At 39.1% G+C, this 72,089-nt stretch overlaps 1 long non-coding RNA gene and 1 pseudogene across 1 annotated transcript; both read left to right on the top strand.

The window, feature by feature from the left end:
- The first annotated feature begins 47,557 nt into the window (after positions 1-47,557).
- Positions 47,558-48,248, top strand: LOC145112021 (uncharacterized; annotated as a pseudogene).
- A 412-nt stretch (positions 48,249-48,660) lies between these two features.
- Positions 48,661-51,030, top strand: LOC145112098 (uncharacterized). Its single transcript, XR_013710435.1, has 4 exons — positions 48,661-48,910; positions 49,026-49,096; positions 50,129-50,234; positions 50,683-51,030. It is a non-coding gene; the product is annotated as an uncharacterized LOC145112098 (long non-coding RNA).
- The last annotated feature ends 21,059 nt before the right edge of the window (positions 51,031-72,089 follow it).

The raw sequence follows: 72,089 nt of genomic DNA, 5'->3' as shown, positions 1-72,089 counted from the left end.
GGTTTCATTCACGCCCAAACCAGAAGCTTTATGACTCTAGGACTTAAGAAGGGTCCAGATCTGAAGTTACAACTTCAGATCTAGCCCATAGTCCACCTTATCAACTCAAAGATCCATAAAAGCCCCAAACTCAACCAAAAAGAGATCTAGAAGGGAAAAGAAGTAAAGGTGGCGACTTGATACCTCTAGAAGATGCTAGCTGAGGTAGATTCTGATTCCCACACTTTCCTTGCTCCAATTCCCTTGCCTTCCAAGTTCCTCTTCTCCAAAGATCTTCCTCCCAAGCTTAATACACACACAATATAGCACCACACGAATTAGGGTTTCTCAAGAGCTCTCTAGAACTGCAAAGAGGCCAAAGGAGGCTTATGCTTCCTTAAATAGGGTGCAAAACCCCGGGATTTAGGGTTTCCTCTGCCAGCTCCTACTCGTCGAGTCCCTTCATGGACTCGGCGAGTAGGTCACTAAACACGCGTACCAAACCCGTTGCTACTCGACGAGTAGGGCAACCAACTCGTCGAGTAGGCCTTGAAACCAAGTAAATTCTTAATTAAACAATACCTGGGAATCGGGGCGTTTGAGTTTGTTTAGCTTGAGGTTTGCTAGATTGATGAAAAGAAATCTTTCATTTTGTAAAAATGACATTTTTGGCCAGTAATCCTCAAATTTTTAATTAAGGCCCAAAGTTTTATAAAAATGACACTTTAGTCCAAAATTTATAAAAATTTGAAATTTTTTCCCAAATGTCTAGAAACTTACGGTTTTAACCCAAAATGTTATATTTTCACATTTAGAACCCTGTTTTGCAGAAAAATGCATTTTCAGCACCTTGTTTGTAAAAATTTACACTTTTGGCCCAATTTTTGGAAAACTTTACATATTTGGTCCAATTTGAAAATAAATGATATTTTCACCTCTAAATTTGGTTTGTTTACATTTATGACTCAAACTTTGGACAAATAACATTTTTAAACGTCAAATCTCCATTTGTTTCGCAAGTTGGGCCCAAAGGCCGTGAGGCCCAAAAGTTTGGCCCAATAAGCTTAAATTTTCATTTTTGACCCTTTTAAAAATATGTTTAGCATAAAATACCTTTTTATACATGTAGGACCTGTTTGGCCCTTTTAAAAACAAAACTTTTACTTTTTACCCTTATCTTTTGTTTTCTTGACAATTTTGACCTTTAACAAGGTTTTTGTTGAATTCTTTTGCATCCTAAACATGTGTTCACTTTTGGCTTGATAATATGATGTGCATAGTGTTGTATTACTTAGATCTGTGCTACATAATACTTAAAATTTTGAGATTCACTAAGATCTAACCCATTTTTACCAAATAAACTAAGGATTCACACAAAACATGCATATAACACATAGATCTACACATTTTACTTGCATTCTCCCCCAAAAATCATATGAAAACCGAAAATAAAGGGGGTATGAACTCACCTTTGCTTGATGTTTTGGTTTTTTTGGAAGAAGAAGTGGAAAGATGAAGTGATTTTCGGCCCTAGCAACTCCCTTGAGTAGATCTCGAACTTAAGAAGATTTCTAGGAGTATGATCACCAAAAACTTTGTTTAAAAGAGTGATCTATCATGAAGATGGAGTTATAAAACTTTTGTGTGTAAAGGCTTACCAAGAATGATGATTATCTTGTGAAAATCCTCTTGAAACCTAAGCTAAAATTTGAGAATTTTGGAGGAAGAAGATGGATGATCCTTGAGAGAATGGAGTGAATTTGGTGTACTGTGTGTGTGTATGTGTTGCATTCGGCCGAGAAGAAGAAGAGAGGGGAGAGAGAGATGAAGTAACTAGTATGGATACATGTTGGTCCTTGCATGGATATATGATGTATAAAATGGAGGTGGCACCTCCCAAAGTCAACCCTCCCCATTTCACTTTTTTTTATACATGGGCCGAGATTTTGTGCTAGGAGGAAAGAGTAGATTGGGCCCATTAACTTTAGCTAGGATACTTGGACCCTAAACATACGGTTTTTTGGCCCATTGGGCTCTTGGAGGCATTCACGGCCCACATAGAATAAAAGAATGGGCTTATGGCTCACTAATGGTTAATTGGATTAGTTATGGCCCAATAAGGCCCATTAGGGTTAGAATAAATTATTCTAGACCCAAATGGTCCAAAATGTTTTAGATTTATGAATTGGGTCCAATTAGGATCCAATTAGGGCTCCTAAGTCCAATAAAGTTGAATTGGGTACTTGTTGGTCTATTAGGCCCAATAAGGAACTCCTAGTCCAAAATGGACATAAACCATTGATCTTAGGACTTCAGACTCTTTGATGAACATGAATGGTGAATCTAAATGTGCATTGAGTGAGATTTACTTAGAATATAAGTTTTACAATAGTTGAATGGTTACACAGGAATAGAATTTCCTAGCTAAAATGCCGGTTGTGACATCAGCCTGGTAGTCCTGAGCACTACCTCAGTGCTCCCCATGACCCAGTTCCCAACCTCGTCCCAACAGATCGGGGTTCTGCACCTCCGACCATATAACATCTCGAATGGAGCTCGGTCAACACTGACATGATAACTATTATTATTTGAGAACTTTGCCAGTGGGAGGTAGGTATCCCAACTCCCTCCAAAATCCAGCACACATGCGCGAAGCATGTCCTCCAATGTCTGGATCTTCCTCTCACACTGGCCTTCAGTATGAGGATGGTACGCCGTACTGAAATGTAGCTGAGTGTCCAGCTCCTGGTGGAACTTCTTCTAAAACATGGAAGTAAACCGGACATTCCTGTCGGAGACCACAGACACGGGCACCCCGTGTCTAGCCACTACCTCACGCACATAAATATCTGCCAACTTCTCTTCATATATACTCTCGGAAATCGGAATAAAGTGGGTACTCTTCGTCAGTCTGTCTACGATCACCCTTATAGCGTCCACTCCCCTCGCCGTCCTAGGCAACTTTGTGATGAAATCCATAGTGATCTCTTCCCACTTCCATATGGGAATGGGTAGCGGCTGAACCTTGCCATGAGGCCGCTGGTGCTCGGCCTTGACCTTCCTGCAGGTCCAACATCGCTCCAAGAACCAGGCAATCTCCCGTTTCATGCAGGGCCACCAATATCCCAGCCTCAAGTCCATATACATTTTCGTAGCTCCAGGGTGTATAGAGAACTTGGATTTGTGCGCCTCCTCTAACAACCTTTGTCTCACTCCTCCTGCTGCCGTTACCCATACTCGACCACATTGCGTCAGTAGGCCGCGACTATCCTTCACAAACAAAGGATACTGCCCCCGAATCCGCTCGACCTTCCAATTCTCCTTCTTCACCCCCTCGACCTGAGCCACTTTGATGATATCCAACAAAGGAGAATTCACCGTCATCCGCACACAAACGTCCCTAATCGGGGACCCTGCCGTCTTGCGGCTCAATGCCTCAGCCACCACGTTGGCTTTCCCTGGGTGGTATAGAATCTCACAATCATAATCCTTCAGCACATCCAGCCACCTCCTCTGCCGCATGTTAAGGTTCTGCTGATCTATCAAATACTTCAGACTCTTGTGATCGGTATAGATAGTGAACCACACTCCATATAAATTGTGCCTCCAAATCTTGAGGGTAAACACCACTGCCCCCAACTCCAGCTCATGAGTGGGGTAATTCGCCTCATGAGGCTTCAACTGCCTCGAGGCGTAAGATATCACGTGCCCCCTCTACATCAGTACCGCACCTAACCCTGAAATCGATGCGTCGTAGTACACCACCAAATCATCTAACCCCTCAGGTAGTACTAGAATCGGAGCCTCGCATAACCTTTGTCTCAGGGTCTCAAAAGCCATCTGCTGGTCCGCACCCCACCGAAAAGTCACATTTTTCTTGGTCAAGCCGGTCAATGACACAACAATCTTGGAGAAATCCTGGATAAATCTCCGATAGTATCCCGCTAAACCCAAGAAACTTGGCTGGATCCACCGAAATACCCTCCTGATTGATGACATGCCCCAGGAAGTGTACTTCCCGCAGCCAGAAATCACACTTGGAGAACTTCGCATAAAGTTTTTCCACCCTCGGGGTCTCTAATACCTCCCTCGGATGTTGCTCGTGCTACTCCCAGGTCCTAGAATAGACTAGGATATCATCAATAAAAACGATCATTGAACGATCCAGCATCGGTCTGCATACCTTGTTCATAAGATCCATGAACACTGTTGGGGCATTGGTGAGCCCAAACGACATCACAACAAACTCATAATGCCCATACCGAGTTCTGAAAGCCGTCTTCGGTATATCCTCATCCCGAATCCTCATCTGATGGTATCCTGACCGAAGATCAATCTTGGAAAACCACGACATACCCTACAGCTGATCGAATAGATCATCGATCCTTGGTAATGGGTAACGGTTCTTCACCGTTAGTTTATTTCGCTCCCTATAATCAATGCACATTCTGTGCGATCCATCCTTCTTTTTCACGAAGAGAATCGGTGCTCCCCACGGGGAACTGCTCGGACGAATGAACCCTCGGTCTAGCAGCTCCTGGAGCTGCGTAGATATCTCCTGCATCTCCAGCGGTGCCAACCGGTAGGGTGCCTTTGCTATCGGAGCAGCACCCGTCACCAAGTCAATGCAAAACTCCACCTGCCTCTCTGGAGGTACTCCTGGTAACTCTTCAGGAAAGACGTCCTAAAATCCTATACCACCGGCACACTGCCCACATCCGTCACGGTCTCTACCCTCGTATCTGTGACATAAGCCAGAAATCATGTGCAACCCTGCTGTAGAAACGTCCTAGCCCTCGCTGCCGAATAGAGGGCCGGTCCCTGCGAGACCCTCTCACCCTGAATAACTAGTTCTCCGCCACTTGGGGTTGGAACCCTGACCAACTGGCGCTCACAATCGATCATGGCCCCGTGGGACCCCAACCAATCCATCCCGACAATCACTTTCAACCCTCGTAATGGTATCGGAACGAGATCAACACAGAACCTCTCACCCAATACATTCAGTACACAATCCCGGTATACCTTTGCAGCACTAATGGTGCGGTCGTCTGCAATCTCCACCTCTAGCGGGGAATCCAAGGTCCCCGGTGCGTCTCTGAACTTCTTACTAAGCGTAAGTGACACAAATGATTGGGTAGCACTCGAATCAAATAAGACATGAGCAGACATACCGTTGACCAAAAAGGTCCCTATACAAGCATATAGTACACATAAGTCATACAAATAATAAGAATAGGGAATAATAGATACGTACCAACCACGACGTCTGGTGCTGCCCGAGCTTCCTCGGTGGTCAGCTGAAATGCACGGCTCTTCACCGCCGGAACATCCGCCTTAACAGGGCGGCCATCTGTGATCCTCATGGTGGCGGGCGCGGGCGCCACCACTGCTCCTCCTCCTCCCTGCAACCTCAGACAATCGACCTTTTTATGGTCAGTCTGGTTGCAGTGGAAACATATCAAACCCTTCCTTGGGCAATCCCTGCTCACATGGCCCTACTGATTACATGTAGAACATGTCAGACCCGTCCCCCGACATGCTCCACCATGACATCTCCCACACTTGGCACACCGGCCACGGCCCTAATGGCCCCTACTCGTCGAATCCGAGGTCCTAGGCTTTTTAGCCTGACCCACTGCTGCCTACGCCTGATCAGTCTTCCGCTTCGTGCGGGTATCCAACTCCATCTCCCTCTCACGGGCCTTCTCCACCATCTCATTCAGGGTTTTGCACCCTGTAAAGCTCATAAACTCACGGATATCATCCCTCATCGTGGAATGATATTTCGTCCGCCTCATATCCTCATCCGTAGCGTACTGTGGGATCAATAACGCTCGCTCCCGAAACTTGGCGGTGATCTCCACCACAGTCTCGGTGGTCTGCTGAAGGTCATGAAAGTCCCTCACAAGTCGTTGCACCTCAATAGGTGGTGAAAACTCCAAATCAAATCGCCGAACGAACTCAGCCCATGTCATCTCAGCCACTCCTGCTGGCCCCACCTGGCTAGTAATCTCGCCCCACCAATCGCGGGCCCTATCCCTCAACATACACGAAGCAAACCCAACCTTTGCCGCATCAGGGAAGGAACTCGTGCACTGGGCGTTCTCGATATCCGCTACCCAGCATCGACTAACAATGGGGTCCCTGACCCCGAAAAACTGCGGCGCCCCACACGCCTTGAACTCCCAAAACGAAGGAGTTCGGGCCCCAATCTGACCCGCCGCCAACTCAACCCTGAAGGATCTAAGTATCTCCTCCATAATCTCCATCATACCCTCCTTGACCGTCCCGAAAATGAATGGGGTCGCGTCAAAGGTGCCCGTGGTAACCTCGGCTGCAATGAGTTCGCGCAACCTCTCACTCATGGCATCAGTAGTGTCTCCTGATCCCGTCCTGGATCCAGACCCCGATCCTGATCCTCCTGCTCCAAGTCGTGTCATCACCATGCTGGACCGAAATATCATAAATTGGAATGATCAGGATTTCTATATAAGGGATCTTCCCATACCGGTCCTCCTTGAAATCGTCAGATCTAACATTGGTTCAGGTACAGGTCCTGTGCTTTCAGTAGTACGGGCCCAATACTACCTTCCACACCTACCCGTACCTTTCCCCAACGCTCTACGTGACAACCCTAATTTTTACCAAAACAAATCCATATTCCACAAACTACCGCATACATCAAATCTCATGCCATCCTAAGATTTACTCTACTCATACCAATCAGACCAATCATAACAGGTTGCCTTCATGCATACAAATTATACACAGAAAAGGATCAAATGGACTTTCGAATAAAAGATTCTACTCTAGCACCACAACCAGACAAGGAACGGGAAATAAGGCCAAATCAATCATTCTGAGGCTATAAGCTCCTAACCGTATACAATTTTAAAAGCATACACATAGCAAGTTCCATGAAATCAACAAACTCAATTATCAGTATAACATGGCTAATATATTTAGGAACTACTTACTTGGCTCGGCTGATCGCGTGCGTTGCACTCTCATCTTTTCATTTCTTTTTGAAAACCCTTTTTAAGTTATTATTATTTCTTTTCTTTTGAAAACAACTTCGCCATTTCCCTAGTTTGACTCCTGACACACTCGAGAGTGTGTCCGAATCCCTCAAACCAAGGCTCTGATACCAATTTGTAACAACCCAAATTTTCAAAACAAATTTTCATTTTTAATTAACCAAATATATTCCCATGAATCAAGAAGTTCCAAAACAATTGTTTCAAATCCATATTCGTACAACTTTATTTTTCAGTTTATCAGAGTGTCCCGTAAAACATCCACGTGAGAGTGCACGCCATGCCATCAAACCTTGCCCTTGCCCTTGGGCTCAGATGTACCTGAAACAAATCCACAAATTGTAAGCTAATGCTTAGTGAGTTCCCTAGATCATACCACACATACAAGTCAGTTACCACATATCATATTAGCCCTACGGATACATACATTACATAAGCCATGCACACAACATATAGGGATGCCCTGGAAACCCTCCACGGTCTTACTCCGGGTGCCTCGGGAACCCCCCCCCCCCCCCCGAGGTCGTTACCGAGGATGCCTAGGAAACCCTCCGAGGTCTCATACCAGGTGCCTCGGGAACCCCCCGAGGTCTTCCATGAAAATGTCACAAATAATCAAGCATAACACATCACATAACAATGAATGGCCGGCCTTGGTGCCTTAGACCCGTTGATATGGTGAGGAGACTCACCTTCGTCTGCTGAATGCCAAAGCTGATCTCCTAACCGTCCAAAATCTCCCGGGCTGAAAAATAATATCACCTAACGTTAGGACCTTAGATTAATCAAAGGGAAAACCGAAGCCCCAATCCTATCCATGAGGCCCAATTATCCCATCCATGCTAATGGGCCCAAAATCCAAGTCCAAAATTACTAATGGGCCTTTTGGGCCATTAAGGCCCAACCAAAAAGTCCATGGCCCAAATCTGATGAGACATCCAATAATTCAGTGAATGCAGTCAGTCCAATAATCAAAATGAGGCCCAACAGTCCGCCAGCCCAAAATAGAAATGGCCCAAACTGCAAAGCGTACGCTCATCGTACCAATCTGGTACGTGCGGCGTATTAGGGTCTCAAGGGCTACGAGCAATGTACACTTAGTACGCCCAGCGTACGTCCAGGTTAAGCACTTTCTCCATTAAGTGCTTAACATCTAGTTCTTTTACGTCCAAAGGCTAGATTTGAGTCTGAAAAGATGTCCTAAGGCATAAAGTTGCCAACTTTATGCCTTTGCATGTCTCATACACACCCAACTTCTCCATTAAGACCTTTCCAAGGTCTCTAACACGTGCATGAGGCCAAATCTCCCATCAATCTTCCATTTTTATGATACTAAAGGACCAAAGGACCTTAGATCTGTCTTTCCCATCCCCTAGAGTTGCTTAACTCACAAGGATGTTCAAACGCAACCAAAAGGGGACTACTAGAAAACCCTAGATAGATCTAGAGATTAAGAAGGAAAGGTCCAAGCTTTTTACCTCCAGAAGTTCCTCAAGGTCGAAAATGGTCAATCCTTGAAGCCAAATGCACTCTTAAGCTCAAGCTACACTCACAAATTATATTAGGGTTTTAGGGACGCTTTGTAGGTGAAGGAGGCTATTAAAGATGAGGTCTAGAGGAGTTAAGGATGTTTATATAGGGCTCAAGTCCAATTTTTAGGGTTTGAACAAGCTGGCATGTACGCCCGACATACTCCTGGTACGCCCAGCGTACGTGCTGTTCCTCCGCGTTCCTCCTCACCAAGTACGCTAAGCGTACTCTTAAGTACGCCCAGCGTACTTAAGGGTCTCTTATGCCAAAATCAAGATACTTCAAGGGCTATAAGGTCATACATGATTTTGGGTGTTACAAAAAACTCATTTTTGATGCTCATTGTCTCTAAATTGACTAGCCCGAATCTGCGGGCGTTACAGAAAGGAAATAACATTTCTCGCCATATCGGCCGAGTAACAACAATTATTCAAATCTAAATTAAAACCATTACTAAGAAATAAAGAATAAACTCCAATCTTGGTCACAGGCGACACTTTCCGATTTCCCATGATTAAATTTATCTTCCCTGCTCCACATCCCTACTTCTTTTTAGTCCATGCAAATTAGAACAAATGTGAATACCACAACCTGTATCAAGGACCCACTAATTAGCATGTGATGAGTTATTAGATTGAATAGTGTAAATACCTACAAAGCAGGGCTTGATCTTGCCATCCTTTATGTCCTGCAAGTACTTGGGGCAGCTTCGTTTCCAGTGCCCTTTATCATGACAGTGGGAGCACTCTGCTTCCTTCGGGTTGGAAGAGGGATTAACAGAACCAACCTTGGTCCCACCAGAAGAGGATCCATCAAGAGACTTTCCCTTGCGGCTCTTATAGGGAGCCTTCCTCTTCTTTCCCTTCCTATATCCGATTCCCAGAACAGGGGCAGAAGTAGTAGTAGAAGTAGACATAACCGATTTGCTTTTCAGCTTGTTTTCTGCAGTCCTAAGAAGGCCTTGAAGCTTGCTAAGAGTGACCTCCTCCCTATACATATGATAAGTCATACGAAACTGATCATAACAATAAGGTAAAGAGTGTAGAATAATATCTATGGGCAACACTTCATCAAAATTAACATTTGATTTCAGCAAGCGGTCCACGAATCTTTGCATCTTCTGCAACTGGGCCATGATGGGTTCACCATCCTTCATTTTGGTTGTGATCATGGAGGCAATGATCTCATACCTCTCCTGCCGAGCACTTTGATGGTATCTTTCCATCAAATCATGATACATTTCATAAGGGTAGTAGTCCTCATAGGACTTCTGCAGCTCAGCAGTCATGGTTGCAATCATAAGACACGACACCTTTGTCGCATCCCTCTCATGAGTAGTGTTTTCAACGATTTGTTTAGGAGTAGCAGTGGTGACATTAATCTCTTTAAGCTCTTTATCTAGGACATATTCTTTTTCCTCATAACTAATAGCCATCCCGATGTTTCGAATCCAGTCATTGAAGTTTGAGCCATCGAAAATAACCCTCCCACATAGGTTCATGAAGGAGAAAGAGCCTGAAGGGATATGGTTAGAAGCATTGTTTGGAGTAGACATCTGAAAAAGAAGAAGAATAAAGTTTAGATTAGAGTATAATCCTTAATATTACACCTAATATGAAATATTAAGGCTAGGATCCAACACAATATTCTACAATTGTGAAAAGGGATGCCGTAATCCAATTGTAAAATATTTGAAGGTAGGTAAGTGACGATTTACCAATTTCCACCATGAAAAACGAAATAAATTATTAAGTATTAATTGGATTTGAAATTCCTAGTTCTTTGAGATTCATTGAACTTTTCAACAGAATGTTTAAATCTCGATTGTGCCCTTCAAGTTTGTGACTAGGATGCTGAGGATCACAACCAAGGTGTGAATAACCATGCAAATTAACTTGGTACACCTAATGTTACAAATCACCAAATCAATGTGCCGGTTAACCACACGCACTCCATTGATCTATGATTAACACCAAGATACCCTTTGCCACACACTATCAGTCCCAATTTAGTGTGCCGGTTAACCACACACGCTCCACTAACGACTTAACAAGGTGCAAAGTGTAATTTCATGGATTAGCACCATTTCACAATTTTCCTAAAGTAATTAAGATTGGGAATTTAATAAAAGTTTAGTAACTTGATATTTATCATTATACTTTTTAATGAAGGAGAATTAAGGTCCTATCCTACCAGTTTGGCTAACGACCCTCCACCAGTCAAGGAAGCGGTGGGTGAGAGTGGACACCCATTAAACCACCATTTTATAGGCAGTAACCTTATACCCCCCTTATAGACCGGTTTCGTGAATGAGGCCTACTATTGATAAGACCGACTTTATCATATATATATATATATATATATATATATATATATATATATATATATATATATATATATACATTATTAAACATATAATATTATAAAGTATAAGGGTTGAATTTTAACTTTTAAAACTCTAGGGTTTGGAATTAAAGTTTCATTAGTGAGACTCTACAAATTCCAAAACTTGAGGGCAAGTTTTGAAACTTGTCAAAACTCTTCACATTCATAACTTATGAGTTTAATTGGATTTTAATGTATGAGACCTTTCATTTTCCATAACTTGAGGACAAGTTATGGAGGTCATTAAAATGCATTTAGATCATTTTTCTAACAACAAAATTATCACATAATCTACGATCTAAGCAAACTCATAATCAAGATAACTTATTGTCAACAATTTGAAATCAATTTTGTTTATCTTATAAAACAACAATTATTTTAAAACTTTGACAATTATCTTGTGTTTGGATGAGTACAAGCACTACCATATCATAAAAAACATTTCCAATGATCCAAAACAGTTTGTGGTAGTGTTACAAATCCAAACTAGGCCAAGAAACTCGAAATTCTACAAACAGAGCGTTCAACTCGTCGAGTACATGAACTGGACTCGGCGAGTTGCTCTGTTACTGAGTGGACTCGTCGAGTCAGTTCTTGTACTCGGGGAGTTCACCAGTCAGAGGCCAAAATTTCGACTTTTTCAGCTTTGAAAAACTAGTATGCATAAAATATAATAGAAAACAACCCTAGGCTCTGATACCACTGTTGGGTTTTGAGCACTATAACACTCCTATGGTGCACATGCAACCCTAAATGCTTCGGATCAATGTTTTCTCTAATTATACATGCATTTTCTTTTTCCAAAGCATTCTCCCTAGCTAGCATACAATTAAAGCTATATAATATAACACTTAGTTTGGATGCTTACCTCTTGTGTAGGGTAGAGTTCTTGACCTTTGAAAGCTTGAGCACCTCAATTGTGATGCCTCTATTGGTTCACAAACACCAAAATGCAAGAGGAGGTTATGGGAGAATAAGATGCTTGACTCAAAAGAGTGTGTAGCCGATTTTGGCTTATGGGGCAATATTTATAATGTGGAAAACACTAGGTTACACTTTGTAAACCGTAATGCTCCATGACTTTTCACATTCTTATGCTCCATGGGTTAACCTCCATGGACTATCCATGGATTATATTATTGGTTTAGCCCAACCATATAGTCATGGATCATGAGTCCACATTACAAGAATGATTGATTTACATAATCAATCCCGATATATTTATTTAGTATCTTTTGATCACAAAATTAATTCCAAATTAATTATTGATCAATACCAATTAAATAATATTAATATGTTATACTTGTAATATATTAAGAAATCTTATTCTCAATAATCATTCCTATCAAATTGCACTGGTGAAGGCAACCCAAAAAGGGACCATGCTACAATCGGGTCAAGTACATAGCAGTTATAGTTATGGGCTTAGAAACCAAATCTAACATATATATATATATATATATATATATATATATATATATATATATATATATATATATATATATATATATATATATATATATATATATATATATAGGTACAAAGAAACACGTTTCTTCTTTATGGAAGTATGTAGGCATGTAAATATCTGGATAGATTGATCTAGAATAATCTTGTAGAAAGAAAGAAGTAGTAGTGTCTAGAACATTCCGATGCGGAGGTGTAATGACCCTAAATAGGGGTGTTGTCATTTGTTCCAAACCATCGATAAGTTCTCTTGTAAGAAATTGAGTTGTATACAAAGAAGCTTTCTTTCTTACTTTAAAAGTGCTCCCTATCATTTCTCTTGCTTCCTTGCATCGTTAGTACATCTAGAGTATCGAAGTTAGCCTGAATTACTCAAGAAACACTAAGTGGCACACGGTGATTGAGTCGTCATGTGAGACGTGGTATCAGAGACAGAGTTCGTACGAGCAAGTGATCGTAGCAATGGAAGGAGGAAGTGATGTAGCTAACATTCCCCCATATTATTGAGGAGAAAGGAAAGAAGTCCAAGAAGAGGGATCAATCAGTAGACACCTTAGCGTGCTTAGAAAACAAGCTTACCAAGGTTGAGATTAGCGTCGGTGAGATCCTTGAACGGAAGGATACCGTCGATCAGTCCGTCAACAACATAAGAGACACGAGTGATGGAATGAAGGAGTCCATAGGTGTCATCAAAGAAGAGGTCCTTGAATTGATCAAAAAATTGTGAAATGAATATCATGAGAAGGTAGCCGCATTAGAAGCTGAAGTAAACCTGTGTAAAGCAACGATAGTCGGAGGAGCTGTTGCGAAGACGACACCACACACAGAGGCATGCAAACCATTGATATATGGAGGCAATCGTGATCCTAAACTACCTGAAGAATTTTTATGGTCCCTAGAATGCTATTTCAATGCTATCGGAGTAAAGGAGGATAAGTCCAAGATAGACACGGCTGTATTATACTTGAGTGAAAATGTCGCACTATGGTGGAGGCAGAAACATGGCGACATTGAGAAAGCCTATATATCATAGACACATGGGGTGAGTTTAAGAGTCAACTTAAGAAGCAGTTCTGCCCCCATAATGTTGGAGATGTGGCCATGAAGGAACTTCGAGGACTAAAACATGTCGGGTCAATTAAAGACTATGTGGCAGAATTCACCACTTTGACGCTCGAACTACTAGACCTTTAGGAGAAGGACAAAATATTTTACTTCGAAGATGGACTGCAATCTTGGGCTTATAATAATCTCAAGAGAAGGAACATCGAGGATGTCTATGAAGCGATAGCAGTAGCAGAGGATCTCATGGACTTTCGTAGAGATGCTTCAACCAGAAGGCCTAACGTGGGAGATAAACCCGCAACAAGGCCACAAAGGGAAGATAGGCCGACTACTAGACCCTCACATTCGAAGGCAAAGGAACTTGAAGGAGTGCCCCGAAGAGAATTCAAGTGTTACTTGTGTGATGGCCCACACTTAATCCGAGATTGTCCAAAGAAGAAGACCTTTAATTCCTTAGTCCTTGAAGAAGAAAAGGAAGAATCTGAAGGGGGGCATATTAGCTCAACATGTCTCCTCAACTCAGTGGCCAAAGAAGAGACCAAGAAGCAAAAGGGAGGAGGTCTCATGTTCGTGAAGACTAAGGTAAAGGGAGAGACCACTAAAGCCCTAGTCGATACAGGTGCGTCTCGTAACTTTCTTGCTGAAAACGAAGCCAAGAAAATGAATGTTAAATATACCAAGGATATAGGCTGGTTGAAAGAAGTAAATTCCTCATCCGAACCAATCCTTGGAGTCGCCCACAATGTGCCTATCGAGATAGGAGGATGGACAGGCACCATAGACTTAACGGTAGTTCCTATGGACGATTATCGCATGGTGCTAGGGATGGAATTACTAGACGAAGCCCGCCCTTTTTTGTTTGAAGATCAAACCATGTGCCTTACCAAGGGTTCTACGATTCACATCATACCCTTAGAAAGAAGCAAGACGGATTCCCGAATTATATCGGCCATGCAACTTAGAAAAGATCTTCGAAAAGGCGAGATGACAGTCCTAGCCACATTAAATGAAGAAGTCGACCTATCGGAGATAGTAGTACCAAAGGAAATCAAGGAAGTACTTGAAGATTTCAAAAGAGATAATGCCACCATAATTGCCCAAGAAATTACCACCACGACGAGACTTGGATCATGACATAAAATTGGAACCAAGTGCAAGACCACCAGTGTTAGGGCCTTACCGAATGGCACCTCCAGAATTAGAGGAGCTAAGGAAAAAGTTGAAAGATTTACTAGACGCTGGATTCATCAGACCTTCTAAAGCTCCTTTTGGCGTCCCAATGTTGTTCTACAGGAAGTATGACGGTAGTCTAAGAATGTGTATTGACTATCGATCTTTGAATAAGGTAACCATGAAGAAAAAGTACCCCATCCCCTTAGTAGCTGATCTCTTCGATCGACTCATAAATGCTCGCTGGTTCACAAAGTTAGATCTACGGGGGTATTGGCAAGTTCGCATAGCAGCAGGGGATGAGACGAAGACGATATGTGTGACCAAGTATGGATCATTTGAATTATTGGTCATGCCCATTGAACTCACGAATGCACCAGCCACATTTTGCATCCTCATGAACAAAAAATTCCACCCATTCTTGGATAAGTTCGTAGTAGTGTATCTAGACGACATCTTAGTTTACTCAGAAACGTTGGAGGAGCACGTAGAACATCTAAGATTGGTTTTTTCAGTCATTAAAGGAAATGCAATTGTATGTGAAGATGGAGAAATGTTCTTTAGCCCAACACAATGTAATATTCCTTGGGCACATGATTGGGGACGAGAAGAGCTACATGGATGAAAGAAAAATAAAAGCGATTTCAGCGTGGGAACCACCTAAGAACGTGTCTGAACTGTGATCGTTCATAGGTCTGATTAATTATTATCTATGATTCATATCAGGATACTCGGCAAAGGCAACTCCACTAACTGATCTACTTAAAAAGAAGGTCGTTTGGGAATGGACAGACAAGTGTCAAGAAACGTTTGAGGAGCTAAAGAAGGTCGTCACAAAAGAACCAATCTAGCGTTACCCGACTACTCGAAGCCCTTCCACGTGTAAACTGATGCATCAAACTTTGCTATAGGCGGTGCTTTGTTATATCAAGATCATTTGGTAGCCTATGAAAGTCGAAAACTTAATGAGACGGAGAAAAGGTATCTGATACATGATAAGGAGATGACAACGATTATACATTGCCTTCGAGTATGGAGACATTATTTACTTGGGAATCGGTTTGTGATTCAAACTGACAATGTCGCGACAAGCCACTTTCAAAATCAGAAAAAGCTAAGTCCCAAGCAAGCCTGTTGGCAAGACTTTGTGGCTGAGTTTGATTATGTCATGGAGTATAAGCCAGGGAAGGAAATTGTCATCGCCGATGCCCTAAGTCGGAAAGCGGAATTGGAAACCATCTCTCGGGTGACCTGCACCTTTGTTGATCGCATTAAATAATGGATAAGTCATGACCTGTTAACAAAAAGCTTAATGGAGATGGCTAAAGAAGGGAAAACCCGAAAATTTTGGGTTGAAGATGGAATGTTACTCACTGTCGACAATCGAATGTATGTTCTAAAATGGAACAACTTAAGGAGAGAAGTCCTAAAATAATGCCACGATTAAAAATGGGCAGGGCATCCTGGAACACACCGAACCATGGAAATTATAGAAAGAACTGACTACTGGCCAAGGATGAGAGATGATGTAGACGCTTATGTTCAAACGTGCCTCGTATGCCAACAAGACAAGGTGGAACAATCTAAGCCCACAGGGTTGTTAGAACTGTTACCGATTGCGGATCACCCTTGGGAAAATATAAAGTTGGATTTCATCTAGGCCTTACCTACATATGAAGGTTGTGGTTCCATCATGGTGGTCGTAGATCATTTCTCTAAATACAAAACATTCATCCCGGCTCCCAAAGATTTCACAGCTGAGGAAGCTGGTTACTTGTTTTTCAAACATATGGCAAACTACTTGGGACTTCCTCGTAGCATCATAAGCGACAGAGACCTACGATTTACTGGGAAATTTTTATAGGGAATTATTCAAACTCATGGGCTCCGAACTCCACTTTTCAACCAGCTTTCACCCACCAACTGATGGAAAAACCGAGAGGGTGAATCATTTATTGGAAATTTATCTAAGGCAGTTTGTTAGTGCCAATCAACGACATTGGGCTAAGTTACTTGACGTAGCCCAATTTTCTTATAACCTACAATGGAGCGAGGCTACTGGAATAAGCCCTTTTGAGATTATCATGGGTCAACAACCTTTGACGCCACAAGAACTAACTAGGGGGTATAAAGGCACTACCCCACCCGCATACAAGTTCGCTAAAGGGTGGAATGGGGAGCTTGACATAGCGAGTTCTTACTTGACCAAAGCAGCCAAACGCATGAAGAAGTGGGCGGACAAAGAGAGATAGCCGCGTGAATTTATAGTCGGCGACGAGGTGATGGTGAAATTTCACTAAAGAATGCTCAAGGTCACTAGAGAAGTTTCCAAGGGCCTAACTCGAAGATACGAAGGACCATTCAAAGTGATTCAAAGGTTGGGAACGTGTTTGTATAAGATAGATTTACCATCACATTTGAAGATCCACCCTGTGTTCCATTTAAGTCTCCTCAAAGCCTTTAATCGAGATGAAGAAGACCCCTACAGAAGCGAGTCGCATCGCGCTCCAACAACGAATATTGTCGCCTATGACAAAGAGGTAGATGAAATTTTGACTGACAGAGTAATTCAAAGACGAGGATCAACCAACTGGACGGAGTACTTCATAGGATGGAAAGGACTACCCGACAGCGAGGCCAGCTAGGAGCGTGAACATGATTTATGGAAATTCCTAGACAAAATCGAAGAATACAAATCTAAATCTTGACGAGGATATCGAGGAATTTAGTGGGAGAGGATGTCACGGACTGTATCTAGAAATTTCTGGAGTACTCGAGAAGTTAATGAAGTATGATGGATAAACCCGGAGAGCACTGGAACTTCCTAGAATTCTCTGGGATACCGAAGACTTAGCTAGTTCTCTATGGAAGTATGTAGGCATGTAAATATCTAGATAGATTGATCTAGAATAATCTTGTATAAAGAAGGAAGTAGTAACGTCTAGAACATTTCGATGAGGAGGTGTAATAACCCTATAAATAGGGGTGTTGTCATTTGTTCCAAACCGTCGAGAAGTTCTATTTTAAGAAGTTGACTTGTATACAAAGAAGCCTTTTTTTCTTACTTTAAAAGTGTTCACTATCGTTTCTCTTGCTTGCTTGAGTCGTTAGTACATCTAGAGTATCGAAGTTAGCTTGACTTAGTCAAGAAACACTAAGTGGCACATGGTGATTGATTCGTCCCATGACATTGTGGACAAAAATTGAAGTGGGGTTGGGGCTATAGATGAAAAAAAGGGTACGTTGTTAATTGGCTTTGAAAAGGTAATTTGCTATAAAAGACATCAAATGACTTGTACAAAATGTTATATTTTCGATAAAAAGTGGCTTAGGGAGCTGGTAGTATTAACAAAAAAATACATTGGTTTTTTTATAATGACAAACCTAACATACTTTTAAACTACTTTTGATTTTACATATGTTCCAGACGAGACTTGAACACTCGAGCTTAAGAAAGGAAGACAATACCTGATACCGCTAGGTCAAAAAAAGAATGGTTTGTTTTAATGTTTTTAATCAGTTAAAGGTGTGGCTTAAGGTTTAAAATAAGTTTGTTTTTCAAAAAAATGGTTAAAATAGATAATTGATTCAGGATTAGTTTTGGTTTAACCACTAAAATATCTCGTGAATCAGCATAGAACACACTCCTGCGTCAAATGATCTCCATTAATAAAATTTAAAAACAAAAATATTTAATGCGTTCAATGAAATGATAATCTCATTCTTTGGAAAAATTATCACATATGAAAACATTTCAGGGAAAAAACATTGCAAGGTCTTTAGTTTTAGAGTTAAAAATTATGGTTTAAACTTAGTTAGAGATTGAAAACGATCTCTAAACAAATGCAAAGTGGATACTTGGGAAATGGTTTAGGGTTGAAACTTTGTGTCTGAGTTCCATCAATATGACTCACTGTTTGAGACTATTGCCATAGGTATTATGTAAGAGTACTGATATCTCATATAGCGAGTTGATATTAGGATCATTCTAGAATCCCCAAAAAGGTAAGCAACCAAGAACAATCTCAAGTGTTTGTTAATATTACTTCGGAAATGATCAATGTAAGAGTATTACTTAATAATTCCAAAATAAAGAAAACGATTCTTGTTCTTGTCAAGACTCATGTTCTTGTGAAACAAAATGATGGTAACTTGAATAGTACTAATAATATACCATAGTTAAATTAACCATTAAGTATGTTATAACCAGTGTACAAGTGGTACCATGTGAATGAAGGAATTCATCCAATACATTTGCAGACATACACATAGAGTATGTATCAGGGTGGAATAGACATTTAAGAATGACTTTGAGAAGATAAATTTGGTAACACCAAGATATCAGTTTGATCAAGGTATAACTCTTACGCTATGTTTTAACATTAAATATGAACTAAACATTGTAAGATTAGTCGTTTTGATATTATGAACTGATACAATATGACATTTAAAATGAATTGATTATTATTAAGTGGAGATTTTAATATATGGTGGGCGGTTACTATTCATTAATCTCATAACATGTGTTTAAATTTGCATGTTTTACACTTCCATGGATACTAATGTACTTAAAATTTCCACAGTCGATCATACTTTAGGGAAGAAAGTAATGAATTAATATTGATGTGGGATAATGGTAGATTATTCATAGTCATGAATATGGTATGGTGATGCGACCAACATCCACATGTATGTAATGGTGATTATGTATTTGTGTAACTAACAATTATAGATTTACATACTAGAAATATGTCGAGTAATACTAAGATGGTAATATCATATGTCATCGAAATTGAGATACATGGGACATATCGACTTGACTTTAGGCAGTTATGTGTTGCCATAGTCCAACATTTTCTATAACGGGAGGCCGTACGTGGTACACTCAAATGTATCATGACGAAGGGTAAAGAAAATGTGTAGTCAAAGTTGATTTGTGCCTTCTAGCAAATGGTGGAAGATATATCCATGGGCTCCTCAAGGATTAGGTGCTGACAGAAATGTATAGTTATACTCAAACTACATTGAAAATGGTTTAACCACATTGTCCACATTGAGTCCCCACAAATTTGTATTGAGAAAGGAAATTATGGAACACAAGAGGTAGACGGGAATTTAATGTCTCACGATTCACACAAATATCAAGAATAAAGGTACAATTGATCATTATGCAGGGCTTGATCAAACCTGATGGTTAAATGATCATAATACTCGTTGTGGAGACATACCTAATTTGATTGTGTTTTGAACTAAGAGATGTTGTAACATGTGTAAGTGGAAGTCTGATGGTAATATGCTTATTGTTACAACATGTTTATGACATAATGGTTGCATAGGCCAGTACGAATTACACACTTCACTCAACCAAGAAAAGGAAAAAGCAGTTTATTAGATTAATTAATTAGAAAATAATTAATAATTAATAAAACGAACAAATTATCACCTCTCTGATGTAGCCCCACTCCATGAATTTGATTAAGCAAAATACTTCAATTATCGTGTGACAACCGTCAAATTTCGGTCAAGTCAAAGTCAAACAAAGTCAACAAGTCAAACCGGTCAACTCCAATAACCCTTGTATGTTAGGGTTTACGTTATGTAATCACTATACAATTCGCTATTTTAATGAGAGAAACATTATTTGGAAAGTTCGTGTGTTGAATTTCCTAAGTCTCAAATGCAGTAAACATTGAACCAAAACGATAAAAAAATTATTGCACACTCATCGGGAGTGTGTACGACACTAAAACACGGTTTAACGGGGTTTACGAACCTTGCGCTGTGAAGCCCGACACTCAAATTAATCACAAACAAAACCTCTCTAAATCGTTTTCACTCTATCTCTTTCTATTTGAAATCTCTCCCAAATCTCTCTCAAAAGTTAATTTAACTTTTTGTAATCATTCGGGCCATCCCGACCCTTAACCGGGTCAAAAACCACTTGAAACGGGGTAAAAACGGGTAAAATAACCTTAAGGAACCAAAACCCTCCTATTAGAAGCGAAAACTCTCATGAGAAGCCTCTCAGGACCGAAGCCTCTCAGGACCGAAGCCTCTCATGAGAAGCCTCTCAGGACCGAAGCCTCTCATTAGAAGCCTCTCAGGACCGAAGCCTCTCATGAGAAGCCTCTCAGGACCGAAGCCTCTCATTAGAAGCCTCTCAGGACAGAAGCCTCGCATGAGAAGCCTCTCAGACAGCCCATGCGAGAGGTCTCGCAGACGGCCCCTTTTTACCGGTTTTTCGACTACGACTTCGTTTTAACTCCGTTTTTCATTATTTTAACGTGGGATTTTCACCCAAAACTTTATTTTATAAACTAAGGCCCCAAAATATATAAATCTCCAGGGTTTTTATAAAAATGTATTAAAAGAATTGGTGGTTGGACTAATTATTGAGGGAATATTTGCTTTTCCTTATTTTATGACAAAAGCAAGCCACCACCACCTCACTCTATGATCAGCCACTCTTTCCCACTATCCCTTGTCACCTTGGTGGACCTTTACACCCAATCTCTAGCTCTTCCCACGTTCTAAGAGCTGGAGAATTGGTCATCTCTCCTCATTCTCATTAACTTCTTTCATTCTACACTTAGCAACCAAAGAACACTCTCCAAAATTCTCTCATCTTTTCTCTCAACTTCAAGAACTTCAAGGCTTTCTCCAGGGATTTCTTTCTTCAATTAATTCTCGAATCATCAAGACATCTTCTTAGTGTTCTTGGGTTGAACACTTCCTCTCTCTTACTTTCATCTACTGAAACCACATAGGGTGAGTTCATACCCCTACATTTACATGTTTTTCTTAAGTTTTAAGGGCGGAATACAAGTAAAATCATCAAGAACACAATTAAACTTTTTCTATCACATTACATCAGAAAAGATAAACTTCGATCACGGACTGTTTTGGTCAACTTAAATATTTTAGTTTTCAAAACTGTTCCAGGTGCAAGTAGTTCAAACGCTTAGCTTTAAAATGGCTACTTGCACATCTCCATATGATTTTTTTACAATTTATGGTGATTTTTACAAAACTGCCTATCATTTCAAAGGCAAACCCGGACCAGTCTGTGATTATGAACATTTTCACCTCTGTTAGAGATCACTAAAAATCATGATAAAATTTACGAACAAACTAGACTCATATTCCAAACTCTCAGAAGTTGCGGATTTGGATTTAGAGCTTTGATGATTTTTCTATAAATTTTCTAAGAACAGTAACAGAAACTGTATACAACAAAAAGTTGCTGTCAATTTCATTTCACCTTGTAACATGTTGAGCAAGGTGTATATCTTTATGTGATTATATGTTATTGCAATATATGACATTTTATCTTAATATTTAGACACACATCAGTTTACAAATGGATTTGGACATATAAAATATAAAGAATAACAAGTGATTATAATCAAAGTACAACCGATACATTCAAACATTTAATAAACTATTTTGAATATAGTTTGCATACATTACTACGTACTACCCTTGGTTGATAAACTATAATAGGTATAGTTTATGATACATTACATAATACATACATTTAAAAAGGGTACATTTATACAAAGGATATTTTCATTAAGCAAGGTACGGCCATACGGTACCAAGTTTTCATAACACGTAATTCCGTTAATGACTTTATGAAACATTACATAACACATACATTTAAAAAGGGTATATTTATACAAAGGATATTTTCATTAAGCAAGGTACGGCCATACGGTACCAAGTTTTCATTACACTACACGTAAATTCGTTAATGACTTCTGTGAGACATTCGATTCAATTTACAAATAAGTCCTGTATTATAACCAGAGTCTCCTCGAGGGAGAGCGTGATACTTGTGTATAGATCTATATTGGGTCTGACAAACCCACACCTTAGCTGCATGCAACAGCTAGACCGACAGGTCTGGGGTGACAAATGTCATAACATTTCCGACGCCTGAAGAACGTCGTTTCAGGCCAACTAGGTCATAGCATGGTTATAATAACTCACATGTGGTATTAACAAACATAGAATTTACGGGGATTTCACTAAAATCAAACGAGTTTATGTCGATTTAAACTTGCATTGTTTTACTATAAGGAACGAACACAACTTGTACATTTCGGTCTTTGGGTTTTAAGACTACATTTACACATTAAGGAAAATATTGGATTTTCTGGAACGAACACTACTTTTACAAGAAAAGGCTTTAATAACTCACATGTGGTATTAACAAACATAGAATTTACGGGGATTTCACTAAAATCAAACGAGTTTATGTCGATTTAAACTTGCATTGTTTTACTATAAATATGACAAATTACTTGTACATTTCGGTCTTTGGGTTTTAAGACTACATTTACACATTAAGGAAAATATTGGATTTTCTGGAACGAACACTACTTTTACAAGAAAAGGTTTCATAACTACATACAAAAGCTTATGCACTCACCAACTTAATTGTTGACACTCTTTCAAAACTACTTGTATTCTCAGGAAATCACTAAACAGGTAAACAAGTGCTTTTGAGGATGGGACGTTAAGGCGTCAAACATTTCATATTTTATCAACATAATGTAATTGATTCATAAACATGTAATTCATACAATGATGTAACTTTTTCAATTATATTTATGTTGGTTATGTTTACTTTGATCACTATTGAAATTGTTGTTATGATACTATACATGAAGTCCTCCACCCCCGGACGTTTCCGCCATCCTTGGTTTGGGGGTGTGACATATCGTGAATGTATGAGAGAACCGAGAGCAAGAGTGGTTTAGAGGGAATAGAAAGGTTGTCATATGCTACGGTCGGTCAAGGTAATTCTATATCTTGATTAGATAACACTTATCCTTCAAATGGTGGGATAAATATCTAGTAGTTATCTTATGACTCAGATAAAAGATAATTACACTTTAAACCCTTGATTCTTTGTGTTTCTAACTAACTCAACTTATTATAGCATGTTAATAATGTAGTACCTCTAAATTCTGTTTTTTTTTATATTGTGCTTAAATCATATCCTGTGTGTAATGCAAAATGACCTTGTTCATTATGGAAAAACACTAACTTGTTGTGACCATGGCCATATTTCTAATAGTCTCCCACTTGCACACATCACACACTACAACAAAAATGACTTATGGCCACACTTATTAAGGCCTAAAAAATGTGACCGTATCCTACGTCCACACTTATTTTCTTCTTCAAAAGTGTGACTGTATGTCATGACACCATAGGTGTATTACGCCCACATTGAAATTCATCATTTAAGTGTGGCTATAATCTACCTTTTAGTCACATATAACGCGAGACGAGTTGGTGTTAACCATGGTTACTTTATATTTGATGTGGCTATTGTTTACCCTTTAGTCTCATTAATTTATGTTAAATCGTGACGTATGATATCAATTAGTCATATAAACAAAAAAATTTAATAAAATAATGTGACAATTGCTTGGGTATTAGTGATACATAATTGTGAAAAGCATCGTTGAATATTGCTTAAAGCAACACTTATTTTCTAAATGATGTGGCCATTTGGTACCATTTAGTGACATTTATTTACGGTAAAGCGTGGAATATGAAATCATTTAGTCACATTAACAAATAACATAATGAAAACAAACGTGACAATTGTTTTCTTTTCATCATACATATTTGTTAAAACCATCGTTGAATAGTATGTATAACAACAACTTTTTCTAACTCATGTGCCTATTAGTTACCCTTTAGTGACATTTATTTACGTTATACTGTGACATATGATATCATTTAGCCACATAACAAAACTCATAAAGAAATGAATGTGACCATTTGTTGTTTTTCGTCATACATATTTGTTAAAACCATTGTTGAATAGTACGTATAACAACGCCTCTTTCTAACTCATTTGGCAATTAGCTAGTTACCCTTTAGTGACATTTATTTACATTATACTGTGGCATATGATATTATTTAGCCACATAAAGAAATAAATGTGACCATTGGTTGCTTTTGGCTACACTTAATTGTTACAACCATCACTGTATATTAGTTATAACAACACATTGTTTCTAAATGATGTGTCTATTTGTTACCTTTAGTTACATTATTTTACATAAATTTGTGACGTGTCATATCATTTAGTCACATAAAGAAAAAAAATGTGACCATTGGTTGCTTTTGGCAACATATAATTGTTAAAACCATCACATTTTATCTACTTGGTGTGGCTATTTGTTACCCTTTAGCCACATTTAATTTTGTGATCATGGTTCTAATTAACTTTCGGTAACATTTATGAATATACGACAATTATATTAAAATGTTGCACACGTATATTATAGGAGTAACAAGAATAAAAGAAAATAACATTAAACATATAGCAAACTTAAATAATATACAAACATGTTGTCATCAAAATATACATAGCATCTATACAAACAAAAAATGAAATTTATGTCATAAAATGAAAGCTACATTAATTGTTCCTCTTATTAAACATTCTCATTGTCTTCAGCATCACAGGTGGTACGTAAGATACTTTGCGCTTTTTAGGGTTGGCAATTTTACTATCTTTACTTGAAGTTGTAGTTGGTATCTATAGCAACACAATTTGTATGTGTCGTCTAACATTAAGACAAAAATGATAAATAGAAATAAAATACTTAAAAAAATATAACAAAATAAACAAACTTGTCCATGTACTATTACATCGTCTTTTGTCCAAGCAACAAATCCTTTATGTGCTTTTGCAACTAATTTGTGCTCAGTAGTTGGATTTGGTAAATATGCATTTTACTTTAACTCTTCTTCAATGGACACCTAATAGTAGTCATCTGGCAGTGGAATCCCATGAAAATATTGTGTAATGTCCCAAAAATACTATGTAATTTTTTTTTTCTTTTAGTCAACCCAAAACATCAATTCATTCATTCCAAAAACCCAATCAAGGTAAAAATGTATCAAATAGTCATTAGAGTACAAAACAAATAATAGAATGTGGAAAGCTGGTGGATGTTATGCGATCATGCTGACCCCTTACCTTTCGAACCAGAAGTACATGAAAACATTAAACCACAAAAACAAAAACACAAGGCTAGTGGGCCCAGCCTTGGGGTATGTTTAAACCCAATACACATCAATAGGCCCAACCCTGGGGTATGTTTAAACCCAATACACATCAATAGGCCCAACCGTTGGGTATATTTCAACCTAAACATACAATTACCATTCTACACAACAAAATCTAGTGGGCCAACATTGGTGCCATCAACCTATGAGTATTGTGAGAAGACTCACCTCTCAAATGATAATCAACTGTTATTGTTCTCACTACTAGAAATACCAATGATGTATACCACCTATATAGCCATATAAGGTAAAGCCTTGATCTACCTTCCAAAACTGGGAGTTTGACCAAAAGTCAACTCAAGTCAACGGTGAGGGTCAAAGTCAATAGGCAATAACATCAAACATTGATCCTGATGTCGTGACTAGCCCTTGGTCACGTCGTGAGAACTCACTCACTCACTCGATTCCACCCTTGCTCCTACTAAGCCAACTCGGTCACTGACAACCTATTCAGCATGCACCACGATGTGAGCCGTTCTTGGTCACATTGTGAGCATAACTGAAAAAATCATATACAGGATCCTTCCTCGGTCACGTTATGACATCCTCAATGTTACGTCGTGACTTCAGTCTGGAACATCCCTTTAATGATTTGAGTCCTTAAACTATTAAGTCTCTAACCCTAACTTTTCTAGAAGCTTATGGGGACTCCAAAGGTCCATAATTTTTTTTCTTTATGGACATGCATACTCCTGTTGGGTTTTGAGCATTCTAACACTTCCTAAGTGTACATGCAACCCTATTAAACCTTGGATCTATGTTTGTCTAAGATACATGCAAAATATTATTTTCCAAGGTTTATAACCTATCTAGCATGGCATGGGGTACTTTTAACCATAAAAGAACTAGATGAATTACATACCTTTTGTTGATTGTTGATTCCTTGGAGTTTGAGAGCCAAGCACCAATAATGTGAATGCCTCAAATGGAAATCACAAATCACCACAAACTTGGAAAATGTATGAGAGAGTATACTAACTCTTGATTTTGGCCACCACACTTACACGCACATTAGTGTCTTTTTCATGCAACATAAGCTTGTTTATATAGTGTACATGGTTAGGGTGAAACCCTAATAACCCATGTCTTTTCCTCTTCCAAGGATCCATGGGTAAAAGCTCCATGGATCATCCATGGACTTCCATATAAGCTTAGCCCATTCCCAAATGAGTGTTAGCCCACACCATATAAATATAATAGCCCATGATTTAATTAGTCTTCCTTTTAATCACTAAATTAATTCATAATTAATTCAAGATTAAAACTAATTAGGTAACATGACTTTATATTAATATATTATAACTTATAATATATTAATAAATCGTAAGTATACAACTCTCATAAAATTATCCATAACTAGTTTGGGTGAAGTGCAACCCAAATGGACCATGCCGGGTCGGGTCAAGTATATACCAAATAAGTTATGGACTTAGACATCTTATCCAACAGACTCCCACTTGGATAAGTCTAATAACTGTATTTGCCTATATTACTTCAGGAACCAACCGGCAATCGTAGCTCTCGAAAACTCTTGTGAACTATGAAGCGCCATTTTAGATAAGTGATCATATAATCCTCTGCTCTCATGATATCAGCCGGACAAATACATGGAACAATGTCTTACTTATTGTCTAGCAGTTGTTTCTCGATTTCCGATTTGTTTGACAAAGAACTTAACTAAACACATCAATTTAGTTCTGACCGGGCCCGGTACATGGGTCAACACAAAATCATCGAGGGGCCCAGATATCGCTTCTATTTCTAGAAGGAACAGATAAACTTCGACTCATATGCTTGTTCTACTACTTATTGAATTGCACACAAAGGCACGTTTTATAACATCAAGTTACTGATGCGTTTACGTGCAATCAATGCACAACCAACTCATAGGTAACAACTCATATCTCTAGGTTTGAAGACTTATATGATATTACCGTCTCACGATCACTCGAGATAAATTCCATGAAGTGATACAAGTGAGCGTGGGTTTATTCCAATACTCATAACTTATGAGTACTCATGAATGTTGTAGCAACCATTGCTATGGCTAAACACCTTTAGTCATCCACAATCCCAATTCATGACAGTCTTGATTCATACCTACTTCCGACATATGACCGACTGTGGAGAGTTTGAATAAATTAATTATTCTGGAAGTCAAAACATGCAAAACTGAAACAATAGTAAATAATTGACAATGATAGCAACACTTTACTCATAAATAAATCACAAATTTTATTCATCATCAAACGTCGATTACATTTTACAAGTTTCAGAAAAGGCTATCTAATCTGTAAAACTAATATCGTCCCTCAGCCCGATGCGCCTCGCATGATGCAAATGCTTCACCCTCGTCAGTCCCTTCGTAAGGGGATCCGCAGGGTTCTCATCTGACGATACCCTCTTTGCCACGAGGAGTCCCTCTTCTATCTTGTGTCTTATGAAGTGATATTTTCTGTCAATGTGTCGGGATCTGCCATGATCTCTTGGTTCCTTGGCTAAGGCAACCGCACTATTGCTGTCACAGAAAATCTCCATAGGCTCCTTAATAGCTGGTACAACTCCAAGGTCTTCCATGAAATTCCTCAGCCATATCGCCTCCTTTGCCGCTTCACTCGCTGCTATGTACTCTGATTCACAAGTCGAATCAGCTACAGTTTCCTGTTTGGAACTCTTCCAAGTGATTGCCCCTCCATTTAAGGTAAAGACCCAGCCCGACTGAGAGCGGAAGTTATCCCTATCAGTCTGAAAGCTAGCATCACTATACCCTACTACTCTCAAGTCATCACTCCCACCAAGGGTAAGGATCCAATCCTTAGTCCTCCGCAGGTACTTGAGAATATTCTTTACCGCAGTCCAATGAGCCTTGCCAGGGTTCCCCTGATATCTGCTGACCATGCTCAAAGCGAAGGCCACATCAGGACGAGTACCAGTCATAGCACACATGATCGAACCAACAGCGGAAGCATAAGGTAATCGACTCATCTCAGCTATCTCATATTCTGTACTCGGGCTCTGAGCCTTGCTCAGTTTGGCATTGCTTTGGATCGGTAATTCTCCTTTCTTGGAATTCTGCATGTTGAACCTTTTCAACACCTTATCCAAGTAGATACTCTGACTAAGTCCAATTAGTCTTTTACTCCTTTCTCTTAATATCCTTATCCCTAGGATATAGGTAGCTTCTCCAAGGTCCTTCATAGCAAAGCACTTCCCAAGCCAGGACTTAACCTCCTGCAAGGTTGGGATGTCATTTCCTATGAGTAGTATGGCATCCACATACAGTACCAAAAAGCTAACTATACTCCCACTAGCTCTGACATACATGCAGGACTCATCTTCACTTCTTGAGAAACCAAACTCTTTGACCTTCTCATCGAAACAAAGATTCCAACTTCGAGATGCTTGTTTCAATCCATAAATGGATTTCTCAAGCTTGCACACTCTATTGGGGTACTCTGCACTGACAAAACCTTCTGGCTGATTCATGTAAACATCCTCAGCCAACTTTCCGGTAAGGAAAGCGGTTTTGACATCCATTTGCCATATTTCATAATCATGAAATGCAGCAATGGCTAGCATAACCCTAATAGACTTAATCTTTGCTACTGGTGAAAAGGTTTCATCATAATCAATTCCCTGAGTCTGAGTAAACCCCTTCGCAACCAGTCGAGCCTTATAAGTGTGCACCTTCCCATCCATGTCGGTCTTCTTCTTGAAGATCCATTTGCACCCGACTGTCTTACGGCCTGGTACATTGTCAACCAAGTTCCAAACTTGATTGTCATACATGGACTGTATCTCGCTGTCCATAGCCTCCTTCCATTTAGCAGTCTCTGGGCCTGCCATGGCTTCCTTAACATTGTTAGGTTCATCCAGATTTACCAGTGTACTGTCACTGATAAATGTATCACCTTCCGTAGTAATATGAAATCCATAATAAAACTCAGGTGTGTTCCTAACCCTTGTGGAACGCCTCGGAAGTATAGATTCGTCAGCTGGATCAACAGGAATTTCCTCCTCAAGTTGATTGCTAGTGTCTGAGGTTCCTTCACCAATTGAGTCTTGAATTTCTTCAAGGTCAATTTGCCTCCCACTGTCTCCTTGGCTTATAAATTCTCTCTCTCGAAAGACCCCTCTCCTAGCCACAAAGACCACATTCTCACTGGGTCTGTAGAAGAGGTAACCAAAGTATTTTTGTGGGTAGCCGATGAAAATACACCTTTCACTGCGAGGTTCGAGCTTGTCATGAGTTTCGCACCTCACGAAAGCCTCGCAACCCCAAATCTTGATGTGGTCCAAATTGGGAACTTTCCCAGTCCACATCTCATAAGGTGTTTTGGCAACCTTCTTTGTAGGGACTAGATTAAGGATGTGGGCGGCAATCTCTAAGGCATACCCCCAAAAAGAGATTGGTAGCGAAGCTCAACTCATCATAGAGCGAACCATGTCCAACAAGGTTCGATTACGCCTCTCAGCCACACCATTCAGCTGTGGTGTCCTGGGAGGTGTCAATTGTGAGACAATCCCACACTCCTTAAGATAGTCGAGGAACTCAGTACTAAGATACTCACCACCTCGATCGGATCGAAGCATCTTAATGTTCCTGCCCAATTGATTTTCTACTTCATGTTTAAACTCTTTAAACCTTTCAAAAGTTTCTGACTTATGTTTGATTAAGTAGACATAACCATATCTACTAAAATCATCAATAAAAGTCACATAATAGCGATTAGCATCCCTTGTGGCGGTTTTGAATGGTCCACATACATCAGTATGTATAAGGTCCAACAAACCCTCACCCCTTGCACAAGTACCAGTGAAGGGTGATTTTGTCATTTTTCCAAGTAGACAAGACTCACAACTATCATCCGACTTGAGGTCGAACGACTCCAAGACTCCATCCTTTTGGAGCTGGCCTATGCGTTTCTTGCTTACATGTCCAAGACGACAATGCCACAAAGATGCTTTATCCAAGCTAGTAGAAGAATCAATATATAATACATTATTTCCTAAATTATCTACAACCGATACAGCTTCATACACACCATCACAAGGTAATGCTTTAAAATAAAGAACATTATTAAAGAAAGCATTAATACTACCAACTTCATTATCAAAAGAAAAGGTAAAACCTTGTTTGTACAAAGCATGAAAGGAAATAATATTCCTTGCCATTTCAGACGAGTACACACATTTATTCAAATCTAACTTTAACCCACTATCTAGCAACAAAGTATAAACTCCAATCTTGGTAACAGGTGCAACCTTCTTGTTCCCCATGATTAAGTTTATCTTTCCGTGCTCCACATCCTCACTTCTTCTTAGGCCCTGCAAGTCACAACAGATGTGAATACCACAACCTGTATCAAGAACCCAAGAATTAGAATATGGTGAGTTATTAGACAATATAGTGTAAATACCTGCATGGGATGGTTTCACTTTCCCATCCTTGACATCCTGCAAGTACTTTGGGCAGTTTCGCTTCCAGTGCCCCTTATTTTGACAGTAGAAGCATTCAGCATCCTTAGGGATGGCAGAAGGAGTGATAGAACCACCTTTGGTTCCAGATGAGGAGCCTTCAAGGGACTTTCCCTTGGTACCCTTCGAAGGGTGCTTCCTCTTCTTCCCTTTGCCTTGCCCGATAGCCAAAACAGGGGTAGTAGTAGGAGTAGGAGTAGCAACCGACTTACTCTTAAGACCACTTTCGGCAGTCTTCAGAAGTCCTTGAAGCTTACTGAGTGTAACTTCCTCCTTGTTCATGTGGTATGTCATACGAAATTGATCATAACACGAGGGCAAGGAGTGCAAAATGATATCAATTGCCAACTCCTCAGGGAAGTTCACATTCAGTTTCATTAGACGGTCTACATACCTTTGCATTTTCTGCATGTGGCTCGTGATTGGTTCGCTATCCTTCATACGGGTAGTGATCATGGAGGAGATTATTTCATATCGCTCTTGACGAGCACTCTGATGGTACCTTTCCATCAGATCCTGATGCATCTCAAAAGGGTAATAGTCCTCATAGGACTTTTGGAGTTCAGCTGTCATGGTGGCCATCATGATGCATGCCACCTTGGTGGCATCTCTTTCATGTGCCTGATACTCAGCGACCTCCTCAAGAGTAGCAGTGGACTCATCAACCTCCTTTAGCTCCTTATCGAGGACATATTCCTTGTCCTCGTAACGAGTAACCATCCTGATGTTCCGGATCCAATCCATGAAGTTGGAACCATCAAAGATGACCCTCCCACAAAGGTTCATGAGGGAAAAGGAGCCAGTAGGGTTAGAGCCCGAAGCTTTGTTGTCGGAAGACATCTGAAAAGAAGAAAACAAGTTTAGATTAGATATATCGAATCCTTAATAATACCCCCAAATGTAATATTAAGGCTAGGATCCAACACAATATATTATAACTTAGAAGAGGGATGCCGTAATCTAAGCTATAATATATTTGAAGGTAGGTGAATGACGATTCACCAATTTCCACCATGAAAACGAAATGAATTATTAGGTTTAATTGGTTTTTGAAATTCCTAGATTCTTTTGAGATTCATTGAACTTTTCAATGGCATATTTCAATCTCGATTGTGCCCTTCAAGTTTTGTGACTAGGATGCCGAGGATCACAAAACAAGGTGTGAATAACCATGCAAATTCACTTGGTACCCTTAATATTATCACCTAATCAATGTGCCGGTTAACCACACACGCTCCACCGATCTATGATAAACATTAAGTCACCCTTCGTGATCCTTACTAATCCAAGTTAGTGTGCCGGTTAACCACACACGCTCCACCAACGACTTGGTAAGGTACAAAGTGTGAATTTCATGGGTTAGCACCATATTCACATTTTCCTAAAGTAACTAAGATTGGGAATTTATAAAAGGTTTAGTTACTTTATAATATTCATCATACTTTTAATGAGAATTTATAAGTCCTTGTCCTACCCGTTCGGCTAACGACCCTCCACCAGTCAAGCAAGCGGTGGGTGAGAGTGGACACCCATTAAGTTCCCATTTTATAGGCAACAACCTTATACCCACCTTATAGACTGGCTTCGTGAATGAGGCGTACTAGCGGTAAGACAACTTTGATCTTATACATATATATAATAATTAACCATTAATGTTATAAATAGTATAAGGGTTGAATTTTAACTTTTAAAACTCTAAGGGTTTGGAATTAAAGTATATTAAAGTCTGTGTAACTTTACAAATTCCAAAACTTGAGGACAAGTTTTGAAACTATTCAAAACTTTTCATTTCATAACTTATGAATTAAAGGTTCATAAAAATGAAGACTCTTCATTTCCATGTAACTTATGTGTTTTAAGTGTGTGTTTAAAAGAAGTGACCTTTGGATATCCATAACTTGAGGACAAATTATGGACTCCATTAAAACACATAACTGATCAAGAATTAATCCTAAACAATTCAGCAAATAATTCCTATCATCTTCTAAATTCATAAGAACATGAACATGATCATCAAAGTTTCAAGAATTATATGAACACATACAAAGCATGAAATTTTGATATAAGCTATTGTAAATGGATTAGAACAACCATTACACCAACTAAAACAAGTTTTAAAACACCAAAACAGTTTAGGGTAATGGTTCTAGTCCATTTCCAGCAGCAAAAGTCGAAAATCTGCATTCTGAGGCTCCTACTCGCCGAGTGCACGAACCTACTCGGCGAGTAGGATGAGTTTACACATGAACTCGGCGAGTCCCCCCATGGACTCGGAGAGTTCATCAGTCAGACAGCAAAAAAATCGACTTTTTATCACTATTTTGCATCAAGTATCAAACAAACAAACCTGGCTCTGATACCACTGTTGGGTTTTGAGCATTCTAACACTTCCTAAGTGTACATGCAACCCTATTAAACCTTGGATCTATGTTTGTCTAAGATACATGCAAAATATTATTTTCCAAGGTTTATAACCTATCTAGCATGGCATGGGGTACTTTTAACCATAAAAGAACTAGATGAATTACATACCTTTTGTTGATTGTTGATTCCTTGGAGTTTGAGAGCCAAGCACCAATAATGTGAATGCCTCAAATGGAAATCACAAATCACCACAAACTTGGAAAATGTATGAGAGAGTATACTAACTCTTGATTTTGGCCACCACACTTACACGCACATTAGTGTCTTTTTCATGCAACATAAGCTTGTTTATATAGTGTACATGGTTAGGGTGAAACCCTAATAACCCATGTCTTTTCCTCTTCCAAGGATCCATGGGTAAAAGCTCCATGGATCATCCATGGACTTCCATATAAGCTTAGCCCATTCCCAAATGAGTGTTAGCCCACACCATATAAATATAATAGCCCATGATTTAATTAGTCTTCCTTTTAATCACTAAATTAATTCATAATTAATTTAAGATTAAAACTAATTAGGTAACATGACTTTATATTAATATATTATAACTTATAATATATTAATAAATCGTAAGTATATAACTCTCATAAAATTATCCATAACTAGTTTGGGTGAAGTGCAACCCAAATGGACCATGCCGGGTCGGGTCAAGTATATACCAAATAAGTTATCGACTTAGACATCTTATCCAACAGCTCCATGCATGTCCTCAATCCATTCTAGGTTAAAAATAAAGAGATAACACCAAAACTCACATATATGGATCCAATACTTCACCAACTTCCAGATCTGAACCTTATATTACTCAAGGGACCCTGAGAATCGATAAAGTTGCCAACTTTAGGGATCCCTTCCATTCAATCTTGCTCAAATATGATGAAAAAGGGACAAAAACCTGGCTCTAGCAACATAGGGCAATAAAGTTTGAGCATTGGATAGTTACAAAGGTCCAGAAAGAGTAGGAGATGATGATATTTACTTCACCAACTTCCATACCTTATATTACTAGAACCCATTCTCCTTATTCTTTTTCTTCTTTTTCTCCTTCTTATTCAAGCTACCAAGTGCACCAAAATGGCCAATAATCACCAAGGGGGTTATGATTAGTGTTTTCTGAAGTTAGAAAGCGGGGGAGGTTGAGGATGGGCAAATCCTAGCCCATCATTCCTTAAATACGCAAAAATTAGGGTTTTTGGTCACCTGATGGTTGTTATGTTGTAACTGATATATGGTCACATCGTGAGTTCCAAAAATGATTAACCTGCAAAACATGGCAATGTCACGACGTGATGGTGCATTTCTCATGCCGTGACCTACTTAAAACATGCAAAATAGTTAGAATTCAATGCCTCGAGGATCCGAATGTTACAACTGTCCCCTACTTGAATCAGACTTCATCCTCGAAGTCCTCCGCCACAAACAACTCGAGGCAGTGCTCCCTCATCTCAATTTTGGGTTGCCAAGTCCATTTGGAACCCTTCCAATGCTACCATTGCACCTTTACTAGATCCACCACCTTGTTGCGCAAGGTCTTCGCCTTCCTATCGAGAATAGCGATGGGTATTTCGATATAATTCAAGCGTTCGTGAACCTGCATATTATCAAAAGGAACCACTGTGGACTCATTTGACAAACACTTTCGTAGTTGAGAGACATGAAAGGTATTGTGAATCTGACTAAGCTCGTCAGAAAGATCCAAGAGATATGCCACCTTTCCCAACCGAGCAATAATCCGGAAGGGACCAATATACCTAGGGCCCAACTTGCCCTGCTTCCTAAATCGGATGATACCTTTCAAAGGTGACAGCTTCGGTACTACCAAATCCTCGACCTGAAACTCAAGGTTTGAACATCGTTGGTCACCATAGCTCTTTTGACGACTTTGTGCGATTTGTAGCCTATCGCACACTTGATGTATCAACTCAGTGGTCTTGACTACTACCTCAGTACTCTCCATAACTAGATGTCTAACCTCCCCCCAAAAAACTAGTGTCCGAAATTTCCTCCTGTACAACAACTCGAAAGTTGGTCGATCAATACTGACATGATAGCTATTGTTGTAGGAGAACTCGGACATTGGAAGATAAGTATCCCAACTCCCACCAAAATCCAGCACACACGCCCTAAGCATATCCTCGAGCGTCTGAATAGTATGCTCGCTCTGTCCATCAGTCTGGGGGTGGTATGATGTGCTGAAACGCAACTGAGTGCCCAAATCCTCATGAAGTTTCCTCCAAAATCTTGAGGTGAAGCGAAGGTATTGATCACAAACCACTGAAACATGCACTCTGTTCCAAACCACCACCTCTCTAATGTAGATGTCCTCTAATTTTTTGGCGTAGATGCTCTCACCAATAGGTATGAAATGAGAACTCTTGGTCAATCTATCAACGATGACCCAGATAGAATCGACCCCACATGCTGTCCTTGACAATTTTGATATAAATCCATGGTGATATCCTCCTATTTTCCACATTGGCATCGTAAAAGTCTGACTACCTATAGGGACGCCTTCGAGTAGTTAATAAAATAAGCTGGGGTTAGTAAAACATCCTAATATATAAAGATAGTCAGATAGGGTCGATAAAATTATCTTCTAAAGATAGTAAGATAGAATTAGTAAAATATCCTATAAAGATAGTAAGTTAAGGTTGGTAAAATATGTTAACAAGGAAAGAAAGTTTTTTCTAAAAAGAAAAAGGATTCTAATTAAAGCTGAAAACAATAAAAACCTGTGAACTCACCAACATTATGTTGACGTTTTCAAAATACATGTCTTCTCATGGAGATGAGTGTGAAGGATAGTCAGGAGGAGGATGTCATCAAGGAAGGCTGCTGGAGTTATTTATGTCTGTTTACCTTCTAGATATGTTTAGGTTGTGTGCTTGATCTACCAAACTATATACTAAAATGGTCCTGCCCTTCGTTACTTGTCATCTAACCGATCCTTACATGATAGTCTTAAAGTACAAAAACATAGAATTAATAAAATACCCTAATCAAACACTAATCAGATAAAGAGTTATGAAAACTCTTATAAATATACAATTATGTTATAAAAATCGTTCATTTAAATTACAACTTAAGATTTTAAGTAAAAAATGAATCCTAGGGTTAGTTTTAGTACTATGGTCGTACCACAATTAGACCTAGAATGCACAACTAAGTTTTATTATGGTCTGAACTACGCACACCTAAACCTGGATGCCATAGTTGATACCCTAAAATCTTGAGGATTTATGGATCGATAGATTAGTACGGTTAGTTAAGAAATTAGGATGAGGCGTACACCATGAGGATATTTGGCTCGGTAGTTTAGATCGAATTTCTGAAGACTAGAGTATCAGGTCAAGACCTATCATAAGGGGATTCAACACTTCACATTGGCATGGTACACCTTGAGGATATCTGGATTAGAGACAAGTATCTGATATACCCCCATATAAAGAATCAATACAGTCTACTTTACTATATACTTATAATAGGAAATTATATGTATTATTTGATTCTCATACTATCTCTCATCAACATCTTCCTGTTTGATGTCTCATGGAGGATATCAGAGAAATATGTAGGATATATGTGATGGGTTTTTAGCATTCTAACACTCTTATGGTGTACATGCAACCCTATAAACCTTGGATCTATGTTTTCTCTATTATACATGAAAATATTCAATATTCCAAGGTTTTATCCTAACTAGCATATTATGAAGCAACTAACTACAAAAGCCTAGTTAGATGACATACCTTTTGATGAAGCTTGAAGTCTTGAACTTTAAGAGCTTAGCCCTAATAGTGTGGAAGCCTCAAGTGGAATCACAAATCACCAAAAACATCTTGGAAGACTTCAAAGAATATCAAGCACTTCTAGAAATCAGCCCACCCTTTGTCCTCACACACTAGTGCCATTTTCAAGTGCCAAGGACCTCTTTATATAGTATGGAGGATTAGGGTTACATTCATGTAAACCCTAATACCCATGACCTTTCATTTCCATAGGATCTATGGGTTAAACACTCCATGGACTATCTATGAAAGCTTAGCCCAACCTAAATGAACTTGGCCCATTCTATATATATATATATATATATATATATATATATATATATATATATATATATATATATATATATATATATATATATATAAAAGAGTCCATATTTAATTAGTTCCTTTTTTATCACTAAATTAACTTTAAATTAATTCTTCATCAATACTAATTAAATAATATGATTCCATATTAATGTATTAGAACTTATAATATATTAATATAAATCATAAACATACTATTCTCAAAAGACTATCCATATAAATTGTTTCGGTGAAGTGCAACCCAAATGGACCATGCCGGGTCGGGTCGAGTACATACCAATTGTAGTTATGGGCTTAGACATCTAATCAAACAGTCTCCCACTTGGATAAGTCAAAAATATTATTGCGTATGACTCCAAGATCCCGACTAGCAATCGTAGCTCTTAAAGCCGCTGTCGAACTCTGAACAAATCAATGACGCGTCCATTAGATAAGGTATCATATATTCCTTCATTCTAGATATCATATGGAGTGAGTTATAATCTTTCTCTATGTCCATTTGCTGTTTCCCAATTTCCGATTTATGACGACTGACTAATTGAACAAATCACATCAGTCCAGGCTTGGCCAAGCACTTCGATGTGTCATCACTAAATCATCGAGGGGCCCACAGATATCGCTTTTATCCCTTTAAGGGTAAACGGAATGGATAAACTTCGACTCATATGCTTGTTATACTACTTGTCGAATCATGCACAAAGGCACGTTTTATAACATCGAGTTACCAATGCGTTTTCCTATAATCAATGTATAACCAACTCATAGGCAACAACTCATATCTCTAGGTTTGAAGAATATAAGATATTATCGTCTCATGATCACTCGTGATAAAATCCATGAAGTGATTCAAATGAGCGTGGGTTGAATCCAATACTCAGAACTTATGAGTACTCATGAATGTTGTAACAACTCTTGCTATGTCCAGTACCTTGGACATCTACAAACCAGCTTCATGACAGTCTTGCCTTAATACCTACTTCCAACGTATTATCGACTGTGGATGGTTTGAATAACTTAGTCATTCAGGAGGAACAACCTAGTTATTATGGAAGTCAAAACATGCAAAGTGAAACACAAGAAAAATCAAATCCAATATGGTCTCAAAACTTATGAATATAAATAGAACACCTTTTATCTATCACCATATTGATTACACATCATTCATTGTATACTGTTTCAAATTTATCAACTTTATAATTAAATTAAAACAATAGTTGTCCCATGCTCCAAGCATGTACACTATGTTTTTGTAAACAATAGTCATGCCATACACCAAGTATGCACACTATGTTTGTCGAAACATTAGTTATGCCATACACCAAGTATGCACAATAAGTTTTTCTATGATCTTTACTTTGTGAAATAGATCGATTGAACATAATTGAAATGATTCTCATTTCAGAGTCCCAAACCCTTACCGCAAATGCAAGAATTCCAAATTCCTGCCATTTACTGAAATCTGTTAGATTTTAAACTTATATGCATTGATCCTCACGTAATGATTATGCACAAAGTCACAAAGGCTTGTCAACAGTCATTACAGAGTATTCCAATGGAGATCATTCCATGGAAACAAAGTCTCAAATTCCAAGTACATTGCTTTGAACATCCTTCTTGCGTTAAGTTTCCTAATCTTACACAGATTTAATAAATAACTTCCACCTATGGGAATATTTCCATATTCTCATTTTGACTATCACTTCTGAACAAAAGTTGCCTCTTTTCAGAATATGTCAATATGGTCCTCTCCAAAAATTCACACCATACTTCCAACTGTCCCTGAGCAACCAATCTTTGTTAAACCTTAGATTGTCCTCGACAATTACTTAATCACTTTAGTCACATCCAGTTCTACTACTTTTTCCCTCTTAATGCCATAGGCATTTAGAAAAATTTAGAACAGATGAATATTATAACACATGCAATCGACCCTATATCCGAAGCATATGGGACACGATTCATGATGTCTCACATAAAGACATGATACTAGACTAGTATTTTGCTATAATATTTCTATTTCTATTTCCCATGTTCTCATAATTCATATTATGAAAAGGGATGCCGTAATCATAATCGAAATTTAGAACGCAAATGATGTTCCCATATATAGAATTTCCTTATGTCGAACCATTCCAACATAACATTCATATATATACTTGACTAAATTTGATTAAAATCTCATGATCTAAGCTTTTAGATTTGAAATGAAGTATAATCCCCTCTCCCTTAATTATAGCAAAACGACTTTTTCCCAATTGAAACTTTTGTTTTTCTATAATTAACATTGCTAACTTGCAACACTTATTATAATTATCATGCTCCCATTAACATGATGATTATTAGCATAACACTTATGCTCCCATTAGCTTTGACATGTACTCAAAAATCAGCTGGACATCTAGAAATCAATACTTTATTGACTTTCTTACCAAAGTTCAGATTTCTGATACGAGATGCTTTGATAAAACTTTATCAAAATCATACACCTTCCCTTAGATAGCTCATATGGGTGTCTAAACAACTTTAGAACTATGAAAAGGGATGCCTTAATCATAGTCTCTATTGTTTAGACCTTTTCCATTTCTCACAGGTCCATGTTAGTGTGGCGGTTAACCACACACGCTCCAGTAACGACTTTGAGAATGCAAATATCACAACTGCTATCTACTTAAAATCTACTTAGTGAAAGCGTTTCCTCACCATCATTTTCATGAATCGGAGAGAAACCTTATGACACTTAGATTTTTATGGTGTATGTGTTCCTATCCATGTGAATTTGTCAAACCATAATCACAAGACAAGGTTAGTGATAAATCCAAACTCATATGCACTGAACTTGTGCAGTCTTTACTTCTTGCCACCTGCCAGCACGAGTGCCTGCCATTGCTTCCAAGTTGTTATGCAATCAATTGAGAACTCTCAGAACTCATATGCAAAGACAACTTTAACTACAATGGGCACATAAATAGGAATATGTCAACACGAAAGGTTATAAACCTCAAGTCGTGTGCTAGTGATAAACTACAGGTTTTATTCTTGATTAGACTCTTTCAAGATCTTTTAAACCCCCACTGTCCTCTTGACATACAAGACTCTCTTGCCAAGACCCATTGCTTTGACAAACAAATATTCAAGAGATAGTTCAGATTCTTATCAAGACAAACACTTCACACAATTGGCCTAAGTTGGTCTCTGTTCTATCCAAAACATCACAACTTACCAATTTCAAATGTACAAGAGTAGAATACCTTTTACTCTACATTTGACAAGTGTTAATAAACCTTATTTAAGATGTGTCACTCAAGTTACAATCTTGGAGTATGACTCTAAGACTTGTTTTGGAATGAAGTATGACTCGTCTTCTTGAATTAACCAATTCAACAATTCATGACTCCTCTTCTTAGCCATGGGAATGCACTAAGATGTCCTTAGAGGATGAATTGAGATATGGTCTCAAAATCATTAAGATGATCATAAAACATGATGCTAAAGTACTCTCCCATCTTTTTAGATTTGAGAAACTTTTATCTTTCTGCCAAATTTGATTCTTCTCATTCGTTCTACCTTACATCGAAAATTTTCCAATGTTTTCAGAATTATACTTAAACTTGGAAGTCTACCCATATTTACTAAACTTTAGTAAATCATGACGAATAGTCTTATCGATCTTTGTGGTGGACTTGACCAGTGCACAAGAATGTGTACTCGATCCCTTAGTCCTTCACTTGACTCACATATACATGTGAACAAGGAACTAGTCTTAATTTTCCAAAGATGAAAATTCTCATTCACCATACAATACAACTTGCATAATTCCAAGTTTCTATTCAACTGAAACTTGGTTGATGAGAATCTTTCCTTATTTGGTAAATTATGACACTACCACAAACGAAAGAATCAAATCCATTTTCCAATGTTGCTATCAATGGAAGCATATAAACAACAATTTTTCCACAATTACCACTGTAAGGATATTTAAAATAAATAAAAACGAAAATTTTCTTTTTATTTAAAAACTTGCGGAAAAACTTATCCTTACAATGCAAAAGCATATGAAAACCATGTTGTTATCTATTCCTAAGCAATCTATCACAACTCTTAAGCAGCAGCTCAAAAATTTTGATCACCGAACCATGCGATCGAAATCCATCTTCGCGATCAGAATCGACTTACTCTTCTTTAAGCTTCCTGTCTTTTCAATGATTCTTAAAATTTCAACATGTGACCCAATCATATCATGTAATAATAATCTCCAAATAGGAACTTAATAGAGTTAGATAGTGGACTTACCTGAAGTAGAGTCAAAATTTTTGACCAACCTTATGATCTTTCAGGTAAATAGGGCAGTTTTGCAACCAATTCCCCTTCCTTCGGCAATATAAGCGTATGGACTCTTTGGAAATGGTACACGATACTGTCTTAGACTTAGCCTTTCTCTTTACCATTTGGTCAACCTATTTGACTATGGCCGATCCCTTTCCATTGGGAAGAGATAGCTTTTCTGGATTTTCAATGTTACCATTGTCAATGTCCATGGAAGTTTGGGAAGTTGATCTTCTAATCAAATTTGCTTTACCAGTGCTCCAAATCATTGCTGATTCAGCAGCACTACCAAATAGATAAGATCATTAAGGGTCATGTCTTAGTTTGTTTCATAGTAGTCCCAAAGGAAACTCACTATGTGACTTAGAACGTGATTGAACAACCAACTTTCTCAAGTGTTTGACACCCAACTCTCCCGGCTTGTCAATATGTGTCTTAATCTCCAAGATGTGAGCAAACATAGACCTTTCTTGACAATAGGGCTTGAGTGACCTTGAACTATTCAAAAACTTGTGGGTTAGGGAGAATAATTGGAGGAGGTGGAGGAAGTGAAGTATGATTTCCATGAGCCAACCACAGGACATCATCTTCATTAGGAAAGCTTGTTCCAAGGGATTTGGGAAGATCATAGATGTCTAAACCATACATCTAATATGGGAGATATTCGAGTCAGTTGATTTAAGTCCTTAATATAACACCCAATATGAAATATTAAGGCTAGGACCCAACACAATATTTTATAACTTGGAAGAGGGATGTCGTAATCCAAGCTATAAAATATTTGAAGGTAGGCGAATGACGATTCACCAGTTTCCACCATGAAAAACGAAATAGGTTCTAATTGGATTTGAAACTCCTAGATCTTTTGAGATTCATTGAACTTTTCAATGGCATGTTTCAATCTCGATTGTGCCCTCTCAAGTTTTATGACTGGGATGCCGAGGATCACAAAACAAGGTGTGAATAACCATGCAAATATACTTGGTACCCTTAATATTTATCACTTAATCGATGTGCCGGTTAACCACACGCGCTCCACCAATCCTATGATAAACATTAAGTTACCCTTTGCCTACCTTGTTAAATCCAAGTTAGCATGTCGGTTAACCACACGCGCTCCACTAACGACTTAAGCAAAGTGCAAAGTGTAATTTCATGGGTTAGCACTAAATTCACATTTTCCTAAAGTAGAGTCAAAATTTTTGACCAACCTTACTTTATATTTATCATTATACTTATAATGAAAATTATAGTCCTTGTCCTACCCGTTCGGCTAACGACCCTCCACCAGTCAAGGAAGCGGTGGGTGAGAGTGGACACCCATTAAGCTGCCATTTTATAGGCGACAACCTTATACCCCCCTTATAGACCAACTTCGTGAATGAGGCCTACTAACGGTAAGAATGACTTGCTCTTATACATATATATATTATTAACTTATAATATTATAAAGTATAAGGGTTGAATTTTAACTTTTAAAACTCTAGGATTTGGAATTAAAGTGTTTGTGAGACTTTACAAATTCCAAAACTTGAGTGAATGTTTTGAACTATTCAAAAACTTTTGGATTTTCATAACTTATGAGTTTAATTAGGGTTTTAAAAACTTTAATGAAGAGACTCTTGAACATCCATAACTTGAGGACAAGTTATGGAGTTCATAAAACAAAAAGACTCTTCAATTTTGTAACCTATGCATTTTAATGAATCTTTAAAAGAAATGACTTTTGGTAATCCATAACTTGAGGACAAATTATGAACTCCATTAAAATACATTTAGATCAAGAATTAACTAACAAACAATTTTGCAAATAATTCCTATGATCTACCAAAACTCCTAAGTGTATGAACAATCAAATCAACAATTTCAAGAATTACATAAACACACATAAAGCTTGAAATTTTGATAACAAATTTGAAATTGGTTTACCATAATCATTACCACATCAAAAACAAGTTTTATAAGTCCAAAATAGTTTAAGGTAATGATTCTAGACCATCTCTAGCCTTAAAACTCGATGATATGCTGTCAGGGGGTCCAAATCGTCGATTGCATGAACCAACTAGACGAGTTGGATGAATTTAGGCATGGACTCGTTGAGTCTCTTAATGGACTCAGCGAGTCAGGTGACGAGACAGCATACAAAATTCGATTTTCAGCAATTTACATCAAGTATAAAAGAAAAAATCCTAGGCTATGATACCACTGATGGGTTTTGAGCATTCTAACACTCCTATGGTCTACATGCAACCCTATAAACCTTGGATCTATGTTTTCTCTATTATACATGAAAATATTCAATATTCCAAGGTTTTATCCTAACTAGCATATTATGAAGCAACTATACTACAAAATCCTAGTTAGATGACATACCTTTTGATGAAGCTTGAAGTCTTGAACTTTAAGAGATTAGCCCCAATAGTGTGGAAGCCTCAAGTGGAATCAGAAATCACCAAACACACCTTGGAAAACTTGAGAGAATATCAATCACTTCTAGAAATTGGCCCACCCTTTGTCCTCACACACTAGTGCCAATTTCAAGTGCCAAGGACCTCTTTATATAGTATGGAGGATTAGGGTTACATTCATGTAAACCCTAATACCCATGACCTTTCATTTCCATAGGATCCATGGGTTAAACACTCCATGGACTATCCATGAAACCTTAGCCCAACCTAAATGAACTTGGCCCATTATATATATATATATATATATATATATATATATATATATATATATATATATATAAGAGTCCATATTTAATTAGTTCCTTTTTGATCACTAAATTAATTCTTGATCAATACTAATTAAATAATATGATTCCATATTAATATATTAGAACTTATAATATATTAATATAAATCATAAACATACTATTCTCAAAAGACTATCCATATAAATTGTTCCGGTGAAGTGCAACCCAAATGGACCATGTCGAGTCGGGTCGAGTACATACCAATAATAGTTATGGGCATAGACATCTAATCCAACAATATGGGCTTGGGTGTTGTATTCTTACCTGGAAGAGGACCAAGTTGTGCCATACACACAAGAGATGGATAGTGACTACGATCCATCTATGTCTTTACCCCTACCCCAGTAACAAATGATGATGAGCCGTTTGAAGTTATAGAAGAGTGTAACGCCTGGTTCCTGGTATGCACTTAACTCATTAATTTATTCATTTGGAAGGGCAACTCGATGAGTTGGTGGCCCTAAATCGTCGAGTAGAGGCTAGAATATGTGCGGGGTTTAAGCTATCTACTCGGCGAGTAGATCAGCCAGAGTGAAAGCCTAATTTCGGGGTTTTGCACCCTATTTAAGCTCCTTAACCCCCACCCCTTGGCCTCATTTCCAGCCTCCATCTCCCAAACACTAATCTACGAAACCCTAGAGCTTTATTTGATAGTGTGATCCATTTGGAGTGATCTTTGTGTACTTTTGAAGCTTGTAGAAGAAGAAGAAGAAGATTGATGTCTCAAGAAGGAAAGAGTAGATCCAGAAACAACACACCATTTGCTACATTTTCTGGTAATCAAGTTTCTATCTTGGCTATTAGTTCATTAGATCTTATTATGTTCTTTTTATGAGGATTTTTGGTCCAAGAATGATAGCTTTTGGTGAATGATCGACCCAAGTGGGTATTCCTTCAGATCTAGGAGTTTGAAGGGCTGATATGACATAAAGGTGCAAACTTTATGTCATTAGAGCCCCCATGCAAGCCAAAGAGTGTCATATTGGCCTTTTTAGCCCTAAAAGGCCATGCATGTAAAGAAAGGTGGGAACATTACCTGTCCAAGTTGATGGGTTTTGAGCATTTTAACACTCCTATGGTGTACATGCAACCCTAAATACCTTAGATCTATGCTTTCTCTAATATACATGCAAACTTTCATTTTCCAAAGTATCATCCTAACTAGCATACAATGGAGTAACTATACTACAAAATTCTAGTTAAATGACATACCTTTTAGTGTAGTTGAAACCTTGAGGCTTTAAGAGCCTAGCACCAATAATGTGAATGCCTCAAGTGGAATCACAAATCACCACCAACAAATGGAAGAACTTGAGAAGAGATAATATGCACTCAAAATCGACTAGCACTCTTGCAAGAACTCTAGGTGCAGATTTCATGAACCAAATGGCTTTTTATATAGTGTGGCTACATTAGGGTTACACAATGCAAACCCTCATGTGCATGTCTTTCCACATTCCTCATGCTCCATGGGTTTTAACCTCCATGGAGTATCCATGGGTCACCACATGGGTTTAGCCCTACATAAGGACTCATGGATCATTAGCCCACTTTATAAGAATGAATGATTTACACAATCAATCCCTATATATTTAATTAGTCTCTTTTGATCACAAAATTAATTCCAAATTAATTCTTGATCAATACTAATTAAATAATATGATTTCATATTAATATATTAGAACTTATAATATATTAATAAATAATAATTATCCTCTTCTCCAAAGTCCATCCTTCAAATTGTCCCGGTGAAGTGCAACCCAAATGGACCGTGCTACTCTCGGGTCAAGTACATACCAAATATAGTTATGGACTTAGACACCTTATCCAACACAAGTAGTGTTAGAGGTTTAGATCTGTGGTTGTAAGCTTTAGTTTGGTATATGGATGGCTTAAGGACCAAGTTCTAGGTCCCAATGAATTAGGGTTTGAGCTAAACCCTTTAAGAAGAGGTCACTACAAGAAAAATGGGCATTTGTGACTAAAATATCAAAGACTGATTAGTCAGTCCTGGATATCATGTATATTGGACTAATAAATTAGTATTTAATACTATCTAGGATTGATTTTTAAATGTAACTCATTAGAGACTGACCTAACCTATTCGAGACTAAAATTGAGTCTCTAATTTTTTTAAGCCAATTTGGTTTGGAGGGGAACAAAATGGGGACTAAATTTTAGTCTCAAATAGTCTAGCAACATTTTTGACTTTGGAGGGAAAGTTACGAGGGACTGAATTTTAGTCCCTGATAGACTGGTGCCAGTTTCAATTTTGTATGGAAGTAATTCAGGATTGAATTTCATTCGTTGATATAGTTGCACCAATTTGTCATTTAGATGGAAAATTTTCTTAAGACTGAATTTCAGTTTGTAATAGATATGTACTATTTGACAATTGAATGAACACTTATAACTTGTTGTGCACTAGTGATGCAAAGGGATCTCGTATTCCTCGCTACCCGTGGGGAGCCGACCAGAATGGAATGGGGTTGCGAATTAAATTTCCTAGAAAAAGAGCATTATAGATTTTGTATTTAATTTACTTCCCAAATTTTTTTACTTACTCTCATTATTTTAATTTTATTTTTCCTAAATTTTCAATTGCCTCTTATGAAACTGATTTCGTAAATTTTCATTTCCCTATTATCTAATTGAATACACTCTAAACCCTTTTATTTTATTTTATTTTTACTATTATGTTTTTGAGGAAACATATTTGCCATTGTATATTGAAAATTCTAATTTGATTTGCCTGTCCTCAATCTGTTTGGAAAGCATATGCTCAGGTAATGTTTTTAATTGAATGATCTAAAACTATTTTTAATATTTTTAGCATAATGTATTATTTATTTAGTTTTGGATTTATTTTAGGTACATAAGAATGCTGCAAAATGGAGAGGCAAAAAGTTTCCTCATTATTGGGACCTATGTCTTGTATTTGGGAAGGATCATGCTAATGGAAGAGATGCTCAAATAGCAGCGGATGTTATATCTGAGATAAATAACGAATAACAGGAGGCAAACGATTACATGCAAGGAACTGGAAATTAGTTAGAGGATATAGATGTTGATGCTCCTGTGAATATTCCTACATATGCTCATTCTAAAGAAGATTCGAGTACACAACGAAAGAGAAAAAGAAGAAATAGTTGGGATCATTTGATGAATAGCTTGAAAGATTCGACATATATAATTGGTTCAAAGATTGATAATGCAACAAGTACCTTTAATGCGGTTTTTGGGATCGAGAGAGATAGAGAAGACCTACGTAAAAAACTTAATTCTGAGATGAAAAAAGTTGTTGGTTTAACTGTCCGTGATTGTAACAAGGCAGTTCGTATGCTTTCAAAGAATGATGAGTTGATGGTAATCTTCTTTACCGTTGAGGACGAAGACAAATTTGAATGGGTAAATGACTTGCTTGAAGATGATGCTTAACGTTATTTGTATGGTTTTTATGATATTGCAGTTTTTTAAGTTATGAAAATTATGATAATTTTAGTTTGTTAGTGTTGGTTAGACTTTGATATGTTTTTATGAGATAAAGTTTTTTAATATAAATAAAAGTTCTTATTTATATAAACCATTTAGAATAGAAACTATAATTGCCAAATAGATAATGTTGAATTTTATTGAATTCTATGAATTTTGTGTTGTAAGGGTAGTTTTGTCATTGTAAATTATTTTTATTCCATTATTTTCTCTTTTTTGTACATACCAAACAACATGGATGAATGAGTCATTCCATTCCATCAACTAACCAAACATGGCAATGGAAGGGTAATGAACCATTCCATTACCTCATCCATTCCATTACTTACTCAATTCCATTCCTTTGTCATTCCATTCCACCCTACCAAACACACCCTAAGTCCCCAGTTATCTCCATTCCGACTCTTTCCCTTCCTCATTGTGATCTCACCACTTATATCCCTATTTCCTATCTACCTTTCTTCGACACCAATTCACCATCATTAGGAATCCACCGCCGCCACCTCGTTGCATCTGGTATTGTTGTTGTTTCGATCGACGGTACCGATCCGCTGTCTGACAACTTGGGGACATTACCGTTGAAGATGTTCGATAGAATATGGATACAGGTCTTTTTTGGTTCACAGTCAAATCTCTTGTCGAGAAACTCAAAGACCAAACAATTAGGGATTGAGTGATAGAGTTTTCAGTTTTATAAGGCTGACCCGATTTTATATTACGCAGAAAAACCTCAAACCCTTTTTGGACTCATCATCTTGTCGGTCTGCATTCCTATTCTTATTCAGCAATGATCGGTAAAACATACTTCTCTAAATTGGATATGATGTTATATATTAGAGTACATGCTTTGATTTTAATTTCATTCTTAGAACTATTTAAATGTATAATAGATGTGTAAATAGTTGCGAGTATTCTGTTGTGGGATGCATTACTTGTTTGTGTGAATGTTTATTTTCTTAGCGACTTTTTATTATGTGTGATTAGGTTCAAATAATTTTTCATGTTTGAAAATGATCCCAATTAGGTTTTAGTCTTATATGTTTATTGGACAAATGATGATAATAATAATAATAATAATATAAACGAAGCTAAAAGTGATTCAGTTCAGTAACTAAAACACATTATCTTGTATGGAGTAGGAACACAAGTTAATTTTGTTTGTGTGAAATGTTTATTTCCTTAGTTGCGTTTTCTTATGAAGCATGTTTTTAAATATTGCTAACTAATTGTGGAACGACATATAGTAATTATTTTTACAGAAGTATGTTCTTGAGCTACTGGTTTTGCTTCGCTACATAAAATCGATTTATATAAAATATTAACTCAATATATAAATCTTATGGAGGTTATTCAATATCTATTAGATGATGTCCCCGGGTTTCTAAAATAATACAACTTTAATATATATATGAGGAATACGAAAAAATAGAAGAAAAAGGGTATGTAAATGTACTTAAATCATTTATTGATTTTATATCTGTATTGGAAACAGAAAACATTTGTGTGAGGCGGTATGATAATGATCATGTTGTTACTTATATTGCCATTCATTAGGTTGCTGCACTCTTTAAACTAGTATATATTCAATTATTCAATTTTAGTTTATTTATCATCTCATTATTACCTACATGTTAAAGGATTGGACTGGGACAATTTCTTCATATTAAAGGACTAAAGGTAATGTAGGTTTGTGAATAAACTAATTATATGTCATTTTATTTGTAGTGAGTGCTTCTTTCATGCGTTTGTTTCCCAATCATATGTTATTGCAAGAAACTTTGTATTTCAAGAGATGATTCAAAATGTCAAGTTTGTGTCAACTGCAGATCTAAAGAACTTTAAGTAGATTTATTGCTCAGACTTACATTAATCAAAGTTAGCAGGAGGGGTGGTGCTTGATTTAGGGCTAATTTTCTAGTGACGGTATGGCTGGTAAGTTCAGTAAAATGATTTGATTGTGATTCTAGTTAAATATTCATAAATATTGTTTGATTGTGGGCAATTTGCAAGTATTAAAAAAAGAAATGACAAGAACCATTAGCACATGGTTCTTCGTAAACATTGTTTGATTGGACTTCATGTTCACTATTTATATTTTTGATAAAATTGCCGCATATATTTGTTATTTGATGCATCATCAAGGTATTTATTCATATAAGGTATTTTCATAGTCTTTATTCTTTCTTGTTGGTTCTATATTTGATTATTTATCTTTGGACCTATGAATCTTCTTACATGTTTGTAGTTTGAATGTCGTTTGATTTCTAAAAAGATAAAGGTCAATTACTTTTATTTACTAACTTATTAGTCTAACCTTTATTAGTGGAGTTAGATTACAATAATTTGACAAGAAGTTTATTGTGTATGTGAAATGATGCAGGTAAAGTATGGTTCTTCTAACCTAATTGATTACTTTGCAAGTGTTCTTGTATTAGCGAAGTCTACTAAGTATCCAAGCGTAGGCAGAATGCATTATAGTGGGAAGAGATGTTTTCTGTGAAAACAGTAGTATGGTTACGATTGTTCACAAATTGGATCAACATTATGCAATGTGCATATGGAATCAAGTTTCATGTTTATTCTCCAACAAGTATTTAGTTAGTCTGGTAGTTTAGACTTATTAAATCTTTTTTTATTACATTCCTGTATTGATTATTGAGAATATTGTAGTTAGACAAGTAAACTATTATTTGAAGTAATGAATGAAATTGTATCTAAAGTTCATATTTGGTCACTGAAAAAATAATAACCTGATATAAGTATGGCTTTGAAGGAAAGATATTGGAGACTGAGCATGATAATATTAAAAACTAATATTCGGTCACAAAAGGATGGTATTAGGGGCTATGACATAAAATAGCATTTTGAATGAAACATATTAAAGACTAAGTCATATAGTATAAATGAATATAATTCAGTCCCTAGAAGATGGTCTTAAGGACTGATATGGCATAAAAGTGGGGATTCAAAGAAAACAAATTAGAGACCGAATTACATAGTATCAAAGACTAATTTTCTATCTTTGATACTTTGACGTATTAGGGACTGATTTTTAGTCCTAGATACATAAAAAATGAACCATCTAGGACTAGGTTTTTGGGACTAGCTGGGGACTAGCTAAAGTAGTCCCTAATTCTCATCAGAGGCTGATTATTCGCTATCGAAGACTGCTTATGTCAGTCTCTGATACCCATTTTTCTAGCATACGATGTGAGTTTTCCTCTAGTAGGAACGAGTTTAAGGCACCAAGGTCGGCCCGTTTAGTTAGTAGTAGTTCCAGACTACAGTGCGATGCCGGGCGGGGCCCGATGTAGGTTTATATGCTTTTTCGGATTTCGATCCGATGTCGGGGCGGTCCCGACGAATGCTTATATGCTTGACAATCTTTGTGGTTCTTGCATGTGGTTGTACTTGTATGTTTCCGGACTTTGGTCCGATGTATATGGTATGTGGTAGTTGGGGAGACTCACTATGCTTCGTGCTTACAGTTTCAGTTTTGGTTTCAGGTACTTCCGCTAGCAAGGGGAAGAGCTCGGATGACTGGATGACACACACCACAGTTTTTAGCCTAGGATGTTTAGACTCTGATATTTGGCACATGATTTTGATATATTATTTTATTATGAAGATTTGAGATACATGACTTATGATCTTTATTGTGATGTTTGATGAATTATGATTTTCTAAAATGTTTTTAAAATTAAAATTTTGGACAATATTTTTGGGATGTTTCAAGTTTGTATCAGAGCCTTGGTTTGAGGGACTCGGGCACACTCTCAGGTGTGTCTGAACTCAAACTAAGGACATGGTATGAAAATTTCCAAAAGAAAATCATTTTATAAAAAGAATTTTTAAAAGAGAAAGGAACTTTGAAAAGAGAAAAAGGGTGTGGTGCATGCAATCAGCCGAGCTCAAGTAAGTACTCCCAAATTACCCATACAAGTTTATGTTATGATATGTGTACTAGCTTTATGAGAACTGCATGCTAGATTAGGACTAGGGAACTAGGAAGGATGCCTTATGTGCCTGTTATATGTGTATGAGCTTTATAAACCGTATGCTAGTACAGATGAGTAAGTGATATGATGGCTTGATTAGGATATGCTTGATTATGTTTACTCAATGCTCGAATGTTGCTTTCTTTGTGGTTTTAGGAGTTCTAGTTATCTTTTACTAACTAGTAAATGAATATGTTAAGCTACATATTGCAAGGACTAAATAATTTCAAAAGTTTAGGTCTAGCTCTATTACGCAACTCTTGTTTAAGTCCAACTGTTGTAGGGTAGGATCTCTCATTCGAAGAATTATCTAGTCTTAGTGATATGTAATACTATTTGCGAGCTAGTTAGGGGAGATAACAGGGACTTCTTATCCAGCTGATAGCAGAGTGTGTTGATGATTACCCTAGGGAAAGCCTAGGATGAGATTAGCGTGAGATCAGAAATAATAGTAGAAGGGACTTGGTGGAGTTGAGGTATATCTTGAGGAAAGTACGGATATATGTGGAAGGTAGTATGAGCCCGTACTACTGAAAGCAGAGGATCCGTACTCGAATTAAAGAAGGCTGAGATGAACCCATGAAACTTGTAGTATGTGAGATCCCTTGAGATATGATGAGTATACTGATGTTTGTTATGGTGTATTTTCAGAATGGTGACGCTACGCACTAAGTCAGGCGGCACTTCAGGCACTGTTGAGGGATTAGGCTCGGGCTCTGGAGCCGGGTAGGTCGATGAGCAGACGAGAGAGTTCATCTCGTCTGAGATTACACGTAACATTCTAGACCAGACTCCTGTGATCTTTGGATCGGTTAAGGAGAACATCTTGGAGATACTTGATGAGAGGTTGGGTGCTTTCCGCACCGAGATGGAGGTGATGCTAGGGGCGCGCACACTGACATTTCGAGATTCTGGGCTTGTGGAGCTCCTGATTACCATGGGGCTCGGGACCCCATTGCGAGTACCAAATGGTTGGCGGATTTTGCCAATGCATTCCGCACCAGCAGATGTCCTGAGGGGGACAAGGTTAGACTTGTGTCCTGTCTTCTGAAGGACAAGGCACGTGACTGGTAGGAGGAGGTCGGAAGAGCCATTGGGGATGATGCGGTTTTGGATGCGATGACCTGGAGTGATTTTTCGGTCAGTTTTAGGGTCGAGTTTGCACCTGTGATTGACGTGCAATAGCTAGGTAGGGAGTTTCAGGATCTTGAGCAGATGACAGAGACTGTGGCGGAGATCACTGCCAAGTTTAGGGAGAGGCCCCTTCTTGTTCCGCAGTATGTGGCGAACGAGGACATGAAATAGGCCCGATATCATGAGATGTTACGGAGTGATATCCGCCAGTTTGCGAGTCGCTCCAGCTGCAAGACGCTGGAGGACATGATTGCTAGGGCTCATGAGAGGGAGTTGGATTTGGAGATAGAGAGGAAGAGGAAACCAAATGGGGTTCAGACAGGCAGTTTGGGCAAGAAGCCCAAGGTATCAAATCACAGATAGAGGAGCCAGCAGGGCCACGACCGGTGTGGCAAGTGCGGCAAAATGCACGAGGGGGCGTGCAACACGGGGAGTTCAGGCTGCTTTGAGTGCGGCCGAACCGGTCACATGAGCAGGGATTTTACAGCCACCACCACCACCACAATAGTTTCAGATCTGATTTGCTTTCAGTGCAATCAGAGGGGCCACAAGAAGGCTCAGTGTCCGAGTCTAGCAGCAGCAGGACAGGTGGCGGCACCCGCTCCTGCCACGTTGAGGATTACAGATGGCCATCAGGGCCGGGCAGAGGCGCCTTCGGCGAGGAGCAAGGCTTTCCAACTTACGGTAGAGGAGACATGTGCGGCTCCCGATGTTGTGACAGGTATGTATTCTCTCCTTATCTCTTTACATGTTTTGTTTATCGCTTATGTGTACCTGTTTTGTTATAGAATCGTTCTTAATGAACGGTATGTCAGCCCTGGTATTGTTTGATTCGGGGGCGACCCAAACTTTCATGTCGCTTGTGCTTAACAGGCAATATGATGGAGCTTCGAGGGAGCTAGACTGTCCACTTGATGTGGAGATAGCAGATGATAGGACCATCCGAGTTGCGAGGGTTCATTGGGGATGCATACTACGGTTGTTTGACGAGCAGTTTTTAGTGGATTTGGTCCCCATTCCCCTACGAGGGAATAAGGTTATAGTGGGTATGGATTGGTTGAGCCCCAATAGGGTAGTGATCGATTGCGAGCAGCAGTTAGTGAGGGTTCGGACTCCTAGTTGGGGAGGCTTAGTGATCCAAGGCGAGAGGCCACAACGCGGACCGGTTTTATGTTCAGCAGCGAGGGTGAGGCATTACCTTCAGTAGGGTTGCGCAAGTTATGTCGCTTATGTTATGGATACCCGGGATAAGGGTAAGGCAAAGTTGTTGATGTACCGATCGTGCGAGAGTACCCGGATGTATTCCTGGAGGATTTTTCTGGGATACCTCCGGAGAGACAGGTTGAGTTCAGGATTGACCTAGTCCCTGGTGCGGCTCCGATAGCCAAGGCACCATATCGGTTGGCTCCTCCTAAGATGCAGGAGTTGTCTACGCAGCTGCAAGAGCTGCTAGACAAGGGATTTATCAGGCCGAGTAGTTCGCCATGGGGAGCCCCGATCCCATTTGTAAAGAAGAAGGATGGGTTGTATCGGATGTGTATAGACTACCGAGAGCTGAATAAGGTAACGGTGAAGAACCGTTATCCCCTCCCGAGGATTGATGATTTGTTTGACCAGCTACAGGGTGCTTCTTGGTTCTCCAAGATTGATCTACGATCGGGTTATCACCGGATGCAAGTCAGGGATAAGGATGTGCAGAAGAAGACTCTTAGCACTCGCTATGGTCACTTTGAGTTTGTGGTGATGCCGTTTGGGCTCACCAATACTCCAGCCGCGTTCATGGATCTCATGAACCGAGTGTGCAGACCGATGCTGGATCGGTCTGTGATCGTTTTCATTGATGATATCTTCGTCTATTCCAAGACTCAGGAGCAGCATGAGGAGCACTTGAGGGAGGTGCTGGAGACACTCAGGAGGGATAGACTTTTCAAAAAGTTCTCCAAGTGTGAGTTCTGGTTGCGTGAGGTGCAGTTCTTGGGGAACCTCGTCAACCAGAAGGGTATTTTGGTCGATCTGGCCAAGATAGAGGTCGTGATGCAGTGGGAGATTCCGAGGTCTCCAACTGAGATTCAGAGTTTCCTTTGTCTAGCGGGTTATTACCGGAGATTTATTCAGGATTTTTCTAAGATCGTTATTCCTTTCACCCGACTGACGAAGAAGTCGGTGACTTTCCGCTGGGGGCCTGCACAGCAGGCAACTTTCGAGACTCTCAGACAGCGGTTGTGTGAGGCACGGATCTTGACGTTGCCGGAGGGTATCGATGACTTCGTGGTTTATTCTGACGCTTCGATTACGGGCATGGGTGCTATTTTGATGTTGCGAGGTCACGTGATAGCTTACTCTTCGAGGTAATTGAAGCCTCACGAGGCTAACTATCCGACGCATGATTTGGAGCTGGGGGCTGTGGTCTTCACCCTCAAGATTCGGCGGCATTACCTATACGGGGTCCGTTGTACCATTTATATGGACCACAAGAGTTTGAGGTACCTCATGGATCAGCCGAATCTGAACATGAGGCAACGTCGGTGGTTAGATGTGGTCAAGGATTACGACTATGAGATCCTTTACCATCCAGGCAAGGCCTATGTGGTGGCCTATGCCCTGAGCCGCAAGGAGGTAGCGGCCCCAGTTAGAGACACTTGTCTGAGGATGATAGTGATTACTCCATTGCTGGAGCAGATTAGAGAGGCGCAGGTCAAGGGCCTGAAGGAAGAGCGCCTGCATGGGAGGGTCTGGGTTCTGTACTGGGGCGGAGTACGACATGTTCTAATGAATGAGGCCCACAATTCGAGGTTCTCCATCCATCCCGGGGCGACAAAGATGTACCAGGATCTTCGCCCTGATTACTGGTGGCCCTGCATGAAGCGGGACGTTGCTTGGTATGTAGAGCCGTGCTTGACCTGCAGGAAGGTTAAGGCTGAACATCAGCGTCTCCACGGCAAGATGCAGCCGTTGGACATTCCCGTGTAGAAATGGGAAGATATCACTATGGATTTCATTACCAAGCTTCTAAGGACCGCACGTGGAGTAGATTCGATATTGGTCATCGTGGATCGATTGACCAAGAGTGCTCATTTTATCCCGATCCAGGAGAGCACATCGGCCGAGAAGCTAACCAAGATATACGTGCGTGAGATAGTGGCACGGCATGGAGTGCCTGTCTCGGTGGTGTCAGACCGAGATGTCCGTTTCACTTCAAGGTTTTGGAAGCGGTTTCACGAGGAGATGGGTACTCGTCTCCACTTCAGCACCTCTTTCCACCCTTAGATGGATGGACAGAGCAAGAGGACGATACAGACTCTCGAGGACATGCTGCACGCATGTGTTTTGGATTTCGGTGGCAGTTAGGATACGTATCTTCCGTTAGCTGAATTCTCTTATAACAATAGTTAGCACGCCAGCATAGACCGACCTCCCTTCGAGATGCTCTACGGGAGGAAGTGTAGGACCCCAATCTGTTGGGGTGAGGTCAGTCAGAGAGTCATGGGGAGTACTGAGGTAGTACTCAAGACTACAGAGCGGATCTAACAGGTCCGAAGTAGGCTCCAGACTACTTAGAGTCGGTAGAAGAGCTACGCCGACAACTGGCGTTCAGACTTATAGTTTAAGGTGGGCGACATGGTCCTCCTGAAGGTGTCACCTTGGAAAGGTGTCATCCGGTTCAGGAAACGGGGCAAACTGGGGCCTAGGTACATCGGTCCTTTCAAGATTATAACCCGAGTGGGCAAGGTGGCGTATCGATTGGATCTTCCAGCAGAGCTCAGTCAGATCCACAATACTTTTCATGTTTCTCAGTTACGGAAGTGTCTGGTGGATGAGTCAGTGGTTGTGCCCTTAGAGGATATTCAGGTTGATGACAGCCTGAATTACATCGAGAGACCCATTGCTATTTTAGACCGAAAGTCGAAGACCTTGACGAACAAGGTGGTACAGTTAGTGAAGGTGCAGTGGCAGCACCACAAGGGTTCATAGTGGATGTGGGAGCCCGAGGAGGTGATTAGGGAGCACTACCCGGAGTTGTTTTCAGACGTAGCAGACTTCGATGACGAAATCTAAGACAAGTGGGGGAGAATTGTAATGCCTGGTTCCTGGTATGCATTTAACTCATTAATTTATTCAATTTGGAAGGGCAACTCGATGCGTTGGTGGCCCTAACTCGTCGAGTAGTGGGTAGAATATGCGCGGGGTTTAAGCTATCTACTCGACGAGTCGAGAGCCCTCGACTCAGTGAGTTGATTGGCCAGAGTGAAACCCTAATTTCGGGGTTTTGAACCCTATTTAATGTCCTTAACCCCCACCTCCTGGCCTCATTTCCAGCCTCCATGTCCCAAACCCTAATCTACAAAATCTTAGAGCTTTATTTGAGAGTTTGAGCCATTTTGAGTGATCTTTGTGTACTTTTAAAGCTTGTGGAAGAAGAAGAAGATTGACGGATACACACCATTTGCTACCTTTTATGGTAATCAAGTTTCTATCTTGACTATTAGTTCATTAGATCTTGTTATGTCCCTTTTATGAGGAGTTTTGGTCCAAGAATGATAGCTTTTGGTGAATGATCGACCCAAGTGGGTATTCTTTCAGATCTAGGACTTTGAAGGGCTGATATGACATAAAGGTGCAAACTTTATGTCATTAGAGCCCCCATGCAAGCCAAAGAGTGTCATATTGGCCTTTTTAGCCCTAAAAGGCCATGCATGTAAAGAAAGGCGGGAACTTTACGTGTCCAAGTAGTGTTAGGGGTTTAGATATGTGGTTGTAAGCTTTAGTTTGGTATATTGATGGCTTAAGGACCAAGTTCTAGGTCTCAAAGAATTAGGGCTTGAGCTAAACCATTTAAGAAGAGGTATTAACAGGTAAAGTTTAAAACTTTACCCTTAAAATGACATTTTCAGGGTTTATGGGAAGTATGAAACTTGGATCTGAAGTGTAGGAGCTTAATCCATTAAGATAGCCCAAAAAGACAGGGGACTCGGCGAGTCTAGAGGGGGAGTCGACGAGTTCAGTCGAGTTGTCCCGATTCTGTATCAAGTAGAGCTCGACGAGTCTGTGAAGGGACTCAACGAGTTGACTCGGTGTATCACGAGTCTGAGTAGTATAGGAACTCGTCGAGTTGGGAGGTAACTCGACGAGTTGAGTCGACTGAAAGTTGACCTTGACTGTGACTTTGACTAGTATGTTGATTTTGACCAGGGTTAAAATGGTCATTTTACCCTAAGAAGGATTATCATATTTTGACTAAGTGTTATTGTGAAATTAATAGTAGGGGAGTCATTGGAGCAGCTGTTAGAGATTCCTCACACGAGATTTCACAGCTAGCATACGAGGTGAGTTTTCCTCCAGTAGGAACGAGTCTATGGCACGAAGGCCGACCCGTTTAGTTAGTAATAGTTCCGGACTACGATCTGATGTCGGGCGGGGCCCGATGTAGGTTTATACGCTTTTCCGGATTTCGATCCGATGTCGGAGAGGTCCCGAGGAATGCTTGTATGCTTGACATCTTTGTGATTCTTGCATGTGGTTGTACTTGTATGTTTCCGGACTTCAGTCCGATATCGGGGCGGTCCCGAGGAATGTTAGTATTTTTCTGGATTACGGTCCGATGTCGGGGGGACCCAAGGAATGTTTAAATGTTAATGATATCTGCTTACGTTTATGTGTATTATTTGGTTATGCTCACATGAATTCTGAGATGTGCTCGATGCCGAGAGAGGCTCGATGTCGGGCGGGGCCCGATGCCGAATAGGCTTCGATGTCGGGCGGGGCCCAATGCCGGGAAAGCCGATGTCGGGCGATGACCCGATGTAGCAGGGGCGGGGCCCCAAATATGTTTACGTGTTATGTATATGGTATGTGATAGTTGGGGAGACTCACTAAGCTTCGTGCTTACAGTTTCGGTTTTGGTTTCAGGTATTTCCGTTAGCAAGGAGAAGAGCTCGGGATGACTGCATGGCACACACCACAATTTTTAGCCTGTGATGTTTAGACTCTGATATTTGGCACATGATTTTGATACAATATTTTTTTATGATGATTTAGGATACATGACTTATGATCTTTATTCTTATGTTTGATGAATTATGGTTTTTTTAAATGATTTTAAAACGAAATTTTTGGAATGTATTTTTGGGATGTTTCAAAGAGCCCATTGAGGAGGAGGAGTAGCATGACGAGGAGTTCGGTGGAGTACCTGCAGATAACTCACTTTACCCGGATTCATCTTCCCATGATGACCATTCAAAGACTTAGGAAGAGGACACTGCTGGGTTGGAGTCATCCCGAGAGATTGTTGGTCCACTACCTTCATCCTCTAGCCGATCGTTCGGTAGTCATGATTTGGGACCCAAGATCATAACCACCCGCCGAAAGCATGTTCCCATTCAACCCGTTAGAGAGAAGCCTCGCCTCCATCCTCACCTAAGTCATCAAAGAAGCCTTACCTCACCCATAAATGGACTCCACAAGTGGATGAGTGGATCATGGAGGAGAGTATTGGGTTTTACGAGGTCAGACAATCCTCTCAGGCACCTCTACAAGATCACATTCCAGAGGATCCCTTAGATAGGGTGATCTCGATGTTAGTTCCACGAGTCGCGCGACACGGAGATCGTATACATCAGGAAGAGGAGGATCATGATTCATTAAGGAGGGAGATCAGGTTACTGGATGGTAGAGTTATAGATTTGGAGTAGGGGAGGGATATAGACAGGATGAGGATCTTCCACACATACGATCATCCGGAGGAGACCCATTCTATGGTTCAGTGTCATTAGATCGTGATCGAGGGTTTAGAGCAGTGTGTGAGGGAGTCAGATTTCAGATTGACGGTGTCAAAGTTAGGTGCCGCTACTATGGGTGTTATGATCAGTTGCCTACAACACCAATTGGAATAGTTATTGGCTTGGATAGTGTTTTTTTTTGGCATATGGTAGATAGTTCTAGCTAAGGAAAGCTAGGGACTATAACTTTTGGGTTTGAAGGAGGGAAAAGTAGTATAGCAGATAATATGATACAGCTATGTATTTTGTATGTAAAATAGATGCTTTTCCTGTTTAAACCACATCATTGTATACTTCTGGGAAATCTAATATAAAAATTTATGAAATTTAATGGAAAAATATGTGATCTTATTGTATATTATGTTATTTGTTTAATTTGTTTTGTTAATATAGTTAACTCTTTTAACTAAATTTGCTAAGCAAACTTCAAACATATTATAACAACTAACATATGCCATACAATTTAGAGTCATGCCTGGCACTAGAAGAAACCTAAGACAACCTGAACCCAGTCTCGAACGTATGAACTCATCCACGATTGAGGCATTAGTAGCCCAGCACGTCGTCGATGCAATAGCAACCCTAGAAGCCAATATGAACACAAGTTCAGGAGGTAATGGAGGTGAGAGTTCGCAAGGAGATAACCGAGGTCCAACCAAGGTTTGTTCATATAAAGACTTTATGAACTGTAAGCCAAAACCCGTCCATGGAAACAAAGGTGTAGTTGGTTTGACTATGTGGATAGAAAAGATGGAGTCAGTTTTTGAGATAAGATTTTGTTCAGAGGATTGCAAGGCTAAGTTCGCCACCTGCTCCCTGGCAGATACAACCATGAGCTGTTGGACCAGTTATTCGAAAACCATGGGCAGTAATGTATCAAATGCCATGGCTTGGGTTAAATCATCTCATGATTGAGGAATACTGCCCACGTGAAGAAATGAAGAAGCTAGAGCAGGAGTTGTGAAATCTAATGATGAAAGAAGCTGGCATTGCTGCTTATACGATTCGTTTTAGTGACTTTGCCACCTTATGTCCCAGGATGTTCACCCCGTAACAAAAGAAAATAGTGACATAACATTTGGGGTCTGCCTAAGCCCATTGAAGGCTTAGTCACTGCCTGTAAGACAACCACCCATGTCAGTGCCAAGAGACAAACCTTCAGCCTAACAAATTAAGAGATTTGTCACCGTACGATGGTACAAAAGGCTGATCTCCTAAAACCGAAGAATAAGAAAAGGGAGTTTGGAAAGGAATCCAAAGGAATGGCTAGGAAATCAGTAGAGAAGAAACGGGAAGTGGTTCAGGCATTTGCGGTTACGATGACCACAACAGGAACTACCCCTGGAAGTAGTCCGAGATGCAATGAGTGTGGGTATTGTCATACTGGAGCCTCTTGGATCTACACCTACTGCGGAAAGAGAGGTCATCTTGCAAATAGATGCATAACCCTACCAACCGAAGGAACCATAACTGTAGAAGGTCTAGCTTGTTATGAGTGAAAGGAAGTTAGGAATATCAAGAGAAATTGTCCAAAGTTGAAGGGACAAGGAGGAGATTCTAAGAGTCGATCGTTTGTGATTAGAGCTAGATAAGCCGTCTAGGATCTGATGGAAGTTACAGGTACGTTTCTAATCAATGACTTATATGCGAATGTACTTTTTGATACCTATGTCGATAGAAGCTATATTACTCCCGAGTTTAGGAAGTTGTTAAAAAACTATCTAGTAAACTTATGGAAGCCTATGTAGTAGAAATGGTTAACGGAGAAGTCGGTAGTACTTAGGAAATACTTAGTAATTGTACCTTAACATTAAATAATTATACTTTTCTCATTTACCTTATGCCTATGGTCAATGGAAGTTTCGACGCTATCATTGGTATAGATTGGTTAACCCCTAACCACGTCAAAGTCTTATGCTTCGAGAAAGCATTACATCTACCCCTACCAAACGGAGAGCCTTAATTGTTTACGGTGATAAACCTTTTAGAAATATTAGGATCATCTCCTGCATGAAGGCCATAAAATACTTGCAAAAAAAGTATTATGCTTTCCTATCCCATATCTTCGATAGGAAAGACAATAAGAAGAAAACGATCGAGGAAGTACCTTAGGTATACAATTACCCTGATGTATTGCCTGAAGATTCACTAGCTCTGCCGCCAACTAGACAAATAGAGTTTCAGATCGATCTAATTCCAGGAGCTGCCCCAGTAGCAATGTCTCCTTATATATTGGAACCATCAGAGATGAAAGATCTCTCCATACAACTACAATAACTTTTTGACAAGGGTTTCATCAGGCCAAGCTTCTCGCCTTGGGGTGCACCCATTCTATTTCTCAAGAAGAAGGACGGATCTTTCTGGATGTGCATCGACTATAGAGAGCTAAATAAATTGAACATTAAAAATCGATATCCACTTCCTCGAACAGACGATCTCTTCGATCAACTGCAAGGATCCAATTACTTCTTTAAGATTGACTTGAGAACTGTATATCATCTCCTAGTAATGGAAGAGGACATTCCAAAACTGCTTTTAGAACTTGATATGACCATTATGAGTTCTTGGTCATGCCTTTTGGAATGACCAATGCCCCAACTGCTTTTATGGATCTCATGAATTGATGTGCAAGCCCTACATGGACAAATTCGTGATTGTATTCATTGACAATATTCTTGTATAGTTACAAACCAGGGAAGAGCATGGGTAAAATCTTCGAGTGATCCTATAGCTTTTAACGAAAGAAAAGTTGTATGCAAAATTCTCTAAGTGTGAATTTTGGATAAGAAAAGTACACTTTCTTGGGCATGTGGTAAACAGCGAGGTTATTCATGTCGACCCTTCTAAGATTGAGGCTGTAAAGAATTGGGAAGCGCCAAAGGCACTAACCGAGGTTCGTCAATATTTAGGACTGACTAGCTATTACCGGATATTCATTGAGAATTTTTCTCGTATAGCCAAACCCTTCATAGAATTGACCCAAAAGGAAGTAAAATTTGTTTGGGGAGACAAAGAGGAAGCAACTTTCCAAAAGCCGAAGGAAATGTTTTGCAGTGCATCGATACTATCCCTTCAAGAAGGTACTGGTGATTTTGTAGTATATTACGATGATTCACATCAGGAGCTGGGATGCGTATTGATACAAAGGGAGAAGGTCATAGCCTATGCCTCACGAAATCTCATGGTACATGAGAAAAACTACACCACCCACAAATTAGAGTTGGGAGTGGTAGTTTTTTCCCTAAAGATATGGAGCCATTACCTTTATGTAACAAAGCGTGTAATCTTCATGGATCACAAGAGTCTACAGCACATCTTCGACCGGAATGAGCTCAAAATGAGACAAAGGAGATGGTTAGAGTTTCTAAATGACTATGATTGTGAGATTCATTCCCACCCAGGCAAGGCTAATGTCGTAGTTGACGCCTTGAGCCGTAAAGAACAAGTTAAACCTCGTAGAGTCAACGAACTTACGATGACTATTCAGTCTAACCTAATCTCGCAGATTAGAAGTGCTTTGTTTGACGCTTTAATGGAAAAAACATTAATGAAGAAGGCCTCAGTGGAATGGAAAAACAACTAGAGTTTAAGGATAATGGACCGAGATCTTTTATGAACCGAATATGGGATCCAAAATTTGGAGATGTCAAGGAACTAGTTTTAGATGACGCCCATCAGACTATATATTCCATCAATCCCGGAGCAGACCAGATGTGTCTTGTGACAACCCGAAATTTCTATCCTGTACAGCCGTTCAAATCAATCAAATTCAGACTCATTTCTGCTATCATTTAGCATTGTTCAGGGTCTGTTTGAGTGTTCTAAGCCTAGTACCTTCAAATTTAGGGTTTAGAAATGGGTTCCCTAAGTTCATCACTTTTCAAAAGGGCCAAACACTCCAACATGAGGAGTGTACGGCCGTACACATGGGTGTGCGGCCGTAGACCCCCTCCTGTCCGCACACTCTCACGTATATATGTGAGACTTGACCTTCATTCAACTCTTTTCACACTCCTAAGCCAAGAAATCGATTCTCTCTCAAGTATCATCAGATTTTTCATCTAGATCTTCAATGTGTAAGTGTTTCTTCCTTTGATTTGTTGATTCATTACACTATTTAGTGAAGATCCATGATTTCATCCATGAAATTACTTCTTTTGGTTAGATCTTCAAGTGTTCTTCATTTTCTCCAAGAACACCAAGAACACCTACTAAGTTCTTGGACCTTAAACACCCCTAAATGTCTTCTAAATCGTAATTACCTCTTCCTATGCTTGTTATATACTACATGTTCACCTTAAAAATCATCCAAAGCAAAATCATTAAGGAGTGTACGGCCATACACACCTCATGTGGCCGTACACCCCTTGTTTAGTGCATATTTGGCCTCATACTCATGTTATACTCCAACACAAAGTCATGGACATTTAGAGGATGCAAGATAGAGCCTTGGACCACACTTTTTGGACAATTTCTTCAAGGGTGTACGGCTGTACACTCCATGGCCGTACACACCTGGCCGTACACACAAGTGGCCGTACACCACCTAGCCGTACACCCAAGTGGCCATACACCTAGTGTCCGTACACACACTTATGTAGTCGTACACCCGTTTTATGCAACCCTTTGTACTTGTAACACTTCAATCTAAGTGTTTCCTAAGTCCTAAGGTGTTTTCCTTACATGATTAGTTGTATAAACACTAATTATACATATATGTGTGTCATAATATGCTTACTAGGATCCGTTGTGCTCGAGTCTTCACTTGGCACTTAGCATCCTGCAACCGATCTTACATTCGTATAACTCACTGCAGGTGAGTTCATACCCCTTAACTTACCTATTAAATGATTTTAAATGATTTTATGGGGGGGGGGAATACAAGTAGAAACATTATAGTTATTATATCAACCACATGTGATTAATAACTATCAAACATATATATTCCTTATACTTCAAACTGTGTTTTAAAACAAATTGCTCAATCGCTTTATCAAACTCTTTTAAACTTATAAATTGTCAAAACATGTCTATATAGATATAGTTATATAAGTAGGATTGAAAGGAATTAGGATTAATAACTCGCCTCATTTCCTGTTCCTTGTTTGGTTGTGGACGTAGGGTATCGGTTGTTTGTCCGAAGGTCGTTTGAATCTTAGTTATATATTATGTATGTGTATATAGATATAAAAGTTCTACATTCTGTTCAATACCTTTGGGTAGCAAAGGTGTACAAACATGTTCATTCATACAAACAACATTACTAGTAAACTATAATAGGTATAGTTTAGGGAGTCACTACTTACTATTACTAGAACAATGAAACACACAAGAGTCAGTTCATACATGAGTCAGTTCAAACATACAATAACGAGAGACAATACTCACTATAAAGAGAAACGGATAGAACATACTATAATGAGAGACAATACTCACTATAAAGAGAAACAGTACATACTATAACGAGAAACAATACATACTACACACTATACACTAAGAGAACATACTATATACTAGATAGAGAGAACATACTACACAAATACAAGAATACTATAACATTAATGTGAGATACTACTTCATCGTGCGGCAATATACTGCTGTGTCACGTTTTGTACCCAGAGTCTCCTGGAGAGAGAGCGTGAATTTGTGTATAGATCTATACGGGACTGACCCTCCTACACCTTGCTGCTAGCTATAGTGGGACCTGCAGGTCTAAGGGTGATGAATGTCATATCATTTCGATGTCTCGAACGTCGTGTTATACTAGTCAATCAAGTATGGTTACAATCTTATCACATTTCACCTTAATTAAACAAACAAGTTTAAGGTAGTTAGTACATTCGTAGTTACATAGATAAAACTATAGTACATCTTTATTTTCCCTTTTCATTCACATTGTGATCTTCTCACATAAACGGTAATGTAAACTATATTTTGGTAATGATAGTCATACTTTGGGAAAACACACACACTTTTACAGAAGAACAAACATAAAAGACAGTTGAGTCTTGGTAGAAGACTACTTTAATAGAAAATATAGGATTTTCTAGGAAGTTTACAAACATTTACATCAAACACTTACAAACTTTTACATCAAACATTTACAAGCACTTTCTTCAAACTTATACAAACAATGACACTAAAATACTTATGAACTCACCAGCTTTAATGCTGATCTACGCTTTCAAAATAACTTGTATTCTCAGGTCGCCAGTAGACAGGTACCGATGACCAGGTTTTGAGAAGATGGAGCACATTCAAGACTCATCTCTTATTTTGATTCATATTTTTAGTGTCTTATAAACTATACAGAACACACTTGTATTAAATTATACTATTAATGCAATGGATGATGTTGTTGCTTGTTTTACTATTATGCATTGTTGTGATACTGCACATGACGTCCTCCGCCCCCGAACGTTTCCGCCGTTCCGGTTTTGGTGTGTGACATATCTGGATCTAAGAGCTCATTATTGATGGCCAAACATGAAGGTTGAGATTGCGACCTACATAAGTAAATGCATGAAATGTTACAAGGTTAAGGCCGAACATCAATGACCTTCGGGATTGTTGCAGCAACTAGAGATACCCGAGTGGAAGTGGGAGCAGATCACAATGGACTTTGTGACCAAACTGCCCAAGGATACTACTGGTTACGACAATATATGGGTAGATGTCAATAGATTAACCAAGTATGCCCACTTTGTACCAATAAAAGAGACGGATAAGATGGAAAAGCTGGCCAGGACGTACCTTAGAGAGATTGTAAGATTGCATGGGGTATTGTTATCTGTTATCTCTGACAGAGATAGCAGATTTACCTCACATTTTTGGCAAAGTTTGCAAAAATCCCTTGGCACTCGCGTGGAAATTAGTACAACCTACCATCCTCAAACTGATGGCCAAAGTGAGAAGACCATCTAAACGTTGGAAGTCATGCTGAGAGAATGTATGATAGATTTCGGAAATGCATGGGATACTCATTTTCCATTGATCGAGTTCTCATACAATAATAGCTATCAAACAAGCATTAAGGCAACACCGTTCGAAGTACTATATGGACGAAAGTGTCGATCTCCTATTTGTTGGGAAGAAGTTGGCGATACCCAATTGACCATGAAATTCGCACGGTATATCCTACGAACAGGCCAAAAGATTATTCATGAGACGAATGAAAAGATAGTGCGCATTCGAGAGAATATGAAGGCAACACATGGCCATCAGAAGAGCTATGCTGATATAAGGCGCAACAACCTAGATATCCAAGTTGGAGATAGGGTGATGCTCAAGGTATATCCTTGGAAAGGAGTTATAAGCTTCGAAAAGCAGGGGAAGATAAATTCTAGGTACACAGGACCATTCGAAATCCTCGACATGATAAGTCCAATTGCCTATCAACTTAGATTACTTCAAGTGCCTTTTTGACGATATGCATGTCATTCTGCTTGATAAAATTCAGATTAACCCTAAACTGAACTTCATTGAGGAGTCATTCGAAATCATGGCCAGAGAGGTCAAACGACTCAAGAAGAGTCGGATTCCCATAGTCAAAGTGAGATGAAACTCTAAGTGAGGACCAGAGTGCAGTTGGGAACGAGAGGACCAAATGAAGGACAAGTACCCTCACTTGTTCGAAGGAAGCTCGACGATAAGACAAAATTTCAGGAAAAAATTCCTAAACAGGGCGAGAATGTGAGAATCGAGAAGATTCCATCACTGAACACCATTAGAAAAAGACTACGAAAATAAATGTAATAGCTTAATATGGTAATATTTGATTTATGAGTTTATAAAAATCGAATATGTTGTTACATTTTTAATTAAATCGATTGTTACGCTAAAAACTAAGCGTCCAGAATGTTGTACCGTCTTTTTAAATGGTTAATATATTTAGAAAGTACTTGTTAACGTGATTCCAAGGATATAGAATTCGTAAAAATCCGACTCCAAATGATAAATTCTTGGATTTAGTAAACGTAAGAATCAATCGTGTAATTAAAGTTAATTACGTCAAAATGGTATTTAGATATTGGTTGAGTTTCGACTAAACGTGCAAAAAGGAGATTCATAGTACTCCATGAGAAATAAGCTTTAGGAAAAAGAATGTCGAAAATGGGATCCATATGAGAGTGATATGATTTCGTAAAATCAGTTATTTTTACCCCCGTTAGGCATTAAAATGAAAGTCAAAACTAGCTAAAGCAACCTAAACAAAATTTGTAGTACTCATTGAGATCATTATATAGATATAAAGAGGGCTTAGATCAGAGTTTACACAAAAGAGTTATGATTTTTAGAAAATCATTTCGTGCACGCGAGGTGCACACGTATGCCCATCGGGCACCTGACACATGATTCGACTAAATTGTGAGTGATGTGGCCAATTACGAAGTGACATGTGATAGACTCTGGATGAAGCCATGATGATCAGGCGCGACGCACAACATCCTTGCACCACACGCACCCAAAATTCATGCCTATAAATAGGAAGCGGTATAGATCCCATTCTCCACATCACTTTCTCTGAGTCTCTCTCCATCCTCGAAGTTGTTGCATTTCTAGAGTGGACCCTGGACTCCCGAGCCCGATTCAACCCTACATCAGTGGTCTCATGCGTCAAGGGTGAGTTCACGGCCCCATTTTACTATTTTAAAGGTTTTAATTGCGTGGGGGGGATATATGCTTATCATACTACTTTATCAAAATATATTTTATAAGTGTATATATATTAGTAGTTATACTAAGCATGAAAACACTAGGATAATATACCCATAGGTACTCTATCTAGTTGTAAGCTATGATATTATGCCTAAGAGCTATGATACTCAATAGTCTAGGAAAAGATTTTACCTACAGGTTATATTGGCCAAATTCCTAGGCAAACATAGTACCTAGAAGTAATGTTGGTCAATTTTAGGGATATACATTATACCCAATCGTTACTCTACCCAAATATACAAAGATAATTATAAGATCTATAAATTATAATTCTCAATATAAAGTAAAGGAATTATATAGGGATAATAATATGAGTTATTAAGTTAAAGAATTTAAGAAATGATAAAAACACCTAAGGTTACATGTGTTAGTGAGCTGTTATTATTCATCCAATAGCCTTGATTGAATTCAGCTACCCCAAACCTTTAATCGTTAATCTTCTAGAGAACTAGAAAGATATGTATAGATCTATACGGGGTTTGACAGCCCACATACGATTGCTAGCTACAATCCCGAAATGATAACTTTTTTTACGCAAGGATTCATTATTTGACGTCTGATGAAGCATCGTGCAGGGGAAATTATTGTCTACAATGTCGATTATGAGGTCTCATGGTAATACATCCCGAAAGCCTTAGAGATCCGACTACCTAGAGGTAAGCCTTCAAGTACTTAATAAAATAAGTTAGTATTAGTAAAACATCCTAATAAATAAAGATAGTAATACATGATCGATAAAATTATCCTATAAAGATAGTAAGTTAGGATTAGTAAAATATCCTATAAAGATAATAAGTTAAGTTTGATAAAATATCTTAACAAGGAAAGAAAGGTTTTTCTAAAAAGAAAAAGGATTCTTGTTAAAGAAGAAAACTATAAAAACCTATAAACTCACCAACATTATGTTGAAGTTTTCAAAATACATGTATTCTCGAGGAGCATGTCATCAAGGAAGCTTGTAGTAGTTATTTCTGTCTGTTTACCTTCTAGATATGTTTAGGTTGTGTGCTTGATCTACTAAACAATGTAACCACCGAATAAATTTATAATAAATAAAAGTATCGCTTGTGTTATATAATATTGTCTATTGTTCAATGTATCTGTTTGCCCTCGATCCAATTGTCCCTACGTCGCACAACCCGATGTTTCTGCTGCCGGCCAGGGGTGTGACAACTGCTAATCTCGAACTCGATGCGTCACAATCAAACATAGAATCATCTATTCCCTTGGGAAGAGTGAGAATCAGATCCTCACACAACTTCTTCCTTAAAGTCTCGAAAGTTGTCTGCTGATCAGGCCCCCATCAGAAAGTGACATTATTCTTGGTCAAGCAGGTCCATGACACAACAATCTTGGAGAAATCCTAAAGAAATATTCGATAATAGCCCACTAAACCAATATACCCTTCTGGCCGGGTCGACCAATATACCCACCTCATCACCGCCTCAATCTTGGCCGGGTCGACCAATATACCCTTCTGGTTGTTGATGTGCCCCAAAAACTATACCTCATGTAACCAAAACTTGCTCTTTGAGAAGTTGGAATAAATCCTCTCCTTCCTCAAGGTCTCCAACACTTCCCTCAGATACTCCTAACGTTACTTCTTGGTCTTGGAATAGACCAAAATATCATCAATGAAAACGATCTAGACTGATCTAGCATCAGTCTGCATACCTGGTTCTTGAGATCCATAAATGATGTGGATGTGTTGGTGAGCCCGCGTGACATCACCACAAACTCATAATGACCATAACGAGTCCTTAAGGCCATCTTCTGCACATCCAAATCTCTGACCCTCATTTGGTACTAGCCTGACCGCAAATCGATTGAGAACCAATATGCACTGTGAAGTTGGTCAAATAAATCGTCGATCCTCAGGAGCAGATAACGCTTATTCACCGTTAACTTATTTAACTCCTGGTAATCAATACACATCTGGTGAACCATATTTCTTCTTTACGAAAAAATCGGTGAAAAAATCGGTGCTCCTCATACTGAACTACTTATCATGATAAGTCCCTTGTCTAGCAGTTCCTGCAGTTGCGTACACAACTCCTGCATCTCGAGAGGTGCTAACGATATGGTGCCTTAGTTATCAGAGCCGCACTAGGAACCAAATAAATCTAGAACTCAACCAGCCTCTCAGGAGGCACTCCGGGTAAATCCTCATGAAACACATCAGAAAAATCTCAAACAATGGGCACATCACCCACGATCGTCATGCCCTCAACTCGAGTATCTATCCATCACATAAGCCAGAAATCCAAAACATCCCTTGTGAAGATATGTTCTAGCTCTTGCAGCTGAACAGAGAGCAGTTCCATGCTGAGCACCTTCGCCATGAATAACTACTTCTTTCCCACTTGGTGTTTGAACTCTCACTAACTGGTGCTCACAATCAATCATAGTGCCATTGGGGCCCAACCAATCCATCCACATGATAAACTTCGAACCTCGTAGAGGAATTGAGACCAAATCAATAGAACATCTCTCGATTAACATATTCAGGACACAATCCCGATGAACCCTTTGAAGCACAGGCTGAACGATCATCGGTGATCTCCACCTCCAAAGGATAATCTAGAGTCTCAGGTGAATCACTAAACTTCTTCCTAAGTGCAAGAGACACAAAAGATCGGGTAGTGCCCAAAATCAGGCCAGGTCATAGCCTCAATAGCTAGTGCTCCCAAATCATAACCAACCTCCTCCCACCAATCACGAGCTCGCTCCCTCAAACACCAGGCAGCGAACCTTGCCTTCGACCCCTCGGGGTAGAAACTCGTCATCAGGGCACACTCCGTGTCAGCTATCGAATGATTGGTGATAATGGGGTCTTTCATCCCGAAGAACTCTGGTGCCCCACATCCCTAAAAATCGTTGAACATGAAGGTACATGCTCCATACTGCCCATCGAACATCTCAGGTTGAGAGGTCCAAAACCGCTCCTCCATCAACTCAATAATCCTTTCCTTGATCATCCTAAACATCACAGGGGTCGCATCAAGGATACCTCACACAATCTTCGATGATATGAAATCGCATAAACCCTTATCAATTGGTTCAGTACTAGAGCCCGAACCGGAACTAGATCATGAACCTCCTGCTCCACCATATATCATCACCATACTAATATACAACACACAAACAATCAATATACACAA

The sequence above is a fragment of the Lactuca virosa genome, chromosome 5 (genome assembly GCF_052849685.1).
Source record: "Lactuca virosa cultivar CGN04683 chromosome 5, Lactuca_virosa_CGN04683_v6, whole genome shotgun sequence".
In the NCBI taxonomy this organism is placed as follows: domain Eukaryota; kingdom Viridiplantae; phylum Streptophyta; class Magnoliopsida; order Asterales; family Asteraceae; genus Lactuca; species Lactuca virosa.
Note: the sequence above shows the minus strand (reverse complement) of the source record. Positions and strands in the feature narration are given on the sequence as shown.